At 38.3% G+C, this 62447-nt stretch overlaps 4 protein-coding genes and 1 pseudogene across 4 annotated transcripts; 4 read left to right on the top strand and 1 right to left on the bottom strand.

Moving 5' to 3' along the window:
* The first annotated feature begins 4958 nt into the window (after nt 1–4958).
* On the top strand, nt 4959–9955 carry LOC129238060 (uncharacterized). Its single transcript, XM_054873100.1, has 4 exons — nt 4959–5349; nt 9433–9586; nt 9691–9759; nt 9850–9955. The coding sequence occupies exons 1-4, from the start codon at nt 5289–5291 to the stop codon at nt 9953–9955; spliced, it is 390 nt and encodes a 129-aa protein (XP_054729075.1). The 5' UTR covers nt 4959–5288.
* Nucleotides 9956–10045: 90 nt separating this feature from the next.
* LOC129239036 (serine protease Hayan-like) lies at nt 10046–13578 on the top strand. The gene is made up of 3 exons (XM_054874306.1): nt 10046–10239; nt 12825–13008; nt 13066–13578. The coding sequence occupies exons 1-3, from the start codon at nt 10054–10056 to the stop codon at nt 13377–13379; spliced, it is 684 nt and encodes a 227-aa protein (XP_054730281.1). The 5' UTR covers nt 10046–10053; the 3' UTR covers nt 13380–13578.
* Nucleotides 13579–26830: 13252 nt separating this feature from the next.
* Nucleotides 26831–36602, top strand: LOC129237806 (serine protease persephone-like). The gene is made up of 7 exons (XM_054872747.1): nt 26831–27011; nt 32471–32624; nt 32729–32797; nt 32888–32934; nt 33003–33277; nt 35851–36034; nt 36092–36602. The coding sequence occupies exons 1-7, from the start codon at nt 26951–26953 to the stop codon at nt 36412–36414; spliced, it is 1113 nt and encodes a 370-aa protein (XP_054728722.1). The 5' UTR covers nt 26831–26950; the 3' UTR covers nt 36415–36602.
* LOC129239902 (U2 spliceosomal RNA) lies at nt 30080–30263 on the bottom strand (annotated as a pseudogene).
* A 12773-nt stretch (nt 36603–49375) lies between the features above and the next one.
* Nucleotides 49376–59681, top strand: LOC129238061 (serine protease persephone-like). The gene is made up of 7 exons (XM_054873101.1): nt 49376–49759; nt 55075–55228; nt 55330–55398; nt 55484–55530; nt 55599–55858; nt 59002–59185; nt 59243–59681. Exons 1-7 carry the CDS (start codon nt 49699–49701, stop codon nt 59560–59562), a joined length of 1095 nt encoding a protein of 364 aa, XP_054729076.1. The 5' UTR covers nt 49376–49698; the 3' UTR covers nt 59563–59681.
* The last annotated feature ends 2766 nt before the right edge of the window (nt 59682–62447 follow it).

The raw sequence follows: 62447 nt of genomic DNA on the forward strand, positions 1-62447 counted from the left end.
AATACTCTGTACTAAGGCATTCACCAACAGCTTCAATTTGATATCCATATTGTACAAACACATTCTAGGGTCCACATTTTGGTCTCTACCTCGAGACCCTAGTCACGGAGCGGCATGAAAAGTACTCTGAACTAAAGCATTCACCAACAGCTTCCATTTGATACCCATATTGTACATACACGTCCGAAGGTTACCAGGGTCCACGTTTTGGTCTCTACCTCGAGACCCTAGTCACGGAGCGGCATGAAAAGTACTCTGAACTAAAGCATTCACCAACAGCTTCCATTTGATACCCATATTGTACATACACATCCGAAGGTTACCCGGGTCCACGTTTTGACATATATCTCGAGCCCTATTTCCAAAATAAAATATAATCCATATTACTCGTGGATGATGTAGCTTTCGAATGGTCAAAGAATTTTTAAAATCGGTCCAGTGGTTTTTGAGCCTATTCATTACAAACAAACAAAGTTTTCCTCTTTATAATATTAGTATAGATAAGTAATTGGTGTTAGGGGTTGGAATGAAACCTTCCCTTTGAAAGAGATCTGTTACGCCAAATGGCGTTTCATTTATGTAGATAATTTTCGTCAATTATCAATTCAATTTTATAATAATTTAATTTTAATATAATTTAAGAACAAGTATTATCATCAAATTTGAATTCTATAACTGTTTCCGTAAATTTAAATTTGCTGTTTATTTTAGTGCAGATAATGACACTATATATGTATAAGTACAGTAATCACATAACACAGCGCAAAATACATACAAGTTAACACGCTGCGGCACCCAACATATTGCATTCCCACAGCCCACAATGCGGCCGATTCCCAAAAAGCTGGCCAAAAGTCGAAAAAAAAGTTTCTAGATAGAGTTTTTTTGTCTTTGGGTTGGCTACAGTAATGCCTTGAGTAGTGAAAACCGTTCATAGCAACGTCCTGTACCCTAAGTATCCTCTGTATTTTCAGTCGCAACGTGGCCTTCGTTTGAGCATCGTATTACTGTCGATGAATAGTGAAAGTTGTACACATTTGATAGATTTTGTAATGGAGTAAATTGAACAAAACCAAATGGAACCATCTTCGGAAGGTTAGTAAAATACGAGAAATCTGTAGTACATATCAATGCCTCGACACAAAATTTTTAGCTGCAGCAATAGGTAGATACATTTTTTGCAATTTTTTTATAAAATTTGAGTTTTCAAACTGTATAGTAATACACAGCTGCTACCACTTGCTACCTTGCGACCCCGAAAACATATAAATTTACATGCATCTTGATTATGTTCTTGAATATACGCTATTTCACGTGAGGGGGTGGCCAATAGGGGTGGAAGGGGGTGGATTTTCAAAATTTTAAGATCAAATTCATAATCAGCGACCCCGACAACCCCCGAGTAAGAAATTTTGAATCAATTACTTAATTTTTTGAGTTTTTGGCCAGCTTTTCGGGAATCGGCCGCACTGTGCAGCCTACCGATACACGTGCCGCTGCATCAGCTTAATCGCTGTTATTCTATAGTACAACCCAACAACCTAAGTCAAGGCCAATTGCATATCAAGTACCACGTACTAATGCTTACGCAATAAGAACAGAGCCAGACGTAGCGTCAGCAAATTATGTTTCACACGATTGTGAAATATAATACTTGCACATGCCATGCCACCAGTGCATGCCGACCGTGGGAAGCTAGGGGCGGTGCCAGCGTACCAAGACACGGCGCTCCTGAAGACAGCAGAACGACCAAGACCTATAAAGGCCTGCAGCGCACATCAAGGGGAGTTGCGTGGTGGACACTAACTCTAGTTGTAACGTTTGATTATCTGTATAGTTAATAAACTTTGTAATTGTAACTTTCATCCCTTAGTGTTTGATTTGCAGGGCAAGTTGGCCCTTTAATTTTTTTAAGTGTATTGGACTGAAAGTCCTTTTCTTACATAATACATATTTACTTTAATTATATATATAGCCCGTTAGTTAAGTTTAGGCTAAGAAATCCTATAAAAACATGAATTCAAAAATAAAGAGGTCACTTGTAAAGTATCACCGAACGCGCTCGAGTTCTACTTTACTTCCGCATGATAGAAAGTAGTCAACAGGCAATTGTTATATTCGCGCATTCCCCCCAAAATAACTTTATCTTAAAAACGCTTAAGATTTTTCAAGAACATTATTGTCTTTGGTGGTATTTAGTTACAATTTTACTAATACTATTTTGTTTTTTTTTTCTACAATATAAATTTATATTATTATATTTTATTTTATATTACAGTACGAGCAAGATCTGTGGGTGTTTTGCGCTTTAGTCTTCTTGGTTTAAGTTCCATTTCCGGTATCAGTCTCATCTCATGGTTTTGTGCTCTAATAGCCGCAAGATGTGCTTACTGCTGCTTCTTTTTACTGCTTCAGTGACAGTGTCTATGCCGAGGTCGCGGTGAACATCGTCATTTTTTATGTACCAATTTGCGTTTGTGATTGTCCTTAGCATCTTAGATTGACTTCTCTGAATGATTTGTACGTTTGATTTACTGACAGTCCCCCAAATTTCTATTCCGTAGGTCCATGTGGGTCTGATTATTGATTTGTATATCATTTGTTTATTAAATAAGCTGAGGGTTGATTGTTTTCCTAGTAGCCAGTAGAGTTGTCGGAATTTGTTTTTCATCTCGTTTCTCTTGTTCAGTATGTGTTATTTTCCATGTGAGTCTTGAGTCAATCGTTATGCACAAATATTTTTCACTTGAGTGTATTTTTATGTCTTCTCCGTGTATTTGGATTGGATGTCTTGGAGATTTTGTCTTCGCGTGTATTACATGTTGTGTTTTGTCTTTATTGACCTCAATGCCCCATTTTTCAAAGAATTGTGTTGTAGCTGATAGCGTATTTTGCAGTGTTTTTGTTGCTGCTTCTTCATTGTGATTAGCTGACATTAAAACTGTGTCGTCTGCAAATGTAGCTATCATTGCTCCACGAGTGGTTGACGTTGGTATATCTGTTGTGTATACTAAGTATAGTATGGCGCCCAGTACGCATCCTTGAGGTACTCCAGCAGACGCCGTCAAGATAACAGAGCACTCATCGTCATATTTTATGAAGAAGTGTCTGTCAGTCATGTAGCTTTTAAGAATATTAAATGTGTTAAGCGGTAAAATGGGTTTTAGCTTATATAGAAGTCCTTTGTGCCATACTCTGTCAAAAGCTTTCGCGATTTCCAAATACACGGCAATGCAATATTTCTTCTTATAGAAGTCGTCTGTAATTTTGTTGACTACTCTGTGAATCTGTTGCACAGTTGAATGTTGTTTTCGGAAACCGAACTGGTGTGAGGGGATGGCGTCTTTTTGTTTTAGAATCGGGTCAATTCTGTTAAGCAGTATTTTCTCAAACAGTTTAGAGAGGATGGGCAGCAGAGGATGGCAGCAGTGGTCTGCTTTCTCAATTGTGTTCGGCAGCTCAATATCTTTATTGTCCATGTTATTTGTAAATATTGTTTTAAAGTGGTCAGCTAATGTTTCAGCCTTTTCTTTGCATGTTCTAGCCCATGTGTTGGAATTTGTTTTTATTGGAGGCTTGTGTATGGTTGTTTTAGTGAGTATTTTGGTTGCTTTCCATAGAGAATAGTTGGTAGCTGTAGTTGTTTCGAGGCTGCTAAGGTACTTCTTCAGTTGATTGTCATTATTTTCTTGGAGAATTTTTTAAGTTCATTTGATGATTTGTTTAGTTTAGTTTTATCGGCTGGGTGTTTGGAGCGTTGCCAGTCTTTCCTGAGTTTGCGTTTTTGTTTGATTTTGTCTAAAATAAAAGCAGGGATTTTCTTTGTTATTAAGGTTTCTAATATTGGTGTCGATTGTGTTACTGCTTTTATTATGTTATCGTTTAAGTATACGATTGCATTGTCCATTTCGGAGGAGGATTTCAAAGAGACTCGAGTTTCCATGTTTTCTTTTATGACACCTCGAAATATATTCCAGTTCGTCTTATGGTTATATAGCGAGGTGATGGTTTTTCTAACAGGTCTATCCTGGAGCGTTATTATTAATGGTGAGTGGTCTGACGATAAGTCAAGGCATGATTTTATTGGAATGTTTTCATGAATCAGGTTTTTCGTAATACAGAAGTCGATTAAGTCAGGAAGTTTTTTAGTGTCAGTTGGCCAATAGGTCGGTGCTCCTGTGCTTAATGTGCTGTTGTTATTTGCCTTAATGGCCTCATATAGGTGTCTTCCCTTCGTGGTGGTTATCCTAGATCCCCATGTTACGTGCTTAGCATTGTAGTCTCCCCCTGCTAGGTATCGATTTCCAACTTATTTAAGATAATCAAGGTATTGTTTTGTGTTATTATACTTGGGTGGACAATAAACAGCTGATATATTTATTGCGCCAGTCAAAGTGTTTATGCAGACTGTAGTCGCCTGTATATGTTCTGCTTTATAGCCATCCATTTCTATGCATTTTATTGCTCTTTTTATTATGATAGCTGTGCCTCCATGAGCTTTGTAGTCAGGGTGATTTGTATAATAAATATCGAAGTTTGGTATGTTTATATAGGTATTCTCAGTGGTATGCGTTTCGGAAATGAGCATGATATCAATTGCATTGTCGGTTAAAAATATTTTCAATTCTAGTAAGTGGCGGTATATTCGTTTTTAAAGAAACACCCAAAAAAACACCATTTCAAATGAGGCGAGTGCCTTAACCCTCCTTAAACATTTTAAATTTTTCTTGAACACCCTGTATGCGCATAATATTTTTGTATAGGCAGGTACATTAATACATCCATACGCAAGTTCAATAAAATATTCATATAAATTTACTTTGATCAGTTCTCACTAAAATATGTGAATTCTCCAAAAATGAATTCACCTTTGCAACACAGTTCAGCCGAGTCTTATCGCTAAAAATTTACCTATAAGAATGAACTGCGAGCGACGGCACCAGTTGAGGAAGCAAGGAGCAGCTGCACAGATGCAAACAGAAAAGTTTATATTCGCAAAGTGAAAAAATTGTGTACATTGCATCAACTAATTTTTTTACGAATTCAATTGAATGAAAAATTAAATATTTTTATCAACAAATAAATACAAAATTTATATGAGAATCTTGCTTGAAGCAAAAACAGAGTTCAGTTGAAATTTTCCGGGATAAATGCATAGAAGTGCCGGCTTTAAGCTGCAAAAAAGTGCACACAGGTTTAAATACACAAATACATATATACATACGTGAAATTGTAAGCAAACCATAAGGACATTTTAGCTTCCAAACCTTTCAAATAGCCTGATTAATATGATGTTGGTGATTATTTTATTTGCTTGCTTGGCACTCGGAGGAGCAGCTCAATTAGAAGGTGAGTAAATAACACAGCGCCGCAAAATTTTACATTTATTTGTGCGACTAAGATAACTTTAGTGCTTTCGAGTGAAATTTTGTGAGCTTCGTGTGCATTTGCTTTACGTTTTTGAAATATTACAAAGTGCTTGAGGTCCCTAAACCTACTGTAAAAAAATAGGCTTTTGGCTTTTGTGAGAAATCAAGCAAAGTGAAGCATCATCACAACTCTTCCTCTTGATTGGCTTAAGGTTTCATTTTGCAAGTCTTAGGACGCGGCCGAGAATCAGAAGAGCAGTGCGCTTCTATTCAAGGATGATAGCTTTACAAGGTTTGCTTGATGGCTATGGTGCAAAAACAATTGTGAGGTAAACTTAGGCTGCCACGTCACTTGGGAAAGGCGAATGAAATGAAAACAAACAAAATGCATAACAAAAAGTGTAAAGTGTGGTTAGATGAATGCAAAAACAAAAAGAAAAACATGGGCAGCAAATTTCCAAATTGTGAAAAGTTGTGTGTTTTAAATTAAATTTAGAATTTAAAAAAAAAAAACCACAGCATAATTCGCGCATCGCTGTGCAGCTATATTTGAGGTACACCCAAGAGCGAAATGTGACTAAATGTTCGTGTGCTACCACTGGCCTTTAGGTTGCCTGTATCAAGATTGTTTTAGGAATTAGTCTATGGCTGTGAACCAACTATGCTGTATTTCAAGAACATATTCAAGAAATCTTATTTACATAAAAATGTGCCCATAATTATGAAAGTGACCTTTGTCAAAATTTCAAAAAAAAAAAAAAATAGTTTATCACTTATTTCACATCCACATTATCTTAAACTATTGGGTTGGCAACTAAGTAATTGCCTAACCTTTGTGCATTTTCTGCAATAATACAACTTGAAGCATTCGTTATCTGGACGAAAATGAAAAGCATCGCCAACAAAAAAAATAATGTGATTGTTAAGGTCTGAACTAAAGAATTCACCAGTCTCGAGGCGCTGAAAAAGCCATTGTTCGCAAGTGGGCCAAAATACCTGCAAGTCACATTCGGGTAGCATTCGATTCGTTTCCGAAGCGTCTCAAGGCCATAGTCAAGGCAAAAGGTGGTCATATCGAGCAAAAGTAAATTGATTCTAAGTTTTGCATTATTTTCACACATTTTTTACTTTGAATTGAATAAAAGTAATTTTTCAAACTAAATTTATGGCCTATTTAATTGGTTACACTTCGAGTGACGGACCCTGTATGTACATTAGGGTGGCAGTTATTTTGCAAGATTATTTTTTATTGGTGCTATCCCCGAGATTGGTTCCTTTATATATAAAAATGGTGGAAAAAAAGTTTGAAGTAAATCTGGTAAGTGGAAAGTGTGCCCCCGGGCCTTCAAAGTTTCAAAAAACCCGAAAATTCGTAGTATATGTACTAGTAGTAAGTAAAGTAGCCGAGCATTTAGTTTATCACATTACAATGATAATTCAAACTATTACGCTTAAAAAAATATATATTCAATGCAGAATCTACCAAGTCGTTCGACCCTTGCTTTTTGACAACTCTGTCAAAAATTTTCCATTTTTCTTCAATTTCTGAATTACAAAAAAACAAAACGGAAGTTAAAATATGTGAGATAACTTATCAACTGATCACATTTTGAAATTCGAAATGAAAATAGATTTCTTCAAACACATTTCCGCGCATAAAAAATTGGGTTCGCATTTTGACTAACGTACAAATGGTGTCTTGGATAATATCAATATCAAAAACTAGTACTAGTATCAAATAAAGTAGGCGAGCATTTCGTTTCTGAAATAACAACGGCAATTCAAATTTTTATGGCTAAAAAAGTTTTGTATTAAAGTTTTTTAAAAAAATCATTAGTTGCGTACAACATTTGAAATGAAGACATTCGGTAGTACAATGTCGCGACCTCTATTACGAGAAAAAGTTTATCTGCTCGGGTATTATTCAAATGAAATTTTTGGAAACAAACTTCCATCTGTAAAACAAACGTTACACGTTTTTTTTTTAATTTACGGGTGTGTAAGTTAACAATACGAGACAGTGCTTCACTAGCTTTGCGGGAAGTGATGATATATTGGGAGAAAGCCCGAATTCCGACGCAAGAACTAAAGTACTGTATACCAAAGTTAGATGGTCTCTATCAGCAGTGGCGGCAACTTCAAAAGCATGCTGCAAGAACGTCGATGGATCATAAGAAAAAAAAATACCAGTCTAACGGTTAGACGCGATAGAAGTGAAACCTTCCGTAAAACAAACTGAGAGAGAATAAGACGAAAGCAGCATTAGGAGCGGGATAATTATAGGTTCATTATAATATTGCTATAAAGTTCATATTTTATTTTCTTCATTTTATTGTTATTCATCCTCAATGTTGTCAATTTCAACAAATGATACGAGTGGCTTATGAAAGCTAAAATATGATACAAATGCTTTGGTTTCGATGTTGTCAACATGTCTTTGAAATACCGCGTCAATGGTTGTTTTTGATCGTATTGTCGATTCAGTGCGATTGTTACACATTTTTAAATTGAATGTTGTATTGAGAACGTCAATTAAGGGAACCGCTGTGTCCAATGCAAAATGTACGTTAAAATCGCCACTTAAAATCATTGGAACTTTATTGTAATCTTTTCTAAATATCCGCGATACTTCTGGTGTATACTTTATTAAATTTTCGTGAATGAATTCCGTGATGCTATTTATTGATTTTTTTTTCTGTCGATATTCACAACACTTTTCTGCATTATTTTTCGGCATAATTGCGGTAAATATTTAAAAATGAAAATATTTACGAATATAAAAATACACACGCGGTTGCTATTATGAGCGTCCCCAGCAAAACCTGCGTGACCGAAACTCTAACACAATTACATTTTTTTGAATGTTACAAACAAATGTGCACGTAGGTTTTGCTGGGGCGTGACCGAAACTCTAACACAATTACACATATGCACTCGTATTTGTTTGAAAATCGACTTTTTTTTTGGTTCTCCGTCACCTTTGGAAAATGTGTAAACAGTAAGCAAACTTTATTCATATATTTTTCCTCATTTTTGCATCAGTAAAATTAAACAAACGCCGTAGCCGAATGGGTTGGTGCGTGACTACTATTCAGAATTCACAGAGAGAACGTCAGTTCGAATCTCGGTGAAAACACCAAAATTAAGGAAAACTATTTTTCTAATAGCGCTTACCCCTCAGTAGGCAATGGCAAAACACCGAGTGTATTTCTGCCATGAAAAAAAGCTCCTCATAAACATATCATAAAATAAAATAAAATAACTGTATAAAAAAAAAGTTTTTCTTGTGATTCGAACCAAGGATTTTGGATCGGAAGCTCACATTGCTAGCCGCTCGGCTATCGCGCCATGCTGTCGGCGCTGGCCTAAAAGTTATTTAGTTCGTCGCTACGTGTATATGTAATATTCGTAGCCAAGAGTGTCGCTTTTTTCGTTTCACTTTTTCTCAAATCACTCCCAACGATTCTAAAGAAGTTTTCACTTCAAAAGTAATAGCTAAAAAATCACCCTTTATGTTTTCATGGCTCGGAGCATAGGATAATAGGAATGAATAAAGATCAAGCGTCAACGTTGGCAGGATTATGTCGACCGAATAGAAAGAAACGCTTGGGCTCTGGAAGTATTTGATGCGTTACCAGCTGTTGCTACCAGATGAAGCCCTTCTCTGTGTTGGAAAGATCAGGTGGAGAAGAACTTGGCTTCACTTGGTGTTTCCAACTGGCGTCGGTTAGTACGAGAAAGAAACGACTGGCGCGCTTTGTTAAACTCGGCCAAACTCGCGTAAGCGGTTATCGCGGCAGTCTAGAAGAAGGAGAAGCCCGCACTGAACGAAATACGTTTGTTTTGCGCTTTTTGTAAGCCAAATATTAACGGTATTTTTGAGCCACTTCAAGCGTTCACTTTATTATACTAAAAGCTACCGGGTTATAAACTGCATAACTGAAAATTTTCTTCGGATTCTGAAAAGAAGTTGGATATTTTGATGAAAAAAAAAATTCACAATGACACTTTTTTTTTCTGTTGGGCAGAACGCACTTAAATTCCATTTGTTTTTGTATTTTAGAAAATGACGCATGTGAAACGGAACACTATAAGGGAAATTGTGCTGCCAGCCGAAATTGTCCGCAACTACCCGCTTCTATGAACGCAATGGGTCTCACCAGTAACGATATTGGCCATTGCGGTTTTACTGTAATTGAGGACATAATTTGTTGTCCGTAAGTATTTATGAACTAAATGAGTGATGAGCTTTTCCTCCAGCAGCTTTGGTTTCCATGTACTCTGCTAAAAAAAAAAATATTTTAAAAAATATTATTTTTAGGAAAAGTGCAGTAACCAGTACCACTACAGCAAAGCCGTCGAATATTACTACCACAGCACCACTGCCAGGGTTTGTTATCTTTCCACTAAAAAAAGAGATATTTCTTAGCATAAAATTAAAAAAAAAATATATGTATCTTTATTCCAATATATTTTGCAGCAATGTGTCGACAGGTTCACGCAATTTAGTTCGCCCAGCTGATCGTGGTGGGTATAGCGTCAAAATCATTATAGTGGCAGTAATTATAAAGTTAAAACAATATTAAAAATTTCAGCATGCAGCAAAATTGAAAAGGGTCTGATCCCAAGCTCAATAAATCGTATAATTATGTGCGGGCCTCTTGCCTTCCCAGAATATCCGCATATGGCGAAAATTGTTTATGACGTCGAAGATATGGCTTGTGGTGGGACGTTGATTGATAAACGTTTCGTTCTTACTGCGGCGCATTGCATAATAACGAGGGACATGAAACCTATAAAAGTTATTTTGGGTGTTACTGACTTCAATGATACAGAGCAATGGCAAGGCCGACTGGAGATAGATATCAAAGTGAGTAATATTAATACATATCCATATACAGAAGGTGGCGCAAAATTAATCACCCTATCGGAAGATTTATAATTTTTGCAATTTTAATGCACTTGTGAACGAGGCAACTACAGTAAACAAATAGACAAAAAATGGAGCGCGCGTAAAACGCAAAATAAAGATTATCATAATTTATAATAATTTTTTTTTGTATTTAGTAAAAGTGTTATTTTTTTTCTTTGTTCATTCCTCTCGGGAGCATTGGGCCTCGATAAGATGTCTTGCGTTGGTTTCGTTAATCTATTTGATTTCTGACAGTGTAGATGATTAGCTTTGCCGCTAGGTAGGTAGGTAGGTGGGTGGGGTGGCTGTCGCAATGAAGCAATGACACACTTAGACTATTCATAGGTCCATTGGAGACTGGAAACAGGAACTTATCCTTACCCTGTGGGTTCCTTTTCAAACCATCCGGTAGCTTTAATAAACGAGCAAAGCGTCGTTAGTTTTAGTTGCGCTATGTCCGCTTCTTCTTCTTTCATAGCGTTACAACGCGGGGTACGTCAAAGCTTCCTCCAAAATGCTCCTCCAAAGCGGTCTATCTTGAGCTGTTGCTCCGTAGTTACGTATTCCCAGCTTCTTAAGATCGTGTTCCACTGCGTCTATCCAACGGTTCCTCGGTCTGCCTTTGGACTTCACGCCCATTAGCTTTCCTGTCAAGGCTTTCCTGTTCGACCGCTGTTCCATTTCCGCCATGTCTGTCTGCTTAGTTCGCATGTGTAGAGGTTTTGCCAACTTACCATATTGATGGTTTCCCTTTCTATAAGTATTTTACAAGTGGGCATAGGTATCAGCGTCTTATCCGCTTGGAGGTCAAGCGTTGTACCAATTCGAGCAAGTTTATCTGCCTTGCAGTTCCCTGCTACATATATTCCTGTGTCCTGGCACCCAAATAAGGTGTATTTTGTAGTATTTGGATATGTCCTTTACAAGTTTAAAACATTCTATGACTGTTTTTGACGAGTGTGTTTTAGATCCAAGCACTTTTATTGTCGCTGTACCGTCTAAGTATATGAATACTTCATTTGTGGATAATACTCTCGTTTTTATTACAGTAAGTCCCTCTTTTATGGCAGTGACTTCCGCCTGCAAAACACTGCAATGATCAGGTAGACGAAATGATTGGCGAACTCCGAGTTTATCGGAGTAAACCCCTCCACCTACTCTGTTATATAGTGTTGAAACATCTGTATAGATGTTTATATCATTTTCTCTACCAATAATCCCATTATTCCATTCCTATTTGGAAGGAAATGCTGTGACGAAGGATTTATCTAAATTGATATCCTTGGTCTTACAGAAATCCGTTGTACCAGGAATGCAGGGGAATTTTTCTAAAATTCAAGAGTGTCCTCTCTGCTTTATTCTGAGTATACCGATTTCGCTTAATCTGAGAGCAGCCTTGGCAGCTGTTTGCTTGCCGAAATGCTCTATTGATAATAGGTTAAGCATAATGTGTAGTGCCTCTGTGGGTGTGGTCCTCAGTGCCCCGCAGATGCAAAGACTGGCCATTCTTTGTACATGTACCATGGTTTTTTTATATATAACTTATCTAAAGCCGGTCCCCATTATTGTATACTGTATGTTAGGATTGGTCTTACAATAGCTGTGTATAGCCAATATACGATAGATGGGGAAAGACCCCAACTTAGTCCTATTTGTGGCTTACAAGAGTATAGTGCTATTGTTGCACTTTTTACTCCACCTTCGACACTTGATTTCCATGTTAGATTTCTGTTTAGTATTAGACCTAAGGAGCGGGCCTCATCACTAAATGACAAAGTCGTTCCATCTAGAGTCGGAGGAGTTATTCTTGGAATTCTATGTTTCCTGGTAAATAAGATCAGTTCAGTTTTGTTGGGGTTGACGCTTAGCCCATTTGATCTTGACCAGTTCTCAACCATGTTTAGTAAATCTTGCATGATTTCACAAAGTGTATTGGGAAATTTCCCTCTTACAACCATTGCAACATCATCCGCATAAGCTACGACGTGTTGTCCTCTCTCTTCTAGGCTCTTTAGCAAGAAGTTTATTGCCAGCACTCAGAGGAGAGGAGACATCACACCGCCTTGAGGTGTTCCTCTACTGACTCTTTCTTTCCTGATCTTCGTGGCCTCTAAGGTTGCGATCACAAATCTGCTCATTAGCATGTTTTTGATGAACTCAACCAAAGCCCCGGAGATAGCCTGCCGCTACCAGTCCTAAATAGTGCGAATGCCCACCTGTCGTTGCTTAGGAACAACGTCGTCTTACTGCTTGAAGTGCCATCTGTGTTTCACATTTTTCTGCCAGAAGGATCGCACAGATGGTTGAGGACTTCGCTAAATTTGGAGTGTCTGCGCTATTAAAAAGTGTTGGTTGGTTGGTTTAAGTTGTAATTCTTCCAGAATCCAACTAGCGGTTTCGCACCATTTTTTTGCCACATCCTCGTTATTAAAAAGTGTTATACAAAAACAAAATTGGATGATTAATTTTGCGCCCCCTTGCATGTAGTCATACAAACTATTTTTCTCACATGATTTATTCCATTTTCTTCAATTTCATAATAGGCAACCTACGTGCCACAGAACTATTCGAGTTTTTCTCATTACTTCGACATTGGATTAATTGAATTGGCCAGTGATGCCGTTTTTAGTGTTAAGGTTTATCCAATATGCCTGCATACTGATCCAACTGATTTGCCCGAAAACACGGAAATAATTGTGACTGGTTGGGGACGCACCGAAAGTAACAGTACGCCTATGAAATTTTATTATTAAGCGAATGCATTTTAACTTTTTTCCTACGTAGGTCTATCAAAACACTTAATGGCGGCCAAAATGAATCTGATACCGCTGCCAGAATGCAACGCAAAATTAGAATATTACATTGATCGTCGCTTACGTCATGGTATTGATGAGACACAGCTGTGTGCTCTGGCACCAGGGAAAGATGCCTGTTGGGGCGACTCTGGTGGGCCACTGCAGATAATTAACGATAAAGCCTACACAGTGGTGGGTGTAGTTTCATTGGGCGGAGGTTGTGGAAAAAATGTACCGGGTATTTATACCAGTGTGCCAAAATTTTTGGATTTTATTGAAAGTATTGTATGGCCTGAAGGATGATGGATGATAAACGAGCTGACCTGACCCTAAATTAGAAATAAAATTTTATTAAAAATTATAAGGAAATGTTTTTCACTTAAGAGATTGCCGTCAGTGCGAAGCTGTGACTGCCGGCAAAAATCGAAAAATTTGTTATTTTGTATATAATCGAATTTATTGTCATTTAAAAAGAAATGTATTAAATATTAAAATTCTGTTAATACAAAGTGAAGTCCAAAATAAGCACGACTTGCAGCTTGAAAATGTTTTTGATGACGCCATCTTTTTAATGAAATAGTAAGGTGGAAGTTACATCCGCAGCTGACTTTCAGTGAAAGCTTAGTGACATTCAGTACAGTGGAAGCGAAATTATTGCGTCTAAGGTGTCAGTATGTTTGTGTGATCGGTACAAAAATGAGCTTCGAGCAAAGAGCTAAATAAAATTTTGTTTTAAAATCGGTAAATCGTTTACCGAAGCATTTGAATTGATGCAAAAAGTGTATGGCGATGATTGTCTATTTCGTGCCAGAGTTCATGAGTGCTTTACACGTTTCAGAGATGGTTGTGAGGACATAAATGACAATGAAAATCAGTAATCACCGAAAACTCCAACGAAATTGTTCGTAAATTTAACAAAAATGAACCGAAATCATCGTTGAAATTCATGGGATCGGAATTGAATATCTCCATAACATCGATTTTTCGCATTTTAGATGATCATTTGTGCTTACGAATGGTCTGTGCACGTTTCATTCCGCACAAGATAACTGAAGACCAAAAATTGGTCCGAATTCAACATTCGAAAAGCCTCATTAAAGAACCAAGAAAAGACGAGAACTTCCTTTACAACATTGTAACTGGTGATGAAACGTGGTGCTTCCAACATGAACCTGCAACTAAGCTTCAAAGTGCCGAATGCAAGGCCCCAGACTAGCCACCACCCAAAAAATCGCGTTTGCAGAAGTCAAAAATCGTGTCGATACTCATTTGTTTTTACGATTTCAAGGGAATTGTCCACAAGGAGTTCCTGCCAATGGACCAAACCGTTAATGCAATTTTCTATCTGGGCGTTTTGAAGTGTTTGTTGCATCGCACTCGTCGAATTCGCCCTGAATACCGCGAAGGAGGAAGCTGGCTTTTATTGCATGCCAATGCATCATCTCATCGATCCACTCTTGCGACCGATTTTTTGACTAGAAATCGCATTCTAACCATCAATCACTCACCGTATTCGCCTGATGTGGCTCCTTGTGACTTCTAACTATTCGGTAAATTGCATTTGGTCATGAAAGGCAAACGTTTTGTGTCCGTAGAGGTCATCCAAACGGCTTGTACCGACATATAGAAGGACATTCCGGATTCCGGTCAATGACCTGAAACACTCTTTCGAAAAGCTTTTAGATCGCACAAAACAGTGTATCGAGGCCAGAGGGGACTATTTTGAATAAATAAACTTGAAGTTATCAGAACGAAGCTACTGTCGTTTCTATTTTTTGCTCAGTCTTGTTTATTTTGGACTTCACCTTGCATTCTGTCGCTAATATCATTTTTGTGCCGTCAGAAACCTCTCAACCTTCGCGTTTTTTCTACGAAGAGAGTAAAAATGCTTTTTAAGAGCTTGTCACGGAAATAATTTTCAAAAATACATTTTAAGGCATTTAGCTAAAACCAATTTTGCTTGTGTAAAAATTCATGGCGGAAAACAAAAAGTATCATATGTTCTCCTTTTTTTTCGTTCTGTTTTTTTTTTGCATTATGACTTTCGGATTCATTTTGCGATTGGTATGTAAGGTTCCAGTGGTATGAGTTTTAAAACTAAGTAACCTGAGCGAATCCAACTATTCTAGTAGTTGTCCATTAATAATGAATGGCACTTAAATAAATTTCGGCTCCATTACGTCTCATAATCACAGCATCCACTACAGCTGAGGAAGACACCTCATGTCTTACTTTGCCTTTATACAAATATTGTACGTCTATGTTGAGAGCATGGCCATCATGTGTACAAAGCTCATGAGCATATAAGGGATTGTTAGACCAATTTGAACGAATTTTAGGTGCCTCTATTTGAGCCCGCAACAAAGAAAGGCCAAGGAATATCTCCATTTCTTGAAAATTGGTTTCTGTGAAACTCTTTATCCGACAATTTCTCGTATGTGGACGTGATAGTTACAGCAAATTTTTCCCATATTCATTTGTGCAACTAACAATGAAATGCATTATTCTCGTAGACCAAACTTTACCGAAAATCTCTTCCGGAGTTATACAATTTTTTAGATCATCAGCTGTACTTATTGAAGACCAATCAAAATGAAAGTCTTGTATTTCTGCAGTGTCTTCATTCCACAAAGTAGTTGTCTCATCTATCCCATTTGAAATATTTATGCCGTTAGAATCTCCTAAATCAGAAAATGATGATGTTGATGAGTCCATGTTGTTTGACGAAAATATATTAGGGGTACATTCCCTTGAGTTTTCGCTGAATTGTCCATATTCTAACACAAAAGTATCCATAAATTTATTGATTTCATTTCCAATTATTTCCGTAATACACTTACCTATATCTTGATCTGAATCAGAATCATCAAGTAATCTCAAAATTCGCGTAGGCTTCTTACGTGAATTCATTTTTCTAAAAAGTTATACAATAATTCAAAAAACTGATGTTTTCACTTTAATCTGTCAAATGTCTAATTGAAGCAGATGATGAAATGTCTAAGCAATTGCAATGCGTATTGTTAAAAGTAAGGGAAATTTTCAGAAAAAAATGTGCAATGATACAGGCAGCTCTCTCTGAGAATTCTACGAAATATAGATGCTATAGCATTCACGTCAAGTATTACACTTCTAATGGGTGATTTTTTAAGAGCTATAGGAAAGTTTTACAAAAAAACACACGTAAAATTCAGAAAAATGCATAAAATTTTTATTTAAATCGATAGTACAGTTCATATAATTTAATGTTTGAAGATTATTTCATGTAAATGTTGACCGCAACTGCGCTTCAAAGGGTCCATCCGCTTAGTCCAATTTTGGCATACGCTTTCCAATATTTCGTTGGCCGCCGTAGCCGAATGGGTTGGTGCGTGATTACCATTCGGAATTCACAGAGAGGTCGTTGGTTCGAATCTCGGTGAAAGCGAAATTAATAAAAAAAAGCATTTTTCTAATAGCGGTCGCCCCTCGGCAGGCAATGGCAAACCTCCGAGTGTATTTCTGCCATGAAAAAGCTCCTCATAAAAATATCTGCCGTTCGGAGTCGGCTCCATTCGTGGAACAACATCAAAACACACACCACAAATAGGAGGAAGAGCTCGGCCAAACACCTAACAGAAGTGTACGCGCCAATTATTTATTTTTTTTGTTTTTATTTTTATCTCACATATAAATGCTTTAATGTTGTCTTCCAATGCGTGAAGCAGGCTTGTCTGAATAGACATTGTTACGCGTGCTGTGTGGCATGTGGCACCGTCTAGCTGAAACCACATGTCATGCAAGTCAAGTTCTTGCATTTTGGGCAAAAAAAAAGTTGGATATCATTTCACGGTAGCGCTCAGCATTCACAGTTACGTTACGATTCGTAGCATCTTTGAAGAAGTACGGTCCAAAGATACCTCCAGCCCATAAACCGCAACAAACTGTGACCTTTTCTAGATACATTGGAAGCTCTTGCAATTCTTCTGGCTGATCTTCACTCCAAAATCGACAATTCTGATTGATCCAAAAATGAGCTTCGTCGATGAACACAATTTTTTGATAAAAAGGTGGATCTTCGTCCAACTTTCCAAGAGCCCATTCGGCAAAAATTTTGCGTTGCGGTAGGTCGTTCGGCTTCAATTCTTGCACCAGCTGTATTTTGAAAGACTTCACACCTAAATCCTTTCGCAAAATTTTCCACGTTGTTGAGTAACAGAGGCTCAATTGCTGCGAACAGCGACGAATCGATAATTGATGGTCATCATTAACACTGGCCGATATAGCTGCGATATTTTCTTCAGTTCGCACTCTACTATTCGAATTTATCGCGTCCTCCTGCCTAGACATACATAACAAGGGCTCACAGCCAACGTTTGTAACGGCTAGAAGGCAGGAGGTGATTGATCTAACCCTATCAAACTCAAAACTTGGGTGGTCAATCAAGAACTGGAGAGTCCTTGCCGAAGATTCGTGCTCGGACCACAGGTACATTGAGTTTCAGTGTGGCGAGGAGGCACAAATGCCATTGCCCTCTAGAAACCCAAGAAAAACAGACTGGCAGAAGTTTAGGGAGGCGTTGCGGGACCTTGACGTTGCGCCACCAAGACTTCGAAAAGAACAGGCCATTGAGGCGGCTGTTGAGAAACTCAACGCTGCCCTAACCGAATGTTTTGAGTCAGCCTGTCCAATTCGACCTCTCCCTAGCCGGACTCCCGTTCCTTGGTGGAATCGAGAGCTCCAGATGCTGAGGCGTGAGTCGAGAAAACTTCTAAACCGGGCCCTCAAGACTAACCTTGCAGAGGACTGGGAGCGATACCGTGATGTTCAGAAGAACTACAGGAGGCTTATTCGGGAATTGAAAAGAGCCTCATTTAGGGAATTCTGCAGCGGTATTGAATCTCTGAGTGACACGGCGAAATTGGTTAGGATCCTGAAAAGGGACCCAACTGCAAAGCTGGGGTCACTTAGGAAATCTCATGGCTCCTTCACGGAGCGGAAAAGTGAGACAATCAGCTTGCTGATGGAGTCTCACTTTCCTGGTAATCAGATAAGCATCAGCCGGCAACAGCCCTTATTGATAGAGGCAGTTGTCAGAGCTGCTACACCTTCTCGGCATGACTGGTTCGTTGCCAGATCTGTGGTGAATGAGGCCGCCATTCGATTTGCCATCAAATCTTTTGGCGGCTACAAGTCGCCCGGACCAGATGATAGTATGTGTAACTCTGCTAGTAGGCACGGCGTAGACCGGGTGCTAGTAAATTGGATTCGTTCGATGCTGGCTCAAAGAATCGTTTCGGTACGAGCAGAGGAAGACCTACTGGTGTCATCCGGGGTTAATAGAGGCTGCCCCCAAGGCGGTGTGCTATCTCCATTGCTCTGGTGCATGGTAATCGATCCTCTCCTCACCACCTTAAACGATTCGGGAGTCTACGCACAAGCATATGCGGACGATGTTGCTTGTTTGGTAACAGGCCCTTCGCTTATGAACATCTGCAGAAAAGTGCAAAAAACTCTACACTTGCCATCAAGCGTCGTACTTGAAAAGAGATACAGTGTAGTGCAGCCAGAGGCTCAGTTGTGGGAAGACTCAGAAAATGAGCCCGGCAAACACTGTTTTCGCATTTTTACGGATGGCTCCAGGACCGAGCATGGCTACGGCTCTGGGGTCTACGTGGAATCCAGCGGGACAAAACTGCACTTTGTCTTGGAATGCATGCATCTGTGTTTCAAGCGGAAGTGTATGCAGTTCAAGAAGCGGTGAACTTTGTTGTGGAAAAACGATGGAGAGGCAGATCTATATGTGTCTGCAGCGACAGCCAAGCTGCGCCCTCCAACCACGTCAGGGCTAGTCAAGTGCTGTAAATCCAGGCCGAACTATGTCGGTAGACATAACAGCCTGATGCTAACATGGGTCGCGGGACACGTGGGTATCGCGGGTAACGAGACCTCTGACTCCTTAGCTAAGATGGGCTCTGAGGCCAACTTCTTTGGCCCAAAGCCCGTTTTGCCACTCCCTTCTGCGGCCATCACAGCCACGGTTAACAAATGGGTAACTACCACCCACAAGCGAGCTTGGCAGGCTGAGCGAGGCTGCAGATGGACTAAACTGATGTAACCTGTCATGTCCGATCGACTGTCGCAAACCTTTCTGTCATTAAGCAGAGGGGAGGGCAGACGGCTGGTTGGACTGATGACGGGCCACTTTCTGTGGGCGAAGTAATGTAAAAGGTAGGCATCTCAAACAGTGTACTCTGCCCAGCTTGTGAAGAGGAGGATGAGACGGCGGACCACTTCCTGTGTGTCTGCCCCGCCTTCGCTCGAATCAGGTTTGAGGTCTTTGGCACTGATGTGTTAAGAAGCGACCATCTTGGCTCCTTGGCACCACAACAGATTTCTTCGCAGATCGGGTAGATTTTAAGAAAATTAAAAGGGAATCCAAGTGTAGTGAAATGGGCTTAATTAATGTCTGAGTCCTGCACTTGCTAGTTGTCCCGACAAAAAAAAACAAAAAACAAAAAAAAAGACAAGTCGTTTGAAAATAGAAGAACCATAAATTTGTGTCGACTTGTTTTTAGCAAATTTTTCTAAAATCCCTTTCACCGTGGGAGTTAAATCTTTATAGATATGTAGTGGGTAGGCAACTAAGTCATTGCGGATTTCACTCATAGATGGCTTCAGTTGAATTTTTAGGTTTGCCGCCGTAGTACCAAGCTAAAACACATTTTGTTATTTGATAGTTGGCAATTAAGCTGTCAATCAATAAAAAACGGTTTTTTGAGCGGTTGCGTAGATTTGGCGTTCGTTGGAAAATGGAAAATCGAAAGCAACATTTTCGTCATATTTTGCTTTTTTATTTCCGCAAAGGGAAAACCGCATCGCAAGCTCATAAAAAGGTATGTGCTGTTTATGGTGACGAAGTCTTAAAAGAACAGCAGTGTCAAAATTGGTTTGCCAAATTTCGTTTTGGTGATTTTTCACTCAAAGGTGAAAAACGCTCCGGTCGTCCAGTTGAAGTTGATGACGCCCTAATCAAGGCAATAATCGATTCGGTTCGTCACAGCACGACACGTGAGATTGAAGAGAAGAAGAATCATTTAAAACAACTTGGCTGTGTTCGAAAACTCGATACATGGGTTCCTCACGAACTGAAAGAAACGCATTTAACGCAATGCATTAACAGCTGCGATTTACTAAAGAAACGTAATGAAAATTAACCATTTTTAAAACGACTGATAACTGGCGATATAAAATGGGTTATTTACAACAATATTAAAAAAGCTTAAGCGTTTTTAAGATGAAAATTATATTACTTGGGAAATGCGCGAACACAACAATTGCCTGTAGACTACTTTCTATGACGCGGAAGTAAAATAGACTGCGAGCGCGTTCGGTGATACTTTACAAGTGACCTATTTTTGAATCCATGTTTTTATAGGATTTCTTAGCCTAAACTTAACTAACGGGCTATATATATAACTAGCAAACCCGGCCCCCTTCGCTGGGCACACTAAAATAGAATAGATATGGTTTAGAACAGAAAATATATGATTTTCATATTATTTATTTCTTTATTCTTTATTCAAGCGCTTTGGCATAAACAATATTTTTTGTTTTTCTATTTGTTTTTGAGTAAATATAAAATATAAATTGAAAATCAGGAAAAAAGAAGATTGTTTTTAAATTTCAAATCAACGCATATGAATAAACAATCGTCTTTTTTCCTGATCATCCATGAATTTTTCGTTTCAATTTATATGTTTTAAATAAGCATTGGAGCTTTTTTAACCATTATCCATTTATATTTTTCAAAAAAAAAACGAAAAAAAAATTTTTTTCCACGAACACATAATTTCATTCGGATTTCACATTATATTCTCAAATTTCGTAAGAAATTATTCACTGTTCCAAAATCCACTCCAAAAAAATTCACAAACAATTTTTACATGTTGCACTTACGTTTTTTCCTTATGGCATCCAAATCAGAAGGAAATATTGACACATTGTAACTCACACTGTCAATTTGACAGTTCAGTTCCGCCCCAAGCGTTAAAAAAGTAAGCGACATTATGGCTGGTTCAAAAGAACGCTGTACCCGTTGCCAGTGCTCCGAATTACAACCAAACTTTACGAAACCCATTTTCAATACTTACTTAACAATGTGCGTAAGTTTGGTTTAATTCGGTGCAAAGACACGGCGGGTCCACGTTTTGGCATATATTTCGAGACCCTAGTCATCAATAGGTATGAAAATTACCCCGTATTAAAGCACTTATCAATAGCTTTTATTTGATACCCATATTGTACATACACAACCAAAGGTTACCCAGGTCCACGTTTTGACCTATATCTCGAGACCCCAGTCACGGAGCGGCATGCAAAATACTCTGTACTAAGGCATTCACCAACAGCTTCAATTTGATATCCATATTGTACAAACACATTCTAGGGTCCACATTTTGGTCTCTACCTCGAGACCCTAGTCACGGAGCGGCATGAAAAGTACTCTGAACTAAAGCATTCACCAACAGCTTCCATTTGATACCCATATTGTACATACACGTCCGAAGGTTACCAGGGTCCACGTTTTGGTCTCTACCTCGAGACCCTAGTCACGGAGCGGCATGAAAAGTACTCTGAACTAAAGCATTCACCAACAGCTTCCATTTGATACCCATATTGTATATACACATCCGAAGGTTACCCGGGTCCACGTTTTGACATATATCTCGAGCCCTATTTCCAAAATAAAATATAATCCATATTACTCGTGGATGATGTAGCTTTCGAATGGTCAAAGAATTTTTAAAATCGGTCCAGTGGTTTTTGAGCCTATTCATTACAAACAAACAAAGTTTTCCTCTTTATAATATTAGTATAGATAAGTAATTGGTGTTAGGGGTTGGAATGAAACCTTCCCTTTGAAAGAGATCTGTTACGCCAAATGGCGTTTCATTTATGTAGATAATTTTCGTCAATTATCAATTCAATTTTATAATAATTTAATTTTAATATAATTTAAGAACAAGTATTATCATCAAATTTGAATTCTATAACTGTTTCATTTAGCTGCAACCGTAAATTTAAATTTGCTGTTTATTTTAGTGCAGATAATGACACTATATATGTATAAGTACAGTAATCACATAACACAGCGTAAAATACATACAAGTTAACACGCTGCGGCACCCAACATATTGCATTCCCGCAGCCCACAGTGCGGCCGATTCCCAAAAAGCTGGCCAAAAGTCGAAAAAAAAGTTTCTAGATAGAGTTTTTTTGTCTTTGGGTTGGCTACAGTAATGCCTTGAGTAGTGAAAACCGTTCATAGCAACGTCCTGTACCCTAAGTATCCTCTGTATTTTCAGTCGCAACGTGGCCTTCGTTTGAGCATCGTATTACTGTCGATGAATAGTGAAAGTTGTACACATTTGATAGATTTTGTAATGGAGTAAATTGAACAAAACCAAATGGAATCATCTTCGGAAGGTTAGTAAAATACGAGAAATCTGTAGTACATATCAATGCCTCGACACAAAATTTTTAGCTGCAGCAATAGGTAGATACATTTTTTGCAATTTTTTTATAAAATTTGAGTTTTCAAACTGTATAGTAATACAACAGCTGCTACCACTTGCTACCTTGCGACCCCGAAAACATATAAATTTACATGCATCTTGATTATGTTCTTGAATATACGCAATTTCTCGTGAGGGGGTGGCCAATAGGGGTGGAAGGGGGTGGATTTTCAAAATTTTAAGATCAAATTCGTAATCAGCGACCCCGACAACCCCCGAGTAAGAAATTTTGAATCAATTACTTAATTTTTTGAGTTTTTGGCCAGCTTTTCGGGAATCGGCCGCACTGTGCAGCCTACCGATACACGTGCCGCTGCATCGCTGTTATTCTATAATACAACCCAACAACCTAAGTCAAGGCCAATTGCATATCAAGTACCACGTACTAATGCTTACACAATAAGAACAGAGCCAGACGTAGCGTCAGCAAATTATGTTTCACACGATTGTGAAATATAATACTTGCACATGCCATGCCACCAGTGCATGCCGACCGTGGGAAGCTAGGGGCGGAGCCAGCGTACCAAGACACGGCGCACCTGAAGACAGCAGAACGACCAAGACCTATAAAGGCCTGCAGCGCACATCAAGGGGAGTTGCGTAGTGGACACTAACTCTAGTTGTAACGTTTGATTATCTGTATAGTTAATAAACTTTGTAATTGTAACTTTCATCCTTTAGTGTTTGATTTGCAGGGCAAGTTGGCCCTTTAATTTTTTTAAGTGTATTGGACTGAAAGTCCTTTTCTTACATAATACATATTTACTTTAATTATATATATAGCCCGTTAGTTAAGTTTAGGCTAAGAAATCCTATAAAAACATGAATTCAAAAATAAAGAGATCACTTGTAAAGTATCACCGAACGCGCTCGCGTTCTATTTTACTTCCGCGTGATAGAAAGTAGTCAACAGGCAATTATTATATTCGCGCATTCCCCCCAAAATAACTTTATCTTAAAAACGCTTAAGATTTTTCAAGAACATTATTGTCTTTGGTGGTATTTAGTTACAATTTTACTAATACTATTTTGTTTTTTTTTTTCTACAATATAATTTTATTTTATTACATTTTATTTTATATTACAGTACGAGCAAGATCTGTGGGTGTTTTGCACTTTAGTCTTCTTGGTTTAAGTTCCATTTCCGGTATCAGTCTCATCTCATGGTTTTTGTGCTCTAATAGTCGCAAGATGTGCTTACTGCTGCTTCTTTTTACTGCTTCAGTGACAGTGTCTATGCCGAGGTCGCGGTGAATATCGTCATTTTTTATGTACCAATTTGCGTTTGTGATTGTCCTTAGCATCTTAGATTGACTTCTCTGAATGATTTGTACGTTTGGTTTACTGGCAGTCCCCCAAATTTCTATTCCGTAGGTCCATGTCGGTCTGATTATTGATTTGTATCTCATTTGTTTATTAAATAAGCTTAGGGTTGATTGTTTTCCTAGTAGCCAGTAGAGTTGTCGGAATTTGTTTTTCATCTCGTTTCTCTTGTTCAGTATGTGTTTTTTTCCATGTGAGTCTTGAGTCAATCGTTATGCACAAATATTTTTCACTTGAGTGTATTTTTATGTCTTCTCCGTGTATTTGGATTGGATGTCTTGGAGATTTTGTCTTCGCGTGTATTACATGTTGTGTTTTGTTTTTATTGACCTCAATGGCCCATTTTTCAAAGAATTGTGTTGTAGCTGATAGCGTATTTTGCAGTGTTTTTGTTGTTGCTTCTTCATTGTGATTAGCTGACATTAAAACTGTGTCGTCTGCAAATGTAGCTATCATTCTATCATTGCTCCACGAGTAGTTGGCGTTGGTATATCTGTTGTGTATACTAAGTATAGTGTGGGGCCCAGTACGCTTCCTTGAGGTACTCCAGCAGACGCCGTCAAGATAACAGAGCACTCATCGTCATATTTTATGAAGAAGTGTCTATCAGTCATGTAGCTTTTAAGGATATTAAATATGTTAAGTGGTAAAATGGTTTTTAGCTTATATAGAAGTCCTTTGTGCCATACTCTGTCAAAAGCTTTCGCGATTTCCAAATACACGGCAATGCAATATTTCTTCTTATCGAAGTCGTCTGTAATTTTGTTGACTACTCTGTGAATCTGTTGCACAGTTGAAAGTTGTTTTCGGAAACCGAACTGGTGTGAGGGGATGGCGTCTTTTTGTTTTAGAATCGGGTCAATTCTGTCAAGCAGTATTTTCTCAAACAGTTTAGAGAGGATGGGCAGCAAGCTAATTGGTCTGTAGGAACTAGCAACAGTGACGTTCTTGTTTGGCTTGGGGATCGATGTAACTTATGCAACTTTCCATGCTTTTGGGAAGTATTGTAACCTAATTATTCCGTTGAAGAGGTCTCGTATGTATTTTATTATAGTATCGGGTAGTTCCTTTAGTATTTTTCCATTTATTTGGTCATATCCCGGTGTCTTTTTGTCTTTAAGTTTCTTTATATAATATTTGATGTCTTCTTTTGTCGTGTTTTGTATTGTGTGGTCTGCATTCTCAATTGTGTTCGGCAGCTCAATGTCTTTATTGTCCATGTTATTTGTAAATATTGTTTTAAAGTGGTCAGTTAATGTTTCAGCCTTTTCTTTGCTTGTTCTAGCCCATGTGTTGGAATTTGTTTTTATTGGAGGCTTGTGTATGGTTGTTTTAGTGAGTTTTTTAGTTGCTTTCCATAGGGAATAGTTGGTAGCTGTAGTTGTTTCGAGGCTGCTAAGGTACTTCTTCAGTTGATTGTCATTATGTTCTTGGAGAATTTTTTTGAGTTCATTTGATGATTTGTTTAGTTTAGTTTTATGGGCTGGGTGTGTGGAGCGTTGCCAGTCTTTCCTGAGTTTGCGATTTTGTTTGATTTTGTCTAAAATAAAAGCAGGGATTTTCTTTGTTATTAATGTTTCTAATATTGGTGTCGATTGTGTTACTGCTTTTATTATGTTATCGTTTAAGTATACGATTGCATTGTCCATTTCGGAGGAGGATTTCAAAGAGACTCGAGTTTCCATGTTTTCTTTTATGACACCTCGAAATATATTCCAGTTCGTCTTATGGTTATATAGCGAGGTGATGGTTTTTCTAACAGGTCTATCCTGGAGCGTTATTATTAATGATGAGTGGTCTGACGATAAGTCAAGGCATGATTTTATTGGAATGTTTTCATGAGTCAGGTTTTTCGTAATACAGAAGTCGATTAAGTCAGGAAGTTTTTTAGTGTCAGTTGGCCAATACGTCGGTGCTCCTGTGCTTAATATGCTGTTGTTATTTGCCTTAATGGCCTCATATAGGTGTCTTCCTTTCGTGGTGGTTATCCTAGATCCCCATGTTACGTGCTTAGCATTGTAGTCTCCCCCTCCTAGGTATCGATTTCCAACTGATTTAAGATAATCAAGGTATTGGTGTTTTGTATTATTATACTTGGGTGGACAATAAACAGCTGATATATTTATTGGGCCAGTCAAAGTGTTGATGCAGACTGTAGTCGCCTGTATATGTTCTGCTTTATAGCCATCCATTTCTATGCATTTTATTGCTCTTTTTATTATGATAGCTGTGCCTCCATGGGCTTTGTAGTCAGGGTGATTTGTATAATAAATATCGAAGTTTGGTATGTTTATATAGGTATTCTCAGTGGTATGCGTTTCGGAAATGAGCATGATATCAATTGCATTGTCGGTTAAAAATATTTTCAATTCTAGTAAGTGGCGGTATATTCGTTTTTAAAGAAACGCCCAAAAAAACACCATTTCAAATGAGGCGAGTGCCTTAACCCTCCTTAAACATTTTAAATTTTGTATGCGCATAATATTTTTGTATAGGCAGGTACATTAATACATCCATACGCAAGTTCAATAAAATATTTATATAAATTTACTTTGATCAGTTCTCACTAAAATATGTGAATTCTCCAAAAATTCTCCGAGTCTTATCGCTAAAAATTTACCTATAAGAATGAACTGCGAGCGACGGCACCAGTTGAGGAAGCAAGGAGCAGCTGCACAGATGCAAACAGAAAAGTTTATATTCGCAAAGTGAAAAAATTGTGTACATTGCATCAACTAATTTTTTTACGAATTCAATTGAATGAAAAATTAAATATTTTTATCAACAAATAAATACAAAATTTATATGAGAATCTTGCTTGAAGCAAAAACAGAGTTCAGTTGAAATTTTCCGGGATAAATGCATAGAAGTGCCGGCTTTAAGCTGCAAAAACGTGCACACAGGTTTAAATACACAAATACATATATACATACGTGAAATTGTAAGCAAACCATAAGGACATTTTAGCTTCCAAACCTTTCAAATAGCCTGATTAATATGATGTTGGTGATTATTTTATTTGCTTGCTTGGCACTCGGAGGAGCAGCTCAATTAGAAGGTGAGTAAATAACACAGCGCCGTAAAATTTTACATTTATTTGTGCGACTAAGATAACTTTAGTGCTTTCGAGTGAAATTTTGTGAGCTTCGTGTGCATCTGCTTTACGTTTTTGAAATATTACAAAGTGCTTGAGGTCCCTAAACCTACTGTAAAAAAATAGGCTTTTGGCTTTTGTGAGAAATCAAGCAAAGTGAAGCATCATCACAACTCTTCCTCTTGATTGGCTTAAGGTTTCATTTTGCAAGTCTTAGGATGCGGCCGAGGATCAGAAGAGCAGTGCGCTTCTATTCAAGGATGATAGCTTTACAAGGTTTGCTTGATGGCTATGGTGCAAAAACAATTGTGAGGTAAACTTAGGCTGCCACGTCACTTGGGAAAGGCGAATGAAATGAAAACAAACAAAATGCATAAAAAAAAGTGTAAAGTGTGGTTAGATGAATGCAAAAACAAAAAGAAAAACATGGGCAGCAAATTTCCAAATTGTGAAAAGTTGTGTGTTTCAAATTAAATTTAGAATTAAAAAACAAAAAAACACAGCCTAATTCGCGCATCGCTGTGCAGCTATATTTGAGCTACACCCAAGAGCGAAATGTGACTAAATGTTCGTGTGCTACCACTGCCCTTTAGGTCGCCTGTATCAAGATTGTTTTAGGAATTGGTCTATGGATGTGAACCAACTATGCTGTATTTCAAGAACATATTCAAGAAATCTTATTTACATAAAAATGTGCCCATAATTATGAAAGTGACCTTTGTCAAATTTTCAAAAAAAAAAAAAAAAATAGTTTATCACTTATTTCACATCCACATTATCTTAAACTATTGGGTTGGCAACTAAGTAATTGCCTAACCTTTGTGCATTTTCTGCAATAATACAACTTGAAGCATTCGTTATCTGGACGAAAATGAAAAGCATCGCCAACAAAAAAAATAATGTGATTGTTAAGGTCTGAACTAAAGAATTCACCAGTCTCGAGGCGCTGAAAAAGCCATTGTTCGCAAGTGGGCCAAAATACCTGCAAGTCACATTCGGGTAGCATTCGATTCGTTTCCGAAGCGTCTCAAGGCCATAGTTAAGGCAAAAGGTGGTCATATCGAGCAAAAGTAAATTGATTCTAAGTTTTGCATTATTTTCACACATTTTTTACTTTGAATTGAATAAAAGTAATTTTTCAAACTAAATTTATGGCCTATTTAATTGGTTACACTTCGAGTGACGGACCCTGTATGTACATTAGGGTGGCAGTTATTTTGCAAGATTATTTTTTATTGGTGCTATCCCCGAGATTGGTTCCTTTATATATAAAAATGGTGGAAAAAAAGTTTGAAGTAAATCTGGTAAGTGGAAAGTGTGCCCCCGGGCCTTCAAAGTTTCAAAAAACCCGAAAATTCGTAGTATAAGTACTAGTAGTAAGTAAAGTAGCCGAGCATTTAGTTTATCACATTACAATGATAATTCAAACTATTACGCTTAAAAAAATATATATTCAATGCAGAATCTACCAAGTCGTTCGACCCTTGCTTTTTGACAACTCTGTCAAAAATTTTCCATTTTTCTTCAATTTCTGAATTACAAAAAAACAAAACGGAAGTTAAAATATGTGAGATAACTTATCAACTGATCACATTTTGAAATTCGAAATGAAAATAGATTTCTTCAAACACATTTCCGCGCATAAAAAATTGGGTTCGCATTTTGACTAACGTACAAATGGTGTCTTGGATAATATCAATATCAAAAACTAGTACTAGTATCAAATAAAGTAGGCGAGCATTTCGTTTCTGAAATAACAACGGCAATTCAAATTTTTATGGCTAAAAAAGTTTTGTATTAAAGTTTTTTAAAAAAATCATTAGTTGCGTACAACATTTGAAATGAAGACATTCGGTAGTACAATGTCGCGACCTCTCTTACGAGAAAAAGTTTATCTGCTCGGGTATTATTCAAATGAAATTTTTGGAAACAAACTTCCATCTGTAAAACAAACGTTACAAGTTTTTTTTTCAATTTACGGGTGTGTAAGTTAACAATACGAGGCAGTGCTTCACTAGCTTTGCGGGAAGTGATGATATATTGGGAGAAAGCCCGAATTCCGACGCAAGAACTAAAGTACTGTATACCAAAGTTAGATGGTCTCTATCAGCAGTGGCGGCAACTTCAAAAGCATGCTGCAAGAACGTCGATGGATCATAAGAAAAAAAAATACCAGTCTAACGGTTAGACTTGATAGAAGTGAAACCTTCCGTAAAACAAACTGAGAGAGAATAAGACGAAAGCAGCATTAGGAGCGGGATAATTATAGGTTCATTATAATATTGCTATAAAGTTCATATTTTATTTTCTTCATTTTATCATTATTCATCCTCAATGTTTTCAATTTCAACAAACGATACGAGTGGCTTATGATAGATAAAATATGATACAAATGCTTTGGTTTCGATGTTGTCAAAGAAAATACCCAAACGGACCGAAGAAACAGACTTACAAATTTCTTCCATTTTCGTCTACTTGTATTCATATAAAAATTTATGTCTCTTCCCACCAAAGCTAAATGTATTAGTATATTTTTTCTTGTAATTTATTCAAGGCTGAAATCCAAAAAACTGTTTTCAATAAATAATCAGAAATGTCCTACAATGCAAATTTGAAAAAAAAAAAAATTTTATTTCTTGTGATTCGAACCAAGAATTTTGGATCGGAAGCTCACATTGCTAGCCGCTCGGCAATCGCGCCATACTGTCGGTGTTGGCCTAAAAGTTATTTAGTTCGTCGCTACGTTTATATGTAATTCGTTTCACTTTTTCCTAAATCACTCCCAACGATTCTAAAGAAGTTTTCACTTCAAAAATTAATGTACGAAATATTTATACCGATTCACTTAAACTGACTTTCAGTATCTAAACCAAAAATAGAAAAGCCAAAAAACTGTTTTGAATAAATAATCAGAAATGTCCTACAATGCAAATTTCAAAAAAAAAAATTCCATTTTCGTCTACATGTATTCATATAAAAATTTATGGCTCTTCCCACCAAAGCTAAATGTATTAGTATATTTTTTCTTGTATTTATTCAAGGCTGAAATCCCGGCGGTACTGCAGTACCGGGTCAACCCGTGGCAGAGGCGGAGCAAGCCCCTAAAACACTCCGCGCATTTCCAAAAATTAGTTTAACATTTGTTGTCCTCCGATGGAGGATCTATCAGATGTTAAGCTGATAACCACACTACCTAGTCAATACATTTTAAATAATAAACCTAATAAAACTTTTGAGAATTACACGCTCACAAAAATTATTTATATCAACATATAATATAACGCTTCGTAACTAAATAACTTTTAGGCCAGCGACGACAGCATGGCGCGGTAGCCGAGCGACTAGCAATGTGAGCTTCCGATCCAAAATCCTTGGTTCAAATCACAAGAAAAAATAAAAGTTATTTTTATTTATTTCGTCGCTACTTTTATATCAACATATAATATAACGCTTCGTAGCCAAGTTGGTCGCTTTTTTCGTTTCACTTTTCCTCAAATCACTCCCAACGATTCTAAAGAAGTTTTCACTTCAAAAAATACCAGTCTAACGGTTAGACGCGATAGAAGTGAAACCTTCCGTAAAACAAACTGAGAGAGAATAAGACGAAAGCAGCATTAGGAGCGGGATAATTATAGGTTCATTATAATATTGCTATAAAGTTCATATTTTATTTTCTTCATTTTATTGTTATTCATCCTCAATGTTTTCAATTTCAACAAATGATACGAGTGGCTTATGAAAGCTAAAATATGATACAAATGCTTTGGTTTCGATGTTGTCAACATGTCTTTGAAATACCGCGTCAATGGTTGTTTTTGATCGTATTGTCGATTCAGTGCGATTGTTACACATTTTTAAATTGAATGTTGTATTGAGAACGTCAATTAAGGGAACCGCTGTGTCCAATGCAAAATGTACGTTAAAATCGCCACTTAAAATCATTGGAACTTTATTGTAATCTTTTCTAAATATCCGCGATACTTCTGGTGTATACTTTATTAAATTTTCGTGAATGAATTCCGTGATGCTATTTATTGATTTTTTTTTCTGTCGATATTCACAACACTTTTCTGCATTATTTTTCGGCATAATTGCGGTAAATATTTAAAAATGAAAATATTTACGAATATAAAAATACACACGCGGTTGCTATTATGAGCGTCCCCAGCAAAACCTGCGTGACCGAAACTCTAACACAATTACATTTTTTTGAATGTTATTATACAAACACATATGCACGCAGGTTTTGCTGGGGCGTGACCGAAACTCTAACACAATTACACATATGCACTCGTATTTGTTTGAAAATTTTTTTTTTTTTTTTTGGTTCTCCGTCACCTTTGGAAAATGTGTAAACAGTAAGCAAACTTTATTCATATATTTTTCCTCATTTTTGCATCAGTAAAATTAAACAAACGCCGTAGCCGAATGGGTTGGTGCGTGACTACTATTCAGAATTCACAGAGAGAACGTCAGTTCGAATCTCGGTGAAAACACCAAAATTAAGGAAAACTATTTTTCTAATAGCGCTCACCCCTCAGCAGGCAATGGCAAAACACCGAGTGTATTTCTGCCATGAAAAAAAGCTCCTCATAAACATATCATAAAATAAAATAAAATATCTGTTTAAAAAAAATTTTTTTCTTGTGATTCGAACCAAGAATTTTGGATCGGAAGCTCACATTGCTAGCCGATCGGCTATCGCGCCATGCTGTCGGCGCTGGCCTAAAAGTTATTTAGTTCGTCGCTACGTGTATATGTAATATTCGTAGCCAAGAGTGTCGCTTTTTTCGTTTCACTTTTTCTCAAATCACTCCCAACGATTCTAAAGAAGTTTTCACTTCAAAAGTAATAGCTAAAAAATCACCCTTTATGTTTTCATGGCTCGGAGCATAGGATAATAGGAATGAATAAAGATCAAGCGTCAACGTTGGCAGGATTATGTCGACCGAATAGAAAGAAACGCTTGGGCTCTGGAAGTATTTGATGCGTTACCAGCTGTTGCTACCAGATGAAGCCCTTCTCTGTGTTGGAAAGATCAGGTGGAGAAGAACTTGGCTTCACTTGGTGTTTCCAACTGGCGTCGGTTAGTACGAGAAAGAAACGACTGGCGCGCTTTGTTAAACTCGGCCAAACTCGCGTAAGCGGTTATCGCGGCAGTCTAGAAGAAGGAGAAGCCCGCACTGAACGAAATACGTTTGTTTTGCGCTTTTTGTAAGCCAAATATTAACGGTATTTTTGAGCCACTTCAAGCGTTCACTTTATTATACTAAAAGCTACCGGGTTATAAACTGCATAACTGAAAATTTTCTTCGGATTCTGAAAAGAAGTTGGATATTTTGATGAAAAAAAAAATTCACAATGACACTTTTTTTTTCTGTTGGGCAGAACGCACTTAAATTCCATTTGTTTTTGTATTTTAGAAAATGACGCATGTGAAACGGAACACTATAAGGGAAATTGTGCTGCCAGCCGAAATTGTCCGCAACTACCCGCTTCTATGAACGCAATGGGTCTCACCAGTAACGATATTGGCCATTGCGGTTTTACTGTAATTGAGGACATAATTTGTTGTCCGTAAGTATTTATGAACTAAATGAGTGATGAGCTTTTCCTCCAGCAGCTTTGGTTTCCATGTACTCTGCTAAAAAAAAAAATATTTTAAAAAATTTTATTTTTAGGAAAAGTGCAGTAACCAGTACCACTACAGCAAAGCCGTCGGATATTACTACCACAGCACCACTGCCAGGGTTTGTTATCTTTCCACTAAAAAAAGAGATATTTCTTAGCATAAAATTAAAAAAAAAATATATGTATCTTTATTCCAATATATTTTGCAGCAATGTGTCGACAGGTTCACGCAATTTAGTTCGCCCAGCTGATCGTGGTGGGTATAGCGTCAAAATCATTATAGTGGCAGTAATTATAAAGTTAAAACAATATTAAAAATTTCAGCATGCAGCAAAATTGAAATGGGTCCGATCCCAAGCTCAATAAATCATATAATTATATGCGAGGATGTGGCCTTCCCAGAATATCCGCATATGGCGAAAATTGTTTATGACGTCGAAGATATGGCTTGTGGTGGGACGTTGATTGATAAACGTTTCGTTCTTACTGCGGCGCATTGCATAATAACGAGGGACATGAAACCTATAAAAGTTATTTTGGGTGTTACTGACTTCAATGATACAGAGCAATGGCAAGGCCGACTGGAGATAGATATCAAAGTGAGTAATATTAATACATATCCATATACAGAAGGTGGCGCAAAATTAATCACCCTATCGGAAGATTTATAATTTTTGCAATTTTAATGCACTTGTGAACGAGGCAACTACAGTAAACAAATAGACAAAAAATGGAGCGCGCGTAAAACTCAAAATAAAGATTATCATAATTTATAATAATTTTTTTTTGTATTTAGTAAAAGTGTTATTTTTTTTCTTTGTTCATTCCTCTCGGGAGCATTGGGCCTCGATAAGATGTCTTGCGTTGGTTTCGTTAATCTATTTGATTTCTGACAGTGTAGATGATTAGCTTTGCCGCTAGGTAGGTAGGTAGGTGGGTGGGGTGGCTGTCGCAATGAAGCAATGACACACTTAGACTATTCATAGGTCCATTGGAGACTGGAAACAGGAACTTATCCTTACCCTGTGGGTTCCTTTTCAAACCATCCGGTAGCTTTAATAAACGAGCAAAGCGTCGTTAGTTTTAGTTGCGCTATGTCCGCTTCTTCTTCTTTCATAGCGTTACAACGCGGGGTACGTCAAAGCTTCCTCCAAAATGCTCCTCCAAAGCGGTCTATCTTGAGCTGTTGCTCCGTAGTTACGTATTCCCAGCTTCTTAAGATCGTGTTCCACTGCGTCTATCCAACGGTTCCTCGGTCTGCCTTTGGACTTCACGCCCATTAGCTTTCCTGTCAAGGCTTTCCTGTTCGACCGCTGTTCCATTTCCGCTATGTCTGTCTGCTTAGTTCGCATGTGTAGAGGTTTTGCCAACTTACCATATTGATGGTTTCCCTTTCTATAAGTATTTTACAAGTGGGCATAGGTATCAGCGTCTTATCCGCTTGGAGGTCAAGCGTTGTACCAATTCGAGCAAGTTTATCTGCCTTGCAGTTCCCTGCTACATATATTCCTGTGTCCTGGCACCCAAATAAGGTGTATTTTGTAGTATTTGGATATGTCCTTTACAAGTTTAAAACATTCTATGACTGTTTTTGACGAGTGTGTTTTAGATCCAAGCACTTTTATTGTCGCTGTACCGTCTAAGTATATGAATACTTCATTTGTGGATAATACTCTCGTTTTTATTACAGTAAGTCCCTCTTTTATGGCAGTGACTTCCGCCTGCAAAACACTGCAATGATCAGGTAGACGAAATGATTGGCGAACTCCGAGTTTATCGGAGTAAACCCCTCCACCTACTCTGTTATATAGTGTTGAAACATCTGTATAGATGTTTATATCATTTTCTCTACCAATAATCCCATTCCTATTTGGAAGGAAATGCTGTGACGAAGGATTTATCTAAATTGATATCCTTGGTCTTACAGAAATCCGTTGTACCAGGTATGCAGGGGAATTTTTCTAAAATTCAAGAGTGTCCTCTCTGCTTTATTCTGAGTATACCGATTTCGCTTAATCTGAGAGCAGCCTTGGCAGCTGTTTGCTTGCCGAAATGCTCTATTGATAATAGGTTAAGCATAATGTGTAGTGCCTCTGTGGGTGTGGTCCTCAGTGCCCCGCAGATGCAAAGACTGGCCATTCTTTAAGAATGTACCATGGTTTTTTATATATAATTTATCTAAAGCCGGTCCCCATTATTGTATACTGTATGTTAGGATTGGTCTTACAATAGCTGTGTATAGCCAATATACGATAGATGGGGAAAGACCCCAACTTAGTCCTATTTGTGGCTTACAAGAGTAGAGTGCTATTGTTGCTCTTTTTACTCTACCTTCGACATTTGATTTCCATGTTAGCTTTCTGTTTAGTATTAGACCTAAGAAGCGGGCCTCATCACTAAATGACAAAGCCGTTCCATCTAGAGTCGGAGGAGTTATTCTTGGAATTCTATGTTTCCTGGTAAATAAGATCAGTTCAGTTTTGTTGGGGTTGATGCTTAGCCCATTTGATCTTGACCAGTTCTCAACCATGTTTAGTAAATCTTGCATGATTTCACAAAGTGTATTGGGAAATTTCCCTCTTACAACCATTGCAACATCATCCGCATAAGCTACCACGTGTTGTCCTCTCTCTTCTAGGCTCTTTAGCAAGAAGTTTATTGCCAGCACTCAGAGGAGAGGAGACATCACACCGCCTTGAGGTGTTCCTCTACTGACTCTTTTCCTGATCTTCGTGGCCTCTAAGGTTGCGATCACAAATCTGCTCATTAGCATGTTTTTGATGAACTCAACCAAAGCCCCTTAGATAGCCTGCCGCTACCAGTCCTAAATAGTGCGAATGCCCACCTGTCGTTGCTTAGGAACAACGTCGTCTTACTGCTTGAAGTGCCATCTGTGTTTCACATTTTTCTGCCAGAAGGATCGCACAGATGGTTGAGGACTTCGCTAAATTTGGAGTGTCTGCGCTATTAAAAAGTGTTGATTGGTTCGTATAAGTTGTGATTCTTCAAGAATCCAACTAGCGGTTCCACACCATTTTTTTGCCACATCCTCGTTATTAAAAAGTGTTATACAAAAACAAAATTGGATGATCAATTTTGCGCCCCCTTGCATGTAGTCATACAAACTATTTTTCTCACATGATTTATTCCATTTTCTTCAATTTCATAATAGGCAACCTACGTGCCACAGAACTATTCGAGTTTTTCTCATTACTTCGACATTGGATTAATTGAATTGGCCAGTGATGCCGTTTTTAGTGTTAAGGTTTATCCAATATGCCTGCATACTGATCCAACTGATTTGCCCGAAAATACGGAAATAATTGTGACTGGTTGGGGACGCACCGAAAGTAACAGTACGCCTATGAAATTTTATTATTAAGCGAATGCATTTTAACTTTTTTCCTACGTAGGTCTATCAAAACACTTAATGGCGGCCAAACTGAATCTGATACCGCTGCCAAAATGCAACGAAGAATTGAAAAATTACTTTGATCGTCGCTTACGTCATGGGATTGATGAGACACAGCTGTGTGCTCTGGCGCCAGGGAAAGATGCCTGTTGGGGCGACTCTGGTGGGCCACTGCATATAATTAAAGATAAAGCCTACAATAACTACAGATTGGTGGGTGTAGTTTCATTTGGCATAGATTGTGGAAAAAATGTACCGGGTATTTATACCAGTGTGCCAAAATTTTTGGATTTTATTGAAAGTATTGTATGGCCTGAAGGATGATGGATGATAAACGAGCTGACCTGACCCTAAATTAGAAATAAAATTTTATTAAAAATTATAAGGAAATGTTTTTCACTTAAGAGATTGCCGTCAGTGCGAAGCTGTGACTGCCGGCAAAAATCGAAAAATTTGTTATTTTGTATATAATCGAATTTATTGTCATTTAAAAAGAAATGTATTAAATATTAAAATTCTGTTAATACAAATTGAAGTCCAAAATAAGCACGACTTGCATCTTGAAAATGTTTTTGATGACGCCATCTTTTTAATGAAATAGTAAGGTGGAAGTTACATCCGCAGCTGACTTTCAGTGAAAGCTTAGTGACATTCAGTACAGTGGAAGCGAAATTATTGCGTCTAAGGTGTCAGTATGTTTGTGTGATCGGTACAAAAATGAGCTTCGAGCAAAGAGCTAAATAAAATTTTGTTTTAAAATCGGTAAATCGTTTACCGAAGCATTTGAATTGATGCAAAAAGTGTATGGCGATGATTGTCTATTTCGTGCCAGAGTTCATGAGTGCTTTACACGTTTCAGAGATGGTTGTGAGGACATAAATGACAATGAAAATCAGTAATCACCGAAAACTCCAACGAAATTGTTCGTAAATTTAACAAAAATGAACCGAAATCATCGTTGAAATTCATGGGATCGGAATTGAATATCTCCATAACATCGATTTTTCGCATTTTAGATGATCATTTGTGCTTACGAATGGTCTGTGCACGTTTCATTCCGCACAAGATAACTGAAGACCAAAAATTGGTCCGAATTCAACATTCGAAAAGCCTCATTAAAGAACCAAGAAAAGACGAGAACTTCCTTTACAACATTGTAACTGGTGATGAAACGTGGTGCTTCCAACATGAACCTGCAACTAAGCTTCAAAGTGCCGAATGCAAGGCCCCAGACTAGCCACCACCCAAAAAATCGCGTTTGCAGAAGTCAAAAATCGTGTCGATACTCATTTGTTTTTACGATTTCAAGGGAATTGTCCACAAGGAGTTCCTGCCAATGGACCAAACCGTTAATGCAATTTTCTATCTGGGCGTTTTGAAGTGTTTGTTGCATCGCACTCGTCGAATTCGCCCTGAATACCGCGAAGGAGGAAGCTGGCTTTTATTGCATGCCAATGCATCATCTCATCGATCCACTCTTGCGACCGATTTTTTGACTAGAAATCGCATTCTAACCATCAATCACTCACCGTATTCGCCTGATGTGGCTCCTTGTGACTTCTAACTATTCGGTAAATTGCATTTGGTCATGAAAGGCAAACGTTTTGTGTCCGTAGAGGTCATCCAAACGGCTTGTACCGACATATAGAAGGACATTCCGGATTCCGGTCAATGACCTGAAACACTCTTTCGAAAAGCTTTTAGATCGCACAAAACAGTGTATCGAGGCCAGAGGGGACTATTTTGAATAAATAAACTTGAAGTTATCAGAACGAAGCTACTGTCGTTTCTATTTTTTGCTCAGTCTTGTTTATTTTGGACTTCACCTTGCATTCTGTCGCTAATATCATTTTTGTGCCGTCAGAAACCTCTCAACCTTCGCGTTTTTTCTACGAAGAGAGTAAAAATGCTTTTTAAGAGCTTGTCACGGAAATAATTTTCAAAAATACATTTTAAGGCATTTAGCTAAAACCAATTTTGCTTGTGTAAAAATTGATGGCGGAAAACAAAAAGTATCATATATTCTCCTTTTTTTTCGTTTTGCTTTTTTTTGCATTATGACTTTCGGATTCATTTTGCGATTGGTACGTAAGGTTCCAGTGGTATGAGTTTTAAAACTAACTAACCTGAGCGAATCCAACTATTCTAGTAGTTGTCCATTAATAATGAATGGCACTTCAATAAATATGGCTCCATTAAGACTCATAATCACAGCATCCACTACAGCTGAGGAAGACACCTCATGTCTTACTTTGCCTTTATACATACATTGTAGGTATGTCTATGTTGAGAGCATGGCCATCATGTGTACAAAGCTCATGAGCATATAAGGGATTGTTAGACCAATTTGAACGAATTTTAGGTGCCTCTATTTGAGCCCGCAACAAAGAAAGGCCAAGGAATATCTCCATTTCTTGAAAATTGGTTTCTGTGAAACTCTTTATCCGACAATTTCTCGTATGTGGACGTGATAGTTACAGCAAATTTTTCCCATATTCATTTGTGCAACTACCAATGAAATGCATTATTTTCGTAGACCAAACTTTACCGAAAATCTCTTCCGGAGTTATACAATTTTTTAGATCATCAGCTGTACTTATTGAAGACCAATCAAAATGAAAGTCTTGTATTTCTGCAGTGTCTTCATTCCACAAAGTAGTTGTCTCATCTATCCCATTTGAAATATTTATGCCGTTAGAGTCTCCTAAATCAGAAAATGATGATGTTGATGAGTCCATGTTGTTTGACGAAAATATATTAGGGGTACATTCCCTTGAGTTTTCGCTGAATTGTCCATATTCTAACACAAAAGTATCCATAAATTTATTGATTTCATTTCCAATTATTTCCGTAATACACTTACCTATATCTTGATCTGAATCAGAATCATCAAGTAATCTCAAAATTCGCGTAGGCTTCTTACGTGAATTCATTTTTCTAAAAAGTTATACAATAATTCAAAAAACTGATGTTTTCACTTTAATCTGTCAAATGTCTAATTGAAGCAGATGATGAAATGTCTAAGCAATTGCAATGCATATTGTTAAAAGTAAGGGAAATTTTCAGAAAAAAATGTGCAATGATACAGGCAGCTCTCTCTGAGAATTCTACGAAATATAGATGCTATAGCATTCACGTCAAGTATTACACTTCTAATGGGTGATTTTTTAAGAGCTATAGGAAAGTTTTACAAAAAAACACACGTAAAATTCAGAAAAATGCATAAAATTTTTATTTAAATCGATAGTACAGTTCATATAATTTAATGTTTGAAGATTATTTCATGTAAATGTTGACCGCAACTGCGCTTCAAAGGGTCCATCCGCTTAGTCCAATTTTGGCATACGCTTTCCAATATTTCGTTGGCCGCCGTAGCCGAATGGGTTGGTGCGTGATTACCATTCGGAATTCACAGAGAGGTCGTTGGTTCGAATCTCGGTGAAAGCGAAATTAATAAAAAAAAGCATTTTTCTAATAGCGGTCGCCCCTCGGCAGGCAATGGCAAACCTCCGAGTGTATTTCTGCCATGAAAAAGCTCCTCATAAAAATATCTGCCGTTCGGAGTCGGCTCCATTCGTGGAACAACATCAAAACACACACCACAAATAGGAGGAAGAGCTCGGCCAAACACCTAACAGAAGTGTACGCGCCAATTATTTATTTTTTTTGTTTTTATTTTTATCTCACATATAAATGCTTTAATGTTGTCTTCCAATGCGTGAAGCAGGCTTGTCTGAATAGACATTGTTACGCGTGCTGTGTGGCATGTGGCACCGTCTAGCTGAAACCACATGTCATGCAAGTCAAGTTCTTGCATTTTAGGCAACAAAAAGTTAGATATCATTTCACGGTAGCGCTCACCATTCACAGTTACGTTACGATTCGTAGCATCTTTGAAGAAGTACGGTCCAAAGATACCTCCAGCCCATAAACCGCAACAAACTGTGACCTTTTCTAGATACATTGGAAGCTCTTGCAATTCTTCTGGCTGATCTTCACTCCAAAATCGGCAATTCTGATTGATCCAAAAATGAGCTTCGTCGCTGAACACAATTTTTCGATAAAAAGGTGGATCTTCGTCCAACTTTCCAAGAGCCCATTCGGCAAAAATTTTGCGTTGCGGTAGGTCGTTCGGCTTCAATTCTTGCACCAGCTGTATTTTGAAAGGCTTCACACCTAAATCCTTTCGCAAAATTTTCCACGTTGTTGAGTAACAGAGGCTCAATTGCTGCGAACAGCGACGAATCGATAATTGATGGTCATCATTAACACTGGCCGATATAGCTGCGATATTTTCTTCAGTTCGCACTCTACTATTCGAATTTATCGCGTCCTCCTGCCTAGACATACATAACAAGGGCTCACAGCCAACGTTTGTAACGGCTAGAAGGCAGGAGGTGATTGATCTAACCCTATCAAACTCAAAACTTGGGTGGTCAATCAAGAACTGGAGAGTCCTTGCCGAAGATTCGTGCTCGGACCACAGGTACATTGAGTTTCAGTGTGGCGAAGAGGCACAAATGCCATTGCCCTCTAGAAACCCAAAAAAAACAGACTGGCAGAAGTTTAGGGAGGCGTTGCGGGACCTTGACGTTGCGCCACCAAGACTTCGAAAAGAACAGGCCATTGAGGCGGCTGTTGAGAAACTCAACGCTGCCCTAACCGAATGTTTTGAGTCAGCCTGTCCAATGCGACCTCTCCCTAGCCGGACTCCCGTTCCTTGGTGGAATCGAGAGCTCCAGATGCTGAGGCGTGAGTCGAGAAAACTTCTAAACCGGGCCCTCAAGACTAACCTTGCAGAGGACTGGGAGCGATACCGTGATGTTCAGAAGAACTACAGGAGGCTTATTCGGGAATCGAAAAGAGCCTCATTTAGGGAATTCTGCAGCGGTATTGAATCTCTGAGTGACACGGCGAAATTGGTTAGGATCCTGAAAAGGGATCCAACTGCAAAGCTGGGGTCACTTAGGAAATCTGATGGCTCCTTCACGGAGCGGATAAGTGAGACACTCAGCTTGCTGATGGAGTCTCACTTTCCTGATAATCAGATAAGCATCAGCCGGCAACAGCCCTTATTGATAGAAGCAGTTGTCAGAGCTGCTGCACCTTCTCGTCATGACTGGTTCGTTGCCAGATCTGTGGTGAGTGAGGCTGCCATTCGATTTGCCATCAAATCTTTTGGCGGCTACAAGTCGCCCGGACCAGATGATAGCATGTGTAACTCTGCTAGTAGGCACGGCGTAGACCGGGTGCTAGCAAATTGGATTCGTTCGATGCTGGCCCAACGAATCGTTTCGGTACGAGCAGAGGAAAATCTGCTGGTGTCATCTGGGGCTAATAGAGGCTGCCCCAAAGGCGGTGTGCTGTCTCCATTGCTCTGGTGCATGGTAATCGATCCTCTACTCACCACCTTAAACGATTCGGGAGTCTACGCACAAGCATATGCGGACGATGTTGCTTGTTTGGTAACAGGCCCTTCGCTTATGAACATCTGCAGAAAAGTGCAGAAAACTCTACACTTGCCATCAAGCGTCGTACTTGTAGTGCTGCCAGAGTGGGAAGACTCAGAAAATGAGCCCGGCAAACACTGTTTTCGCATTTTTACGCATGGCTCCAGGACCGAGGATGGCTCCGGCTCTGGGGTCTACGTGGAATCCAGCGGGGCAAAACTGCACTTTGCTCTTGGAATGCATGCATCTGTGTTTCAAGCGGAGGTATATGCAGTTCAAGAAGCGGTGAACTTTGTTGTGGAAAAACGATGGAGAGGCAGATCTATATGTGTCTGCAGCGACAGCCAAGCTGCGCCCTCCAACCACATCAGGGCTAGTCAAGTGCTGTAAATCCAGGCCGAACTATGTCGGTAGACATAACAGCCTGATGCTAACATGGGTCGCGGGACACGTGGGTATCGCGGCTAACGAGACCTCTGACTCCTTAGCTAAGATGGGCTCTGAGGCCAACTTCTTTGGCCCAGAGCCCGTTTTGCCACTCCCTTCTGCGGCCATCACAGCCACGGTTAGCAAATGGGTAACTACCACCCACAAGCGAGCTTGGCAGGCTGAGCGAGGCTGCAGATGGACTAAACTAATGTTACCTGTCATGTCCGATCGACTGTCGCAAACCCTTCTGTCATTAAGCAGAGGGGAGTGCAGACGGCTGGTTGGACTGATGACGGGCCACTTTCTGTGGGCGAAGTAATGGAAAAGGTAGGCATCTCAAACAGTTTACTCTGCCCAGCTTGTGAAGAGGAGGATGAGACGGCGGACCACTTCCTGTGTGTCTGCCCCGCCTTCGCTCGAATCAGGTTTGAGGTCTTTGGCACTGATGTGTTAAGAAGCAACCATCTTGGCTCCTTGGCACCACAAGATCTACTCAGATTTCTTCGCAGATCGGGTAGATTTTAAGAAAATTAAAAGGGAATCCAAGTGTAGTGAAATGGGCTTAATTAATGTCTGAGTCCTGCACTTGCTAGTTGTCCCGACAAAAAAAAACAAAAAACAAAAAAAAAGACAAGTCGTTTGAAAATAGAAGAACCATAAATTTGTGTCGACTTGTTTTTAGCAAATTTTTCTAAAATCCCTTTCACCGTGGGAGTTAAATCTTTATAGATATGTAGTGGGTAGGCAACTAAGTCATTGCGGATTTCACTCATAGATGGCTTCAGTTGAATTTTTAGGTTTGCCGCCGTAGTACCAAGCTAAAACACATTTTGTTATTTGATAGTTGGCAATTAAGCTGTCAATCAATAAAAAACGGTTTTTTGAGCGGTTGCGTAGATTTGGCGTTCGTTGGAAAATGGAAAATCGAAAGCAACATTTTCGTCATATTTTGCTTTTTTATTTCCGCAAAGGGAAAACCGCATCGCAAGCTCATAAAAAGGTATGTGCTGTTTGTGGTGACGAAGTCTTAAAAGAACGGCAGTGTCAAAATTGGTTTGCCAAATTTCGTTTTGGTGATTTTTCACTCAAAGGTGAAAAACGCTCCGGTCGTCCAGTTGAAGTTGATGACGCCCTAATCAAGGCAATAATCGATTCGGTTCTTCACAGCACGACACGTGAGATTGAAGAGAAGAAGAATCATTTAAAACAACTTGGCTGTGTTCGAAAACTCGATACATGGGTTCCTCACGAACTGAAAGAAACGCATTTAACGCAATGCATTAACAGCTGCGATTTACTAAAGAAACGTAATGAAAACTAACCATTTTTAAAACGACTGATAACTGGCGATATAAAATGGGTTATTTACAACAATATTAAAAAAGCTTAAGCGTTTTTAAGATGAAAATTATATTACTTGGGAAATGCGCGAACACAACAATTGCCTGTAGACTACTTTCTATGACGCGGAAGTAAAATAGACTGCGAGCGCGTTCGGTGATACTTTACAAGTGACCTATTTTTGAATCCATGTTTTTATAGGATTTCTTAGCCTAAACTTAACTAACGGGCTATATATATAACTAGCAAACCCGGCCCCCTTCGCTGGGCACACTAAAATAGAATAGATATGGGTTAGAACAGAAAATATATGATTTTCATATTATTTATTTCTTTATTCTTTATTCAAGCGCTTTGGCATAAACAATATTTTTTGTTTTTCTATTTGTTTTTGAGTAAATATAAAATATAAATTGAAAATCAGGAAAAAAGAAGATTGTTTTTAAATTTCAAATCAACGCATATGAATAAACAATCGTCTTTTTTCCTGATCATCCATGAATTTTTCGTTTCAATTTGTATGTTTTATTAAGCATTGGAGCTTTTTTAACCATTATCCATTTATATTTTTCAAAAAAAAAACGAAAAAAAATTTTTTTTCCACGAACACATAATTTCATTCGGATTTCACATTAAATTCTCAAATTTCGTAAGAAATTATTCACTGTTCCAAAATCCACTCCAAAAAAATTCACAAACAATTTTTACATGTTGCACTTACGTTTTTTCCTTATGGCATCCAAATCAGAAGGAAATATTGACACATTGTAACTCACACTGTCAATTTGACAGTTCAGTTCCGCCCCAAGCGTTAAAAAAGTGAGCGACATTATGGCTGGTTCAAAAGAACGCTGTACCCGTTGCCAGTGCTCCGAATTACAACCAAACTTTACGAAGCCCATTTTCAATACTTACTTAACAATGTGCGTAAGTTTGGTTTAATTCCGTGCAAAGACACGGCGGGTCCACGTTTTGGCATATATTTCGATACCCTAGTCATCAATAGGTATGAAAATTACCCCGTATTAAAGCACTTATCAATGGCTTTTATTTGATACCCATATTGTACATACACAACCAAAGGTTACCCGGGTCCACGTTTTGACCTATATCTCGAGACCCCAGTCACGGAGCGGCATGCAAAATACTCTGTACTAAGGCATTCACCAACAGCTTCAATTTGATATCCATATTGTACAAACACATTCTAGGGTCCACGTTTTGGTCTCTACCTCGAGACCCTAGTCACGGAGCGGCATGAAAAGTACTCTGAACTAAAGCATTCACCAACAGCTTCCATTTGATACCCATATTGTACATACACGTCCGAAGGTTACCAGGGTCCACGTTTTGGTCTCTACCTCGAGACCCTAGTCACGGAGCGGCATGAAAAGTACTCTGAACTAAAGCATTCACCAACAGCTTCCATTTGATACCCATATTGTACATACACGTCCGAAGGTTACCCGGGTCCACGTTTTGACATATATCTCGAGCCCTATTTCCAAAATAAAATATAATCCATATTACTCGTGGATGATGTAGCTTTCGAATGGTCAAAGAATTTTTAAAATCGGTCCAGTGGTTTTTGAGCCTATTCATTACAAACAAACAAAGTTTTCCTCTTTATAATATTAGTATAGATAAGTAATTGGTGTTAGGGGTTGGAATGAAACCTTCCCTTTGAAAGAGATCTGTTACGCCAAATGGCGTTTCATTTATGTAGATAATTTTCGTCAATTATCAATTCAATTTTATAATAATTTAATTTTAATATAATTTAAGAACAAGTATTATCATCAAATTTGAATTCTATAACTGTTTCATTTAGCTGCAACCGTAAATTTAAATTTGCTGTTTATTTTAGTGCAGATAATGACACTATATATGTATAAGTACAGTAATCACATAACACAGCGTAAAATACATACAAGTTAACACGCTGCGGCACCCAACATATTGCATTCCCGCAGCCCACAGTGCGGCCGATTCCCAAAAAGCTGGCCAAAAGTCGAAAAAAAAGTTTCTAGATAGAGTTTTTTTGTCTTTGGGTTGGCTACAGTAATGCCTTGAGTAGTGAAAACCGTTCATAGCAACGTCCTGTACCCTAAGTATCCTCTGTATTTTCAGTCGCAACGTGGCCTTAGTTTGAGCATCGTATTACTGTCGATGAATAGTGAAAGTTGTACACATTTGATAGATTTTGTAATGGAGTAAATTGAACAAAACCAAATGGAACCATCTTCGGAAGGTTAGTAAAATACGAGAAATCTGTAGTACATATCAATGCCTCGACACAAAATTTTTAGCTGCAGCAATAGGTAGATACATTTTTTGCAATTTTTTTATAAAATTTGAGTTTTCAAACTGTATAGTAATACACAGCTGCTACCACTTGCTACCTTGCGACCCCGAAAACATATAAATTTACATGCATCTTGATTATGTTCTTGAATATACGCTATTTCACGTGAGGGGGTGGCCAATAGGGGTGGAAGGGGGTGGATTTTCAAAATTTTAAGATCAAATTCATAATCAGCGACCCCGACAACCCCCGAGTAAGAAATTTTGAATCAATTACTTAATTTTTTGAGTTTTTGGCCAGCTTTTCGGGAATCGGCCGCACTGTGCAGCCTACCGATACACGTGCCGCTGCATCGCTGTTATTCTATAATACAACCCAACAACCTAAGTCAAGGCCAATTGCATATCAAGTACCACGTACTAATGCTTACGCAATAAGAACAGAGCAAGACGTAGCGTCAGCAAATTATGTTTCACACGATTGTGAAATATAATACTTGCACATGCCATGCCACCAGTGCATGCCGACCGTGGGAAGCTAGGGGCGGTGCCAGCGTACCAAGACACGGCGCTCCTGAAGACAGCAGAACGACCAAGACCTATAAAGGCCTGCAGCGCACATCAAGGGGAGTTGCGTGGTGGACACTAACTCTAGTTGTAACGTTTGATTATCTGTATAGTTAATAAACTTTGTAATTGTAACTTTCATCCTTAAGTGTTTGATTTGCAGGGCAAGTTGGCCCTTTAATTTTTTTAAGTGTATTGGACTGAAAGTCCTTTTCTTACATAATACATATTTACTTTAATTATATATATAGCCCGTTAGTTAAGTTTAGGCTAAGAAATCCTATAAAAACATGAATTCAAAAATAAAGAGGTCACTTGTAAAGTATCACCGAACGCGCTCGCGTTCTATTTTACTTCCGCGTGATAGAAAGTAGTCAACAGGCAATTGTTATATTCGCGCATTCCCCCCAAAATAACTTTATCTTAAAAACGCTTAAGATTTCAAGAACATTATTGTCTTTGGTGGTATTTAGTTACAATTTTACTAATACTATTTTGTTTTTTTTTTCTACAATATAAATTTATATTATTATATTTTATTTTATATTACAGTACGAGCAAGATCTGTGGGTGTTTTGCGCTTTAGTCTTCTTGGTTTAAGTTCCATTTCCGCTATCAGTCTCATCTCATGGTTTTTGTGCTCTAATAGTCGCAAGATGTGCTTACTGCTGCTTCTTTTTACTGCTTCAGTGACAGTGTCTATGCCGAGGTCGCGGTGAACATCGTCATTTTTTATGTACCAATTTGCGTTTGTGATTGTCCTTAGCATCTTAGATTGACTTCTCTGAATGATATGTACGTTTGATTTACTGGCAGTCCCCCAAATTTCTAGTCCGTAGGTCCATGTCGGTCTGATTATTGATTTGTATATCATTTGTTTATTAAATAAGCTGAGGGTTGATTGTTTTCCTAGTAGCCAGTAGAGTTGTCGGAATTTGTTTTTCATCTCGTTTCTCTTGTTCAGTATGTGTTTTTTTCCATGTGAGTCTTGAGTCAATCGTTATGCACAAATATTTTTCACTTGAGTGTATTTTTATGTCTTCTCCGTGTATTTGGATTGGATGTCTTGGAGATTTTGTCTTCGCGTGTATTACATGTTGTGTTTTGTCTTTATTGACCTCAATGCCCCATTTTTCAAAGAATTGTGTTGTAGCTGATAGCGTATCTTGCAGTGTTTTTAATGCTCTTCTTCATTGTGTCGTCTGCAAATGTAGCTATCATTGCTCCTCGAGTAGTTGGCTTTGGTATATCTGTTGTGTATACTAAGTATAGTATGGCGCCCAGTACGCATCCTTGAGGTACTCCAGCAGACGCGGCAAGATAACAGAGCACTCATCGTCATATTTTATGAAGAACTGTCTGTCAGTCATGTAGCTTTTAAGAATATTACATATGTTAAGCGGTAAAATGGTTTTTAGCTTATATAGAAGTCCTTTGTGCCATACTCTGTCAAAAGCTTTCGCGATTTCCAAATACACGGCAATGCAATATTTCTTCTTATCGAAGTCGTCTGTAATTTTGTTGACTACTCTGTGAATCTGTTGCACAGTTGAATGTTGTTTTCGGAAACCGAACTGGTGTGAGGGGATGGCGTCTTTTTGTTTTAGAATCGGGTCAATTCTGTCAAGCAGTATTTTCTCAAACAGTTTAGAGAGGATGGGCAGCAGAGGATGGCAGCAGTGGTCTGCTTTCTCAATTGTGTTCGGCAGCTCAATGTCTTTATTGTCCATGTTATTTGTAAATATTGTTTTAAAGTGGTCAGCTAATGTTTCAGTCTTTTCTTTGCATGTTCTAGCCTATGTGTTGGAATTTGTTTTTATTGGAGGCTTGTGTATGGTTGTTTTAGTGAGTATTTTGGTTGCTTTCCATAGGGAATAGTTGGTAGCTGTAGTTGTTTCGAGGCTGCTAAGGTACTTCTTCAGTTGATTGTCATTATGTTCTTGGAGAATTTTTTTGAGTTCATTTGATGATTTGTTTAGTTTAGTTTTATCGGCTGGGTGTGTGGAGCGTTGCCAGTCTTTCCTGAGTTTGCGATTTTGTTTGATTTTGTCTAAAATAAAAGCAGGGATTTTCTTAGTTATTAATGTTTCTAATATTGGTGTCGATTGTGTTACTGCTTTTATTATGTTATCGTTTAAGTATACGATTGCATTGTCCAGTTCGGAGGAGGATTTCAAAGAGACTCGAGTTTCCATGTTTTCTTTTATGACACCTCGAAATATATTCCAGTTCGTCTTATGGTTATATAGCGAGGTGATGGCTTTTCTAACAGGTCTATCCTGGAGCGTTATTATTAATGGTGAGTGGTCTGATGATAAGTCAAGGCTTGATCTTATTGGAATGTTTTCATGAATCAGGTTTTTCGTAATACAGAAGTCGATTAAGTCAGGAAGTTTTTTAGTGTCAGTTGGCCAATACGTCGGTGCTCCTGTGCTTAATATGCTGTTGTTATTTGCCTTAATGGCCTCATATAGGTGTCTTCCTTTCGTGGTGGTTATCCTAGATCCCCATGTTACGTGCTTAGCATTGTAGTCTCCCCCTGCTAGGTATCGATTTCCAACTTATTTAAGATAATCAAGGTATTGTTTTGTGTTATTATACTTGGGTGGACAATAAACAGCTGATATATTTATTGGGCCAGTCAAAGTGTTGATGCAGACTGTAGTCGCCTGTATATGTTCGGCTTTATAGCCATCCATTTCTACGTATTTTATTGCTCTTTTTATTATGATAGCTGTGCCTCCATGAGCTTTGTAGTCAGGGTGATTTGTATAATAAATATCGAAGTTTGGTATGTTTATATAGATATTCTCAGTGGTATGCGTTTCGGCAATGAGCATGATATCAATTGCATTGTCGGTTAAAAATATTTTCAGCTCTAGTAAGTGGCGGTATATTCGTTTTTAAAGAAACACCCAAAAAAACACCATTTCAAATGAGGCGAGTGCCTTAACCCTCCTTAAACATTTTAAATTTTTCTTGAACACCCTGTATGCGCATAATATTTTTCTATAGGCAGGTACATTAATACATCCATACGCAAGTTCAATAAAATATTTATATAAATTTACTTTGATCAGTTCTCACTAAAATATGTGAATTCTCCAAAAATTCTCCGAGTCTTATCGCTAAAAATTTACCTATAAGAATGAACTGCGAGCGACGGCACCAGTTGAGGCAGCAAGGAGCAGCTGCACAGATGCAAACAGAAAAGTTTATATTCGCAAAGTGAAAAAATTGTGTACATTGCATCAACTAATTTTTTTACGAATTCAATTGAATGAAAAATTAAATATTTTTATCAACAAATAAATACAAAATTTATATGAGAATCTTGCTTGAAGCAAAAACAGAGTTCAGTTGAAATTTTCCGGGATAAATGCATAGAAGTGCCGGCTTTAAGCTGCAAAAAAGTGCACACAGGTTTAAATACACAAATACATATATACATACGTGAAATTGTGAGCAAACCATAAGGACATTTTAGCTTCCAAACCTTTCAAATAGCCTGATTAATATGATGTTGGTGATTATTTTATTTGCTTGCTTGGCACTCGGAGGAGCAGCTCAATTAAAAGGTGAGTAAATAACACAGCGCCGCAAAATTTTACATTTATTTGTGCGACTAAGATAACTTTAGTGCTTTCGAGTGAAATTTTGTGAGCTTCGTGTGCATCTGCTTTACGTTTTTGAAATATTACAAAGTGCTTGAGGACCCAACATATTCAAGAAATCTTATTTACATAAAAATGTGCCCATAATTATGAAAGTGGCCTCTGTCAAAATTTAAAAAAAAAAAAAATAGTTTATCACTTATTTCACATCCACACTATCTTAAACTATTGGGTTGGCAACTAAGTAATTGCCTAACCTTTGTGCATTTTCTGCAATATAAAACTTGAAGCATTCGTTATCTGGACGAAAATGAAAAGCATCGCCAACAAAAAAAATAATGTGATTGTTAAGGTCTGAACTAAAGAATTCACCAGTCTCGAGGCGCTGAAAAAGCCATTGTCCGCGAGTGGGCCGAAATACCTGCAAGTCACATTCGGGTAGCTTTCGATTCGTTTCCGAAGCGTCTCAAGGCCATAGTCAAGGCAAAAGGTGGTCATATCGAGCAAAAGTAAATCGATTCTAGGTTTTGTATTATTTTCACACATTTTTTACTTTGAATTGAATAAAAGTAATATTCCAAACTAAATTTATGGCCCATTTAATTGGTTACACTTCGAGTGACGGACCCTGTATGTACATACATATCGGCCAAGTTGTTTCGCTGCTTCTTTATATGTAATACTATATAACAGAAGCGTTCTTCTTCGTCGGAGACGTCTAACCACCGTCCTCGTCAGTCCGCTAAATAGAATTTCTTCAGTACTACCGTGAGTTGTTTCATTGAGAGAAGATCGCTTGTGATCGGATATCTGCATCTTATTTGCTCACGATTCTCCACTCTCACGTGCCTTGTTTTTGCATCAACGCTATTTAGCTCTCTCCATTATTAACAAAAATATGTTTGAGAGTTTTTTACAAGTGACAATCAGCTTATTCCGTGTGCCATAAAATATTTCGTTTCATCTTCGTTTGCACCAAAATTTATCGCTTGTCCAATTAGACAAAATAAAAAGGTTGCATGTGTTGAGTGCAATGATACCAACTGCGTGCTGAAAGATTACGGACTGTAGCTTGAATTATATTCTCCCACGTCATATTAATTAATTTAATTAATTTAATTAATTTAATTAATTTAATTAAATGCATTCTTCAATAAGGATTTTCATTGTTGAAAGCCTGAAAATGTGCTTCACAATTCCGAATGAGCTGAACAGTTTTGGGAGAATACCAAATTTAGGCAAAGCGACATAGCGAATGATCTCGTAAAGCACTCTAGTGCCGCTGGACTTAAAATCAATGCAAAGAAAACCAAATATTTGACAGTACCCGCGAACGATGCATTCTACAAATATCGGAGAGGAAGATATTGAAAATGTAAATGTTTTTCAATACCTTGGAAGCCAATTCACTGCGGAAAGCGGATGCAAAAAGGATGTTTCTACAAGATTGCAAAAAGCAAGAGGTGCATTTGGAAATCTTCGTCCCGTGTGGCGTGCAAACAAATGCACGTCAGAACAAGAACACGCATTTTCAACTCCAATCCAATCAGTGCTGCTCTACGCCTGTGAAACACGGCGTCTGTCTGCGGAAATTGTACAGAAGCTTCAAGTGTTCGTGAACCGCTGCTTGAGACGCATTCTACGTATCTGGTGGCCAGACAACTGGATATCTAACACCGAATTGCATAGGCGATGCCGTCAAAAACCAATCGCAACAGAAATAAGAGATCGTAAATGGAGACGGCTTGGCCATACCCTACGGAAAGGGGGCACTGAAATCAGCAGATAAGCGCTTGACTGGAACCCCCAAGCACAGTGCAGAATTGGCAGACCTAGGGGCTGCGATCGAAGAGGAATACAAAGCTGTGGACAAAACAATTACCTCACAGCAAGTCAAAAATATATCCGGGAATCGCACAAAATGAAAAAAAGTTTACTTTCGCCCTATGCTCCGCAACGGAGACGAAGAAATGATGATGGTGATGATGACATAGTGGGTAACTTTAATATTCGGACCATATAATACTATCCTAAATTTGAATTACAAAAATTTATGCAAAATATTGAATTGCTATAAGCAAAATTAGAAAATATGTTTGAATATATTAAGGCAGAACTTGAAACAGTCAGCAAAAAATGGGTAGTATGCCTAGTTTTGTACAGTCAAGAGAATGACTGCTCTATAATTGGCCAAAAGTTATTGCTATCCTTCCCCATTTACCCGATTTAAACCCTATAGAGACTAGTGGCACGAGTTGGAGCGGGGCGTGCATCAGCGACCAGTTTCTTATGCCAGTGAACTAAAAGAAAGCTTTGAGGAAGAGTGGGCGAAAATCGTGTCAGATAATGCGCAGAGTGATTTTTTAAGAGCTATAGGAAAGTTTTTCAAAAAACCACACGTAAAATGCATGAAATTTTTATTTAAATCGATAGTACAGTCCATAAAATTTAATGTTTGAAGATTATTTCAAGCAAATGTTGACCGCGACTGCGCTTCAACTGGTCCATCCGCTTAGTCCAATTTTGGCATACTTTTTCCAATGTTTCGGCCGGTATCTCACATATAAATGCTTTAATGTTGTCTTCCAATGCGTTAATTGAAGCAGGCTTGTTTGAATAGACATGAGCTTTAACATAGCCCCACAAAAAACAATCTAAAGGCGTTATATCGCACGATCTGGGTGGTCAATTGACAGGTCCCGAATGTGAAATAAAATGTTCACCGAACTCGCCTCTCAACAAGTCCATTGTTACGCGTGCTGTGTGGTATGTGGCACCTTCTTGCTGAAACCACATGTCATGCAAGTCAAGTTCTTGCATTTTAGGCAACAAAAAGTTAGATATCATTTCACGGTAGCGCTCACCATTCACAGTTACGTTACGATTCGCAGCACCTTTGAAGAAGTACGGTCCAGTGATGCCTCCAGCCCATAAACCGCAACAAACTGTGACCTTTTCTGGATACATTGGTAGCTCTTGCAATTCTCCTGGCTGATCTTCACTCCAAAATCGATAATTCTGATTGATCCAAAAATGAGCTTCGTCGCTGAACACAATTTTTCGATAAAAAAGTGGATCTTTGACCAACTTTCCAACAGTCCATTCACCAAAAATTCTGCGTTGCGGTAGGTCGTTCGGCTTCAATTCTTGCACCAGCTGTATTTGGAAAGGCTTCACACCTAAATTCTTTCGCAAAATTTTCCACGTTGTTGAGTAACAGAGGCTCAATTGCTGCGAACGGCGACGAATCGATAATTGATGGTCATCGTTAACACTGGCCGATACAGGTGCGATATTTTCTTCAATTCGCACTCTACGTAAGAGAAGATGTTTGACAGTGAAACAAAACACGAAACGTGCGTCAGCGGTTTAAACCAACTGTTTAAAAAAAACACCAGTCTAACGGTTAGACGCGATAGAAGTGAAACCTTCCGTAAAACAAACTGAGAGAGAATAAGACGAAAGCAGCATTAGGAGCGGGATAATTATAGGTTCATTATAATATTGCTATAAAGTTCATATTTTATTTTCTTCATTTTATTGTTATTCATCCTCAATGTTGTCAATTTCAACAAATGATACGAGTGGCTTATGAAAGCTAAAATATGATACAAATGCTTTGGTTTCGATGTTGTCAACATGTCTTTGAAATACCGCGTCAACGGTTGTTTTTGATCGTGTTGTCGATTCAGTGCGATTGTTACACATTTTTAAATTGAATGTTGTATTGAGAACGTCAATTAAAGGAACCGCTGTGTCCAATGCAAAATTTACGTTAAAATCGCCACTTAAAATCATTGGAACTTTATTGTAATCTTTTCTAAATATCCGCGATACTTCTGGTGTATACTTTATTAAATTTTCGTGAATGAATTCCGTGATGCTATTTATTGATTTTTTTTTCTGTCGATATTCACAACACTTTTCTGCATTATTTTTCGGCATAATTGCGGTAAATATTTAAAAATGAAAATATTTACGAATATAAAAATACACACGCGGTTGCTATTATGAGCGTCCCCAGCAAAACCTGCGTGACCGAAACTCTAACACAATTACATTTTTTTGAATGTTATTATACAAACACATATGCACGCAGGTTTTGCTGGGGCGTGACCGAAACTCTAACACAATTACACATATGCACTCGTATTTGTTTGAAAATTTTTTTTTTTTTTTTTGGTTCTCCGTCACCTTTGGAAAATGTGTAAACAGTAAGCAAACTTTATTCATATATTTTTCCTCATTTTTGCATCAGTAAAATTAAACAAACGCCGTAGCCGAATGGGTTGGTGCGTGACTACTATTCAGAATTCACAGAGAGAACGTCAGTTCGAATCTCGGTGAAAACACCAAAATTAAGGAAAACTATTTTTCTAATAGCGCTCACCCCTCAGCAGGCAATGGCAAAACACCGAGTGTATTTCTGCCATGAAAAAAAGCTCCTCATAAACATATCATAAAATAAAATAAAATATCTGTTTAAAAAAAATTTTTTTCTTGTGATTCGAACCAAGAATTTTGGATCGGAAGCTCACATTGCTAGCCGATCGGCTATCGCGCCATGCTGTCGGCGCTGGCCTAAAAGTTATTTAGTTCGTCGCTACGTGTATATGTAATATTCGTAGCCAAGAGTGTCGCTTTTTTCGTTTCACTTTTTCTCAAATCACTCCCAACGATTCTAAAGAAGTTTTCACTTCAAAAGTAATAGCTAAAAAATCACCCTTTATGTTTTCATGGCTCGGAGCATAGGATAATAGGAATGAATAAAGATCAAGCGTCAACGTTGGCAGGATTATGTCGACCGAATAGAAAGAAACGCTTGGGCTCTGGAAGTATTTGATGCGTTACCAGCTGTTGCTACCAGATGAAGCCCTTCTCTGTGTTGGAAAGATCAGGTGGAGAAGAACTTGGCTTCACTTGGTGTTTCCAACTGGCGTCGGTTAGTACGAGAAAGAAACGACTGGCGCGCTTTGTTAAACTCGGCCAAACTCGCGTAAGCGGTTATCGCGGCAGTCTAGAAGAAGGAGAAGCCCGCACTGAACGAAATACGTTTGTTTTGCGCTTTTTGTAAGCCAAATATTAACGGTATTTTTGAGCCACTTCAAGCGTTCACTTTATTATACTAAAAGCTACCGGGTTATAAACTGCATAACTGAAAATTTTCTTCGGATTCTGAAAAGAAGTTGGATATTTTGATGAAAAAAAAAATTCACAATGACACTTTTTTTTTCTGTTGGGCAGAACGCACTTAAATTCCATTTGTTTTTGTATTTTAGAAACTGACGCATGTGAAACGGAACACTATAAGGGAAATTGTGCTGTCAGCCGAAATTGTCCGCAACTATCCGATTCTATGAACGCAATGGGTCTCACCCATAACGATATTGGCCATTGTGATTTTACTGAATTTGAGGAGATTATTTGTTGTCCGTAAGTATTTATGAACTAAATAAGTGATGAGCTTTTCCTCCAGCAGCTTTGGTTTCCATGCACTCTGCTAAAAAAAAAAATATAAAAAATATTATTTTTAGGAACAGTGCAGTAACCAGTACCACTACAGCAAAGCCGTCGGATATTACTACCACAGCACCACTGCCAGGGTTTGTTTTCTTTGCATTAAAGAAAAGATATTTCTTAGCATAAAATTTAAAAAATATATATCTTTTTTTACAATTTGCTTTGCAGCAACATGACGTCACGTACATGCAATATCGATCGCCCGGCTGATCGTGGTGGGTATAGCGTGAAAATCATTATAGTGGCAGTAATTATAAAGTTAAAAAAATATTAAAAATTTCAGCATGCAGGAATATTGAAATGGCTCTGATGCCAAGCTCAATAAATCATATAATTGGAGGCACAGAATATCCGCATATGGCGAAAATTGTTTATGACGACAAAGATATGGTTTGTGGTGGGACGTTGATTGATAAACGTTTCGTTCTTACTGCGGCGCATTGCATAACACGGAGGGGCATGAAACCTATAAAAGTTATTTTGGGTGTTACTGACTTCAATGATACAGAGCAATGGCAAGGCCGACTGGAGATAGATATCAAAGTGAGTAATATGAATACATATCCATATACAGAAGGTGGCACAAAATTAATCACCCTATCGGAAGATTTATAATTTTTGCAATTTGTGAACGAGGCAACTACAGTAAACAAATAGACAAAAAATGGAGCGCGCGTAAAACTCAAAATAAAGATTATCATAATTTATAATTATTTTTTTTTGTATTAAGTAAAAGTGTTATTTTTTTTCTTTGTTCATTCCTCTCGGGAGCATTGGGCCTCGATAAGATGTTTTGCGTTGGTTTCGTTAATCTATTTGATTTCTGACAGTGTAGATGATTAGCTTTGCCGCTAGGTAGGTAGGTGGGGTGGCTGTCGCAATGACACACTTAGACTATTCATAGATCCATTGGAAACTGGGAACAGGAACTTATCCTCACCCTGTGGGTTCCTTTTCAAACCATCCGGTAGCTTTAATAAACGAGCAAAGTTTCGTTAGTTTTAGATGCGCTATGTCCGCTTCTTCTTCTTTCATAGCGTACGTCAAAGCTTCCTCCAAAATGCTCCTCCAAAGCGGTCTATCTTGAGCTGTTGCTCCGTAGTTACGTATTCCCAGCTTCTTAAGATCGTGTTCCACTGCGTCTATCCAACGGTTCCTCGGTCTGCCTTTGGACTCCACGCCCATTAGCTTTCCTGTCAAGGCTTTCTTCACGGTACAGTCAACAGGCATACGGATCACATAACCTAGCCATCTTATGTGCTGCGCTTTAACAAAACGCACAGCTGTCTCGTTCTGAGTTAGATCGTTCAGTTCCGAGTTCAATTGGATTCTATAGGTACCATCATCCATTCTTATAGGACCAAAGATCTTTCTTAAAATTTTTCTTTCCGTGCTAGCAATCGGCGCGCAGTCATCAACCTTAAGAGTCCATACCTCACAACCATATGTTAGGATTGGTCGAATAAGTGTCTTGTACATAGTGAACTTTGTAGCTTTAGACAAAAGTTGGGACTTGAACAAGTTAAGGTGGGCGTATAACACTTTGTTGGCGGCGTTGATGAGATCCCTGACGACGATGCGAACATAATGTCCGCAACATCAATTAAAAATGCCATGCCAAGAGTGCGAAACCTCCTTGTCGCTAAGTTTTCACACTCACATAAAACGTGCCTGACTGTTTCCTCTTCTTCTGAATTTAGACAGCTTCTACAGAAATCGAAGTACGGGAGTCCTAACCTTCTAGCGAGGCTGCCTATCAGACAGTGACCAGTTAATACCCCTATCATTTTTCTTATAGATTCTCTGTTAAATCTTAGCAAGATTTTCGATCGACCGCTGTTCCATTTCGGCCATGTCTGTCTGCTTAGTTCGCATGTGTAGAGGTTTTGCCAACTTACCATATTGATGGTTTCCCTTTCTATAAGTATTTTACAAGTGGGCATAGGTATCAGCGTCTTATCCGCTTGGAAAACAAGCGTTGTACCAATTCGACCAAGTTTATCTGCCTTGCAGTTCCCTGCTACATATATGCCTGTGTCCTGGCACCAAATAAGGTGTATTTTGTAGTATTTTGATATGTCCTTTACAAGTTTAAAACATTCTATGACTGTTTTAGACGAGTGTGTTTTAGATCCAAGCACTTTTATTGTCGCTGGACTGTCTGAGTATATGAATACTTCATTTGTGGATAATACTCTCGTTTTTATTACAGTAAGTCCCTCTTTTATGGCAGTGACTTCCGCCTGCAAAACACTGCAATGATCAGGTAGACGAAATGATTGGCGAGCTCCGAGTTTACCGGAGTAAACCCCTCCACCTACTCTGTTATATAGTGTTGAACCATCTGTATAGATGTTTATATCATTTCGCTACCACCCTTCCTATTTGGAAGGAAATGCTGTGACGAAGGATTTATCTAAATTGATATCCTTGGTCTTACAGAAATCCGTTGTACCAGGAATGCAGGGGAATTTTTCTAAAATTCAAGAGTGTCCTCTCTGCTTTATTCTGAGTATACCGATTTCGCTTAATCTGAGAGCAGCCTTGGCAGCTGTTTGCTTGCCGAAATGCTCTATTGATAATAGGTTAAGCATAATGTGTAGTGCCTCTGTGGGTGTGGTTCTCAGTGCCCCGCAGATGCAAAGACTGGCCATTCTTTGTACATGTACCATGGTTATTTATATATAACTTATCTAAAACCGGCCCCATTATTGTATAATGTATGTTAGGATTGGTCTTACAATAGCTGTGTATAGCCAATATACGATAGATGGGGAAGGACCCCAACTTAGTCCTATTTGCGGCTTACAAGAGCAGAGTGCTATTGTTGCACTTTTTACTCTACCTTCGACATTTGATTTCCATGTTAGCTTTCTGTTTAGTATAAGACCTAACGAGCGGGCCTCATCACTAAATGACAAAGCCGTTCCATCTAGAGTCGGAGGAGTTATTCTTGGAATTCTATGTTTCCTGGTAAATAAGATCAGTTCGGTTTTGTTGGGGTTGACGCTTAGCCCATTTGATCTTGACCAGTTCTCAACCATGTTTAGTAAATCTTGCATGATTTCACAAAGTGTATTGGGAAATTTCCCTCTTACAACCATTGCAACATCATCCACATAAGCTACGATGTGTTGTCCTCTCTCTTCTAGGCTCTTTAGCAAGAAGTTTATTGCCAGCACTCAGAGGAGAGGAGACATCACACCGCCTTGAGGTGTTTTTCTACTGACTCTTTTCCTGATCGTCGTGGCCTCTAAGGTTGCGATCACAAATCTGCTCATTAGCATGTTTTTGATGAACTCAACTAAAGCCCCGGAGATAGCCTGCCGCTTTCAGTCCTAAATAGTGCGAATGCCCACCTGTCGTTGCTTAGGAACAACGTCGTCTTACTGCTTGAAGCGCCATCTGTGTTTCACATTTTTCTGCCAGAAGGAGCGCACAGATGGTTGAGGACTTCGCTAAATTTGGAGTGTCTGCGCTATTAAAAAGTGTTGATTGGTTCGTATAAGTTGTGATTCTTCAAGAATCCAACTAGCGGTTCCGCACCATTTTTTTGCCACATCCTCGTTATTAAAAAGTGTTATACAAAAACAAAATTGGATGATCAATTTTGCGCCCCCTTGCATGTAGTCAAACAAACTATTTTTCTCACATGATTTGTTTCATTTTCTTCAATTTCATAATAGGCAACCTACGTGCCACAGAACTATTCGAGTTTTTCTTATTACTTCGACATTGGATTAATTGAATTGGCCAGAGATGCCGATTTTAGTGTTAAGGTTTATCCAACATGCCTGCATACTGATCCAACTGATTTGCCCGAAAACACGGAAATAATTGAGACTGGTTGGGGACGCACCGAAAGTAACAGTACGCATATGAAATTTTATTATTAAGCGAATGCATTTTAACTTTTTTCCTACGTAGATCTATCAAAACACTTAATGGCGGCCAAAATGAATCTGATACCGCTGCCAAAATGCAACGCAGAATTCAAAAATTACATTGATCGTCGCTTACGCCATGGGATTGATGAGACACAGCTGTGTGCTCTGGCGCCAGGGAAAGATGCCTGTTGGGGCAACTCTGGTGGGCCACTGCAGATAATTAAAGAGAAAGCCTACAATAACTACAGAGTGGTGGGTGTAGTTTCATTTGGCGGAAATTGTAGAAATTTACCGGGTATTTATACCAGTGTGGCAAAATTTTTGGATTTTATTGAAAGTATTGTATGGCCTGAAGGATGATGGACGATAAACGAGCTGACCTGACCCTAAATTAGAAATACAATTTTATTAAAAATTATAAGGAAATGTTTTTCTCTTAAGCGCTTGCCTTCAGTGCGAAGCTGTGACTGCCGACAAAAATCGAAAAATTTATTATTTTGTATGTAACATAATCGAATTTATTGTCATTTAAAAAGAAATGTATTAAATATTAAAATTCTGTTAATATAAGGTGAAGTCCAAAATAAGCACGACTTGCATATTAAAAATGTTTTTGATGACGCCATCTTTTTAATGCTTTAGTGCGGTGGAAGTTGCATCCCCAGCTGACTTTCAGTGAAAGCTTAGTGACATTCAGTACAGTGGAAGCGAAATTATTGCGTCTAAGGTGTCAGTATGTTTGTGTGATCGGTACAAAAATGAGCTTCGAGCAAAGAGCTAAATCAAATTTTGTTTTAAAATCGGTAAATCGTTTACCGAAGCATTTGAATTGATGCAAAAAGTGTATGGCGGTGATTGTCTATTTCGTGCCAGACTTTATGAGTGCTTTACACGTTTCAGAGATGGTTGTGAGGACATAAATGACAATGAACGGGTCGCCCAAAATCAGTAATCACCGAAAACTCCAACGAAATTGTTCGTAAATTTAACAAAAATGAACCGAAACCATCGTTGAAATTCATGGGATCGGAATTGAATATCTCCATAACATCGATTTTTCGCATTTTAGATGATCATTTGTGCTTACGAAAGGTCTGTGCACGTTTCATTCCGCACAAGATAACTGAAGGCCGAAAATTGCTCAGAATTCAACATTCGAAAAGCCTCATTAAAGAGGCGAGAAAAGACGAGAACTTCCTTCACAACATTGTAACTGGTGATGAAACGTGGTGCTTCCAACATGAACCTGCAACTATGCTTCAAAGTGCCGAATACAAGGCCACAGACGAGCCACCACCCAAAAAATCGCATTTGGAGAAGTCAAAAATAAATTCGATGCTCATTTGTTTTTTCGATTCCAAGGGAATTGTCCACAAGCAATTCGTGCCAACGGGCCAAACCGTCAATTCAATTTTCTATCTTGGTGTTTTCAATTTGAAGCATTTGTTGTGAATACCGCGAAGGAGGAAGCTGGCGCTTATCGTATGATAATGCACCATCTCATCGATCTACTCGTGTGACTGATTTTTTTACTAGAAATCGCATTTTAACCATCAATCACTTAACGTATTCGCCTGATATGGCTCCCTGTGACTTCTACCTTTTCGAAAAATTGCATTTGGCCACGAAAGGAAAACGTTTTATGTCCGTAGAGACCACCCAAAAGGCTTGTAACGACATCCTGGAGGACATTCCGGTCAATGACCTGAAACTTTCTGTCGAAAAGCTTTTAGATCTTGCAAACCAGTGTACCGAGGCCAGAGGGGACTATTTTGAATAAATAAAATCGAAGTTATCAGAACAAAACTCCTGTGGTTTCTATTTTAGCTCAGTCTTGTTTTGTTTGTTTTGGACTTCGCCCCACCCAAGTGGGGAAAGTTACTGATCGCCATTCACTCGGGAGTGGCCATGATGATTCTTCTGCATATGGCTCAAGCAGCTCACAACATCCGGGATTAGCCCACGTATCCTCTGAGTAGCTTCCAAAAACCCGTTCGGGAGTGAGCTAACGTGAGAAGGCGAAGCATTCCAGGATAGCTGGTTGTGCGTTGGGTTTGGGACCCGCCACTTAACTTAAACTCAATGAAAACAGCAACAATGCCTCGGATGAGAACTTCCAACACTGATTGCGACCCCTGCAAATGAAATGAAGAATACGATTTGAGGGCATGCACCTGGAATGTCCGGTCCCTTAATGGGGAAGGTGCCTCTGTCCGGCTAGCTGATGTCCTCGTGAGAGTAAAGGCTGACATCACTGCCATCCAAGAAATGCGATGGACGGGGCAAGGCAGGAAAACCATAGGTCCTTGCGACGTCTAATACAGCTGTCATGTAAAGGAGCGCAAATTCAGTGTCGGATTTGTTGTGGGAGAGAGACTTCGCGCCAAGTACTGTCGTTCACTCCGGTGGACGAGCGTCTCGCAATAATCCGCATCAAAGCGCGATTTTTTAAAATCTCGCTAATTTGCGCCAACTCCCCGATGGAAGAGAAGGACGATGCAGACTCGCGGAAATGTTTTTATTATGTAAAATCAAAAAAAAAAATGTTTATCAATTCTCAGATTTTCTTGAATTTTTTTTTCCAAAAAAAAAAAATTTTTTTCTAAATTTTCGACATAACTTGAAGGGACTCCAAATTTTTAAACAACTTATTAACCTTTAATTTACTGTTTCATATAACACACTCTGTGCCGTTTGTGTGTTTGTTACAGTTCCGGAAGTTCCGATCATCTGACAGTTGCGCTACTAGGAGAGGTATACTTTGACAATTGTTTTAAGTTCTGTTGCGCGAAAACGTCTTTCTGTATATTTTATCTTACGAAAAATGCAGTGCCCGACTCGAAATAACTTTTGTTACGTTTGTGGTTTATTCGCACCAAGTAAAATTTTTAAAAATATTACGAAAACAGTGGTTAATTCGTTTCAGAAAATATTCAAGACTGCTTATATTCCTTACTTGTGGTATACTCCGGAAGTCGTGTGCGACTATTGCTATAGAAATTTATGCAAGTTTACTGATGGAAGGTCAACAATAAAGTACTCTGTACTAACAATTAAAAAAATAAAGTGCCTAAGTTTCTTTAAAAGCATTAAAATTTTTAATGTAACAATTTTTAACTTTAATATAATAAAATTAATAAAAAAAATTCGGGGTTTTATATCTCTATTTTAATGCGGAGTGAAATACCTTTCTTTTGATACCCACATCGGCATATCTCATGCAATTTTTTTTTTTTAATTTCGAA

This window comes from Anastrepha obliqua, chromosome 2 (assembly GCF_027943255.1).
Source record: "Anastrepha obliqua isolate idAnaObli1 chromosome 2, idAnaObli1_1.0, whole genome shotgun sequence".
NCBI classification, from domain to species: Eukaryota; Metazoa; Arthropoda; class Insecta; order Diptera; family Tephritidae; genus Anastrepha; species Anastrepha obliqua.

What these genes read in the sequence shown, in the direction of transcription:
- LOC129238061 (XM_054873101.1), top strand. Translation starts at nt 49,699, where the DNA reads ATGATGTTGGTGATTATTTTATTTGCTTGCTTGGCACTCGGAGGAGCA. An exon ending in ACCACAGCACCACTGCCAGG is followed by an intron (nt 55,399 to 55,483) that starts GTTTGTTTTCTT and finishes TTTGCTTTGCAG; the next exon opens with CAACATGACGTCACGTACAT. An exon ending in CGATCGCCCGGCTGATCGTG is followed by an intron (nt 55,531 to 55,598) that starts GTGGGTATAGCG and finishes TAAAAATTTCAG; the next exon opens with CATGCAGGAATATTGAAATG.
- LOC129239036 (XM_054874306.1), top strand. Translation starts at nt 10,054, where the DNA reads ATGGCGAAAATTGTTTATGACGTCGAAGATATGGCTTGTGGTGGGACG. An exon ending in GACTGGAGATAGATATCAAA is followed by an intron (nt 10,240 to 12,824) that starts GTGAGTAATATT and finishes ATTTCATAATAG; the next exon opens with GCAACCTACGTGCCACAGAA. An exon ending in GGGACGCACCGAAAGTAACA is followed by an intron (nt 13,009 to 13,065) that starts GTACGCCTATGA and finishes TTTCCTACGTAG; the next exon opens with GTCTATCAAAACACTTAATG.
- LOC129237806 (XM_054872747.1), top strand. Translation starts at nt 26,951, where the DNA reads ATGATGTTGGTGATTATTTTATTTGCTTGCTTGGCACTCGGAGGAGCA. An exon ending in GACTGGAGATAGATATCAAA is followed by an intron (nt 33,278 to 35,850) that starts GTGAGTAATATT and finishes ATTTCATAATAG; the next exon opens with GCAACCTACGTGCCACAGAA. An exon ending in GGGACGCACCGAAAGTAACA is followed by an intron (nt 36,035 to 36,091) that starts GTACGCCTATGA and finishes TTTCCTACGTAG; the next exon opens with GTCTATCAAAACACTTAATG.
- LOC129238060 (XM_054873100.1), top strand. Translation starts at nt 5,289, where the DNA reads ATGATGTTGGTGATTATTTTATTTGCTTGCTTGGCACTCGGAGGAGCA. An exon ending in GAGGACATAATTTGTTGTCC is followed by an intron (nt 9,587 to 9,690) that starts GTAAGTATTTAT and finishes TATTATTTTTAG; the next exon opens with GAAAAGTGCAGTAACCAGTA. An exon ending in ACCACAGCACCACTGCCAGG is followed by an intron (nt 9,760 to 9,849) that starts GTTTGTTATCTT and finishes TATATTTTGCAG; the next exon opens with CAATGTGTCGACAGGTTCAC.